Source organism: Malania oleifera, chromosome 2 (assembly GCF_029873635.1).
Source record: "Malania oleifera isolate guangnan ecotype guangnan chromosome 2, ASM2987363v1, whole genome shotgun sequence".
NCBI classification, from domain to species: domain Eukaryota; kingdom Viridiplantae; phylum Streptophyta; class Magnoliopsida; order Santalales; family Ximeniaceae; genus Malania; species Malania oleifera.
The window spans coordinates 108,097,587-108,169,675 of record NC_080418.1 but is presented as its reverse complement, the minus strand read 5'-3'; the positions used below and the strand labels follow the sequence as shown (position 1 = coordinate 108,169,675).

General features: G+C 35.6%; 1 protein-coding gene across 1 annotated transcript; it reads left to right on the top strand.

Moving 5' to 3' along the window:
- Positions 1-49,778: 49,778 nt before the first annotated feature.
- LOC131148027 (1-aminocyclopropane-1-carboxylate oxidase) lies at positions 49,779-51,843 on the top strand. The gene is made up of 4 exons (XM_058097774.1): positions 49,779-50,181; positions 50,535-50,761; positions 50,874-51,207; positions 51,320-51,843. The coding sequence occupies exons 1-4, from the start codon at positions 50,077-50,079 to the stop codon at positions 51,614-51,616; spliced, it is 963 nt and encodes a 320-aa protein (XP_057953757.1). The 5' UTR covers positions 49,779-50,076; the 3' UTR covers positions 51,617-51,843.
- The last annotated feature ends 20,246 nt before the right edge of the window (positions 51,844-72,089 follow it).

Sequence of the window (72,089 nt, the reverse complement as noted above, 5' to 3'; positions counted from 1 at the left end):
CTACCTTAGTACTTCTGGGCTGATGCAGTAAATACCGTCTTCTATGTTCTAAATAGAGTTTTGATTAGATCATCTCTAAATAAGACTCCCTACGAATTATGGAATGGTCATAGATCAAACATATCATATTTTCATGTCTTTGACTGTAAATGTTTTGTGCTTAGAGACAATGAACATTTAGGAAAGTTTAATGTAAAATCAGATGAAGGTATCTTTCTAGGGTATGTCTTAAATAGTAAAGCCTATAGAGTATATAATAAACGAACATTAACTGTTATAGAATCCATTCATGTAGTATTCGATGAGTCAAATCCCTTCTCTAAAAGGACTGATGAAGATGAAATTGAGATAAATAAGGAATTTGAAAAACTGTTTATTGAAAATGATTTAGAAAAGAGAAATGAAATTAAGGAACCCTCTGCTGAAACTAATCAAATTGAAAATGAGGTTAATGAACTACCTAGAGAATGAAAGTACATAAAGAGTCATCCCATTGATCAAATAATAGGTGAACCATTACGTGGAGTAGCCACACGATCCTCACTTAGGAATATGATTAGTCATTTTGCCTTTCTGTCTCAAGAAGAACCTAGGAATGTGAGTGAAGCAATTGAGGATGAATCTTGGGTGATGTCCATGCAAGAAGAGTTAAACCAGATTGAGAAAAATAAAGTTTGAACATTAGTTCCTAGACTTGAGGATAAGACAATTATTGGAACAAAATGAATATATAAGAACAAGAAAGATGAACATGGGATAGTTGTTAGAAATAAGACAAGACTAGTAGTTCAGGGATATGATTATAATTTATTGGATCAATCAATTTCTAATTGATTAATCAAACTCAACACAAATTGATAATTTGATCAATCATGTCAATATTTCTGATTTTTGCACATGTCTAATTTTTTTTTTTTTCAAGTTTAAATTGAAAACTCAAGATTGCTAGCCCACTTTCATTTTTTTCCTGTTATTTTATTTTATTTTATGTACAATTTATTTCCCTATATTTCTATTTTTCTTTGTATTTTTTTTATATTTACATTTTTCATGAAATAAATAAAATGATGTTTATTTTTGTTATATGAGGGTCCAGACCATTTTGGGTGTCTACAATACTCTCACACAACTCCAACATAGTTATTATCAACTGTTATATACTAATTGTCTTAATATTTTCTTAAAGTACATATGAGTTGTAGGGTATAGTCTGGCTTTAGATAGATCAATGAGGTTGTGTATAATCTTGACTCATTCTTATGGCTTGTTTTGTACTCTTCGATCTAAGACAATTCAGTCATATCAATACCATTCCTTATTTTGAACTATTATGGGTCGTAGTTTGGTTTCTTTAGTGCTTTTTATTAAAAAAAAAAAAAAACGTGAAAAGCTTCGGTCCAATATCAAAGATCTCTTGGATTATATTCTCTGAAAATGATGAAGATGGATTCAAATCAACAACCTTTCAACATAGATAATCTAATTCCACCCAAGCCTAATATATTGAGCATAATGCTAAAAATTTATATTTAATTCAGCCACATTTCCATGAATACTTGTACTACATGTAAGCATGAGAGTCATATATCCACTACATGGCAAAAACTTTGTACCTAGCCCTTGTGATTAACACAACCATGCCCTTAATCATTGCTTCTCTCTCAATTCTTCTTATATAGTCAACAACTGCTGCAAAAAGCACTCCATTTTGGTTAAAACTTCGGCTCAATCCAAATTCTAGAGCAGCAAGATCTGCTTATTTTGGTGGTAAGGCATGGACAGAAGAACCACTCGTGCATGTTCTTGTTATTGTGTTGGATACATTGTCTTCGGCCCTTGGCTGAAGATGAAATGCCCTAATTATTTCTTCCGTGGCCTTTAGAGAGGCCCGTAGGGACCAGTTATTGTCTTGTCAAGGCCATGCTTGCCGCTGCCATTTGGTCCCCCCTCCAACTTGTGCTCAAGTTTTAATGTCACGACAGTGAATGGTTTAATTAGGGCAACCACCTTTGATTCGTAATATATTTATTCTTGAAAATAAAATTGTAGTAGCATTGATATTTTATGTCCTAGAAAGGGAAAAAAAATTATTACTTGCTTAGTATGAAATAGGATGAAATATATATATTAAAATTTTACTATGGAATGTCTATTTCTATTCGATCGATCGAGAGGATCACATAAATTTTTGTACAAATAACTTTCTTATAAGTTTTTGTATCTTTATACTTTTTCTGCTTCATCTAAGTCTCTTCTTAAATTTAACTTACGAAAACTTTTCATCTTAAACTTCAAAATCTTTAACATTGATATTTGTCTATGTAGTAGCTTCTTGTGATTTGAAGCTTCAAAGGTTAGATTTTAAATTTCACGTGGCATATTAATCCAAATATCATGATGGTGATATGAAACGTGATCTTGAAACCACTCACATTACGATATCCGCATAATCTTGAAACTTCTCATATTAGGGCACTTGAATTTACCTTTTCATTAAATTTTTAGGCTATATTTTGTTTGCAAAACGTTTTTTTTTTTCTTCCATAAGAGTTATATATAGATATAATAATTTAGAGAAAAAAAAAAAAAAAAAACAAACAGTCGACCAAAAATCTTTTATGTATTTAATTCAACATGGAGAAGGGTTTGAAAGGATAATCCCATGTTAAAATCAAGAACAACCTTTTTTCCTTTCTACTCAAACGTCATAAAAATTAAGTAACGTGTGGAAGCATGGATTTGAATTTATTTGTCAATTGCCAAAAATTTATATTATGATCGTTCTAGTTGTACGAATAAACATTCTGCGAACCAAATCGTGATCTTTGATATAATCGAAAAATAATTGAAAAAGAACAATAGACGAATCCAACCAACGGCTAATTTGGGCTAAAGTAACCACTCATTCTGAAGCAAACAATCCAAAGATCTCGAAGAAATGTATACGGCAAAATCAGTCAACAAATTTGAATAAGAAAATGGAAAAGACAAATGAAAACAAAAAGGCCAAAAACACACGAAGAAAGAATATTGAGAAGATGGAGGATGGAGACTAGAAAATGGGGAGGATCCAGGAAGCATCAACCTTGGATTTTCTCCATATTGGTTGGGTGGACGAGGCTGCTTAACGTTTTGGGTCCTGGAGAATGAGGTAAGGATTAAGGAAGCTGTTTGGTTAAGTTGACTTGGATATTTTTTTCAATTACCGTGTTTTAATTTTGAACATCTATGAGTGCTAATTACTGTACGTCACGTTTCCACCCTCAAGCCGCCGCTTTGAGCGCTTTCCTTGGAACCGCAAGCATTCTTCCCACTGGTTTTCCCCAGCATGCTTCACGTTTGGCTCATTTTATGTGATCATCTACTAATTAAAGAGACTTTTAGGTAAATTTTTTTAATTATTATTATTTATTTAAAAGAAGAAAAAAATGGTCGACCACGCTAATTAAATTATAGGCATTTTAAAATAATAATCAATATATTAATACAAAAAAAACTCCGCTTATGATGTATTTAATGTCTAAATCTTTTCACAAGCAGCCGATCCCAAGTCTGAATAAAGGAGGAGAGTTGCATTAGGTAGCTGACAACCAACGTAAAATTTTTCAGATCACCTTGATATGAATTCTTACCGAATATTTGTCGTAGCTGTCGCGACGTACCCTTAATGGGCAGATGTGGCCCGAGACGGGCGAGGGTAATAAATATTGAAAATTGAAATGAAGCCACCACTAACTTATTATTTACCTAGGTACGGTTACAACACCTAATTACTACTCATTTGATTGGTCTCTAGACCAATTTTAGGTCAAGAAACCAGTAGTTTCAATCTGTTTTTGGTAGAGTTGAGATCGGGAGTACTTTGGTTATGCGAAATGAAGGTATCATAACCCCCTACGCTTGCACCCATTCTACGAACAATACCTAATTAATTATGAATTATCTATAAATCGAACTCGATGGTCTTTGATTAACTCCTTTAAAAATAAAACAAACAAATAAATAAAAGTTTAAAAGGATAATGGAAATTAAGGTGTGATTTAGGAATGTCTAATAAGACTTCCAAACGAGGAGATCTTGTTAGATAAAACTCTCTTAGAGCTATGCAGGTAAGGTTTGAAATACCCTGCAGTCCCTATCTTTTTTAAATCACGCGGACACACCCACACAAAATTGAGAAAATTTGTTTAATTTTGGACAAAAAGAGTCTTTAGAAATATCCCCAAAATTTTCCAAAATTTATAAAATTTTTTTGGAATTTTTCAAAATTTTCAAGAATTTTGAAGACTTTTTCTTATTTATTTCGGCTCAAAGCAACTAAAAAAAAATAAATTCTGACGTTCAAAGTACTTTTCCTAATTTTTTTTTCAAATTTTCTTTAATTTTCCCCATTTTAAAAAGTAAAAACCCAATTAAAATAAAAATCAAATTGAAAATAAAATAAAATGAATAAAAAGTGGATAAAAAAAAAAACCAAATCGGTTGAAATAGTTTGGACCGAGTCTAACCCAGTTGAATTAGGTGGGTCACGTGTCCACCCATAATGGGGACACATGACAACCTATTTTTTTCTTTTTTCTTTTTTGGTTTTTGTTTTCTACTGTTGCTGGATGATGTTAGCCTGACATCACCATGTCACGTGTAAGCATCTGGTTTTTTTTTTTTTCCTAATTTAATATGGTAGGGTGACGTCAGCATAACGTCACTTGCCACATGTTAGAATCCGATTTTTTATCTTCTATTTTTTTTTTTTTTTTTGAATTTGTTATAGCAAGGTGTCGTCGACATAATGTCATCTGCCACGTGTCAGCATCTAATTTTTTTTCTCTCTTTTTATTTTTATTTTTTATAATCTGCTATAATAGGGCGACATCAGCATGACATCACCTACCACGCGTTAGCCCACGGTTGGTCCTGAAAGTTTGACCAAGATCGCTAACGTGGTAGTAATCTAGTTGTCCATAGAAAACATAGGTCGAACGGTCAGGATTGTTCCATGTTGCCCAAAAAAAATACTTGGTCAGGGTTGTGCCACGTGTGACATGTGTCCCACTAAGCTCTAGGTATAAAAAGTCTTTTTTTTTTTTTTCCCCTTTTTTCATTTCTCCCATTCATTTTCTCTCTCTTCCTCTATTCTCTCTGTAAACCTCTCTCTCTCCTCTACTCTTTTTCTCACTGCTCTTTATTTCTAGTTTCTCTTTGATCTGTGCTTTCTCACTCTCTCTGACTCTATTTTCTCTCTGATTTGCTTTTGCTCACTCTCTCTGACTCTATTTTGTCTTTGATATATCTTTTCTCACTCTCTCTGACTCTATTTTCTCTCTGATATATGTTTTCTCACTCTTTCGGACTCTATATTCTCTTTGACCTGTGTTTTCTCACTCTCTGACTCTATTTGAGATTTTTTTTTTTTTGTAGGGTGAGGATTGTTCGATTTGGACGGCGGATACGTTCCCAGCATCCCTATCTTATCTTCTACAACCATGAAAAAGGAAATATTTTGAAATATCTTGATACCCTTTGAGACTTTTTGAAGTTAAAATTGGAATAGAGTAAAGACAACTATAATCATAATTTTAGAAAGTATATTAATTTGAGGGTTCTAAAGAGTCCCTCTTTCCAAACCTTACACTTTATACAAGTATTTTCTTAACATAAAATGCCCTCCATAATAAATTTGCATGAATTTATTTATTTATTTATTATGCTATGGGTTACGGTGTTAAACTCCTCAACTACTTTACTTTACTTTTCTTAGGTGTATATATTTCTACATGGACTCCTGACTTGTCAGTTTGAAGTCGTTGCGTTTGACTTTCTATTTTTTGCCTAGGAATGGGCATTTGGAAGGAAGGTGAGAAATCACTGTGTCTTCGGAGTTGGGTCGTCCACCACTTTCATCCCTGACCCTGAGTTTGCACCTTCCACTAGCATGCATGAAATATATGCGAGCACCAAAATTTCAATGTCCTTATTCTCTTACGTTTCCAAATTTTCATAGTGTCATTGCCTAAATAATCTTTCTCTTTTTTTTTTTTTTTTTTTCTTTTTGGGAAATTGGGGGTAAGTCAACCACATTAACGTTCTTGAAATTCAAATTTGGATTTCAATTTTTATGGGTTTGAATAAAATATGATATAAAATTATATTATATTTATGGTGAATTATTCTAAATGAATGCGTGCATGTGTACAATATCTTTGTATTGGATATTTAAGTTTAAAATTTCGGCAATAGGTAGATTTTAACTTAAGTGCTTGTAATTAGAAAAATCATGCACGAACCCATATAGCCCAACTTTGTAATTAGATAATTTAGGATTTTATCAGATAATCTTCTTAAATTCATTTTGATATATTTTTTTCTTCTTAAAGTGAGCTATATAATAACATTGTAAATTAATAGTTATAATTCATTTAGTTTGTTCACGAAGATTTTTTGTTTTATATTTTTGGCTATTTTTATAATTTTGATTAATTTATTTTTAAATATTTAATGATGTTTTAGTAATATTTTTTAAAGTAAATGCCAAATTAAGGAAGATTGGAAATTAATAGTCATTAATTGCCTATAATATTTATGTGTCAAATATAAATAACTATAAATTAACTGATTATCATGGGCTAGACATTGGGAGTTAGCCGATATCCTATCATGTATTTCTAAGAGGATTCAAATTAACTTAATAGATATAATATAAAAATTTCAAACTTTAATCGCTTTCGTGGATGTAATAAATGTAATAATAAAGTAAAAATATAAAGTGCTGGAAAAATTATTTACTAGCTGTTTAGTTAAAAAATGTATAGGTGGCGTTCTTTGTATTTTAAAATTATCAATCAAATTATTGATTAGAAAGGTTGCAAGGCCCCATGCAATTGCAAGCTAAAAATATACATGCCACATCAGATCCAAATATGAATGAGTGTAAACCGCCCATCAAGCTATAAAGATATAGAAGGGGCGTTTAATTAAAAAAAAAAAAAAAAAAAAAGAGATGAGAATGGGATGAAATTTATTACTTAATTTTTATATATTTTTCTTTTAATTTTTTTATTCTAATCCATTCGCTTCTCATTCCACAACGCGATAAAAATACAACAGAAGGTATAGTTTATTTCATGTCTAAAAGTAGAATAGCTGTGAGTTATGCCATATCAGCCCTTTGAAAAAGGAGAAAACATATCATAGCAGCGCAGCCCTTAAAGAGATTTGGTCGTAGAAAAGTATATATTTGCTTTTGACACCCAACACTAGACAAATATTTGAAGTAGAATTACTGTATTGCAAACAAACTTTGCATGCTCTTTCGTTCATTTTGATTACAATTATGCATTTTTTTTTTCAAAATTATTACTATATTCAATTTTCTTCGTGAGAGCAAAGTTTTCAAAGAAATCAAAAGTAATAATGTATCCAAGCTTTAAAGTTTCAGTTCTAAACCAAAATTTGCTAATATTATTGTAAAAAAAATTATTGTCAATTTTATTTTTATATGAGTCGGCGAGGCAAATCCACGGTCACCAAAGTGTGCCCTATAGCACCTACCCAATTTACAACAAACCAATTATAACATATGCGTATTGGGCTAAAAAATAGTATGGTTTTTTTGTGGATTGCACCGCTCAACATATGAGTCTAAATGTGTTGACATTCGTTCAACTTGAACACACACAGCGGAAGCACACAATTAAACATAAAACAATCAACAATCACTAATGCAATCACTCAATTATGAAATATACTCAAGAAGCAATCAAATAATAATAAGAAGAATCAAAAGCACAACTATAACACACAGGATTTACGTGGTTCGGCAATAGCTTACATCCACGAGAGCAACAACCTCGGTTTTTACTATGCCCGTTTTTCAAAGTTACAATCTTTGAAGTTTACTTGAAGCTTAATCTATTCTAGGTTACATAATGATGTTTATATGACCATCTAATGCTTATAAAAGAGTTTTAGTAAACTTAAGCTACATCTATAGTTATCCACTAGAGGAAAATCCTCTAGATAAGTCCAATCTACAAACCCCCGATTTGAAAATACGTAATTTGCGCTGATAGAAACCGTCGATGATTTTGTGGTGAGCAAAAGGCCTCATGCATACTGCTTGAAACCTCTTCTCATGCAATTGTCCCTCGCTTCACGTAACTCTCTCCCGTACATGTGATCCGCTCTAAATATGAGCCACATCCCCAACAATCTCCGCTTTGACGAATAATCACCAATTTGGAAATTTGAAAGTATAACAGCTACTCCACTCGAGCCTGTAGATCAGGACTCACATCCCCTCTAACACCTAGAGACGTAAACCAATTTCAAGCCATGCTTGAACTTGACTTTGGTAACAGAAACTCTACCTAGATGAACACCCAACTCCTTGAACGATCTTTCAAACCACAATACTAACTTGGTAGCCTCTACCAAGAACTCCGTTCCAGTTGTAACCAGTGCACCCTGAGACTGTACCCCGGTTTTCTAATAATTAGGTCTTCCCACAACGTACCCCATTGCAAGCCTCCTATCATCCAATCCCCTTATGTAGTCCTTAATCATGCATCAAAGTTGTGTAATTAGGCATTTAAAATCATGCATTAAAGATTATAATTTTAATTAGATGCCTAATTATGTTCATTATTTAAACATCGGACTCAATTCACAATAATTGAATTTCTATTCTATTTTATCCATAAATTGACGAGTAATTGTGTAGAGACCTGCAAAATTAAATTAATAAAGGTAATAAAAGAAAAAAAAATAAAAAGGGAAAGAGAGCATCAGTAGGGGTTCATCGACGAACCCAGAGTCTTCGTCGATGAATTTCCTTATAGTTCTCATCGATAAAGTACACGTGTCTTGTCAATGAGAAGATATCGAGAGTTTGGGCAATTTCAAGAAATTTCAGTTTCGTCGACGAACTAGCCTTCTCGTTGTTGAAGTGCCTTCATTGGTTTGTCGACGAATTACTTGAACTTGTCGACGAACGTCGGCCTATAAAGGGCGAAACCCTCATTTTTGATGCGTGATTCTCTCTCCTCTCATTCTCTCGCTCAAAACCCTCATTTCTGTCGACGCATGCATGTTTACACTTTTATGTTTACCCGTGATTCAATATGGAAGCCAAGAAATACGTATGGTTTGGACTTAGAGTCCAACTTTGATCTGTCTTGTTCCTGCACATGCACATACGATGGACAACCAAATATTTTCAATGCAGAGTAATTTACTAGCTTATCTGTCCATACCTCCTAAAAAACCTTTGTGTTAATAGCTGTAAAAGGAGACATATTTACCAGGTAGCATGTCATATTTACTACTTTTTCCCATAATGACTTAGGCAGATTAGCCTGAATCCTCATACACCTTGTCCTCTTTAGTAATGTTCTATTCATCCTTTCAGCCACTCTATTCTGTTGTGACCCATATGGAATTGTATAGTGCCTAGTGATCCCCTCTTCCTTATAGAAGTTAATGAACTGACTATTTTTGTTCTCCAGTTCATTGTCAGATCTCAGAAACTTCACCTGTTTCTTTGTTTGCTTCTCTACATGAGCTTTTCATTCCCTGAACTTACTGAATACCTCACTCATATGCTTCAGAAAATACACGTAGACGTTCTTGAAAAAGTCATCAATAAATGAGACAAAATAAATATCACCACTTTGAGATTGTACCTGTACTGGACCCCATACGTCTAAATGAATGTACTCTAGCACCTCCTTGTTCGTATGCTTTCCTTTCCTGAAACTCACCCTGTGCTGTTTATCAAACAAACAGTATTTAGAGAACTTAAACTTACAACAAGAATTACCTCCCAGTAAATTTCTCCTGTGCAACTCCTGCAAACCACGCTCACTCATGTGACCCAACCTCATATGCCACAGAGTAGTATCATCTATATCTATATTTGAAGAGGGACTAGCTGCCGCTCCACCTATCACTGTGCTACCCACCAGAGTGTAAAAATTGTTCCTCAGATGACCCTTCATTACTACCAGTGAACCTCTAGCCACTTTCAGCACACCATCCCTAACTGAAAAAGAGAAACCATTACTGTCCAAAAAGTCCAATGAAATCAGATTCTTGTTCAGATTTGGAATATGCCTCACATCCCTGATGGTTCTAACCACACCATCAAACATCCAGATTCTGACCGTTCCAATACCAAGAACACCACAGGAAGCATCATTACCCATTAACACCGTCCCTCCATAAGTTGGTTTATAAGAGTCAAACCAGTCCATGTATGGACACATATGATATGAGCACGTCGAATACAAAGTCCAGGTATCAGCTAAGTAACCAGAACCAATAGTAACAGCCAAATGATCCCCAACAAAAACTGATGAACTGCTCTCTACTACAGTAAGCTGCTCAGTCTTCTTCCTGTTCTTTTTCTCTAAATCATTTTTCCTCCTCAGACAGTCCTTCTTCATATGCCCTTCTTTCCTACAATAAAAATGACCACTCCTCATGTTCCCACTCTTACCCCTGGACTTGGATCGAGATTTCCCTCGATTCCAATTACCCATGCTAGAACTCCTGCCCCGTTGTTGGCTAGACTCACCCTTAGCCACCAACCCTTCTCCATGTCCTAGATAATCTGGTTTGTGAAAATTCTCACTCTCAAGAATGGAAGTAGTCACCTCATCAACTGTAAGAGTCTCCTTACCTAGCAGTAGTGTGGTTTTCAAAGTATCAAGTGAACTAGGAAGTGAATACAACAGAATCAGTGCTTTATCTTCCTCTTCAATTTTTACCACAAATACTCAGCAATTGCGTGATTATCTTATTGAAATAATTGAGGTGGTCTTTGACTTCTATGCCCTTAGTCATCCTCAACTAATATATATGTTTCTTCAAATACAGTCTATTAACTAGGGACTTGGACATATAAATATTCTCCAATTTTTTTCCAAAGCTCAGCTGGTGATGTTTCATTCAACATTGTTTTTAATTTTTGGAGCTAAACTAAAGCCAATGGTACTTACTGCTTTCATTTCTAGCTCCTCCCACCGATAATCTAATATGGTCTCTGACTTCTTGTTTTTCCCATACAGTGTCTTAATCAGTCCTTGTTGGACCAACACATCCTTCATAGTGCTCTGCCACATACTGAAATTATTTTTTCCATTAAAGGGCTTCACCTTGAACTTGGCCGTCGAAGTACTCGCCATTATAAAAAAAAAAATTCTTTTTCTTTCTTCTCTCCTCTGACGTCAGCACCTGACAGGATGACATCAGCAATGGGGCCTGCTTCAGCTTCTACGTCAGCGTGCCATCAGCATGATGTCAGCGCTCCATAGGGAGGATCCGCGCCTCGACCCGCGCTCCAATCTGATTCTGAATCCGAGTTTGTTACCCAATTCTGGCACTGTTCATCATGTTCATCCGCAAATTTTTTTTTTCTTCCAAAATTTTTTTTCCACACCTTCAAATGAAAAATGATCCTCCTTCAATTGAGAAATTCTGGAATAATTTTTCGGCATCTGATCTGAATCTTCGCATACCTCAATCTGATCTAAACGAACCGCTCTGATCTTGAGCACTTGTACAGAAAAACTTCAGATCCAAAAATTTTCTTTCGATTTGATCTGATCAATCAGATTTGCGCCCAATCGAAATCGTGCTCTGATACCACTTGTTGACGCATAACGATTTGAATCTTCTGATAAAAAAAATAAATCATACAAAGAACATTCACATAAAAATTGAGACAAAAGATTTTACGTGGTTCAGCAAGGTTGCCTACGTCCACAAAACGTGCACTTAGAGAATAAATCCACTATGAAATGATGGCAGTACAAGATCTTATCAGTTTCTCCCCGATCTCAAATCCCATATACACCTCTTCACCTTCAACCCGTTGAAGAAAAGTTCTTGCTAGAGAGAACCCACATCTAGCTCTCCTTACACAAAATGACAAACAATTCCTATATTTTCCCATGGCTTACAAACATATATATGACACCACACAACCGTTGGATTTAGAGACGATCCAACGGCTGTGATAAAAGCTACAATAAATAATTAAACATAAACATATTTTTTAACAGAGACTAATTCAAACGAACAACATTAAATTCCTAAATTTTTATTAATATTTACTAAAAATTTCATAAAATATTTTAGAACATGTGCTTGTGTTTGGAAACAACTTGGATTTATATATGTGTGAATTTGAACAAATCGTAGTGCAAAATCGCATTGACATTTATGCAAAAATCAATTCTAATGCCCAACTTCTGCTTCCAAACTTCACCTAAGTTATTTTACTGTTGTAGTATGTAACTCATATCGAGTGAACATGTGTGCTGAGTGAAATAAATATGATATAACCCTACTTTTGACACATAGTAAAATTTCATCGCCGCTTGCTCCTGTGGATGTAGACATATTGCCAAACCACGTTAAATCCGTGTGTTTTTCTTACTTTCTTTATCTCTGCATTTTTCCGCATTATACATCATAATTGCCGCACTTTTCACAACAGAGTCTTAACTTTAGTTAATCCTAAATTATTAGTTTTTTCCTTGGTGAACCCTATATTATTCAATCATTTATATAGAAAGATGAATTTCATTAGTGTATTGCAAATAAATAGATCGCAGAGCGATAAATATGAAAATCCACTTAAAATAATTGTAGAGTGTTCCTCCCACCCCCCAGGGGGGGTAATGAAAGTAGTGAAGAGTTTATTTTTTTTTAAAAATTGATTAGCACTCCAATGTAGGTCTAAATTAATAATACAATGGTTCATGATTATAAAAAACAATTAAGAAAAAAAGAAGAAGATCTTATAGAATAAATAATAAATTTTAAAATAAGTCACACATGAGAGCTTTGGCCCCATTGGTTATAGGTCCTGGATTTGCCACTGTGAGTTAAATCTTAAATAAGATTCTAAATTAAATAGAGTGTCTCGACCAAACATAGTTCAGGTTACTCAATGCAAACTTGATGTCAAAAAGAGTAATAATGCCTTAAGATGTCCAACCTTCCACTTGTCTTTGTCCTATTCACAATTTGTCTTACATTTTTTCTTGTATTTTTTTTTTTTCCTCTTGATATAATTAAGAAGACCATTGAAAGACTCATTAAGCCCTAGAATCTATGATGAGCTCTGCATTTTCTTGCAAAGAAAGAATATAAATTTAATATTTTAAATTTAAATTATGTGAACTTGAACAAATAAAGTATAATTCTAAATTATATTTATATTAACTTATGAATTTAAATTCAAATGTTAAAATTCCCACACCAATATGTTTGAATAAATTTTCCAAGCTCAAATCCACAGCAGAAGCATTCCCCCATGCATAATGATGAAGAAATATTGAAGCACAAAAGGGGATGAATGGAAGAGATGCATGCAGAACGTCATCCACTGTATATTGATTTAGAATAAAGAGGAATGTCGAAGCACCCTTACGTCTCTCGGCCCAAATCATTGTATCACACACCTCGCATTTATATGTATATTTATCGTTTCTTTCACGTGTGGTTTCTGTTATTATTTATTTTATTTTTATCTCTTTCTTTAGTTTGTAATTGCTTTACTATGTTGGTTTCGATTTCTTCTCCTTCCATGCATACATTTCTTTGAATTGATCCTGTCTTCTCAGGCTTTTGGCTTCATTCACACATTTTCACTTTTTCTTTTCTAGATGGTCGTGGCATCCTATACTTGGCCTTTATAGGGACCACCACAGTAAACTACACCCTTGATATAAGACAGTTTTAAGTAGCCCTAGTCCTATCGTTGACCCTCTTTGTAGCGCGCACACACACACGCACAATATCATAATCTATGGGAGGAATTGAATTGACCAAACATAAACGTCACAAACATATTCTAATGATCACAAGTTGTTGAGAATTTGTTATTTGATTTAAAAACCCTTAGTTGATCATTTCACTTTAAAAGATGTTATATTAGAAGTCTTAGATAACAAGTTCTAGCATGCCAATCAAATATCCCTAAACACAAGACCAGCAAGCATGTTCATGTTGAAAATTTAGGGTGAGTAAAAAAAAAATGAGTAAGGTTTTTCAATCAAGGATTCGGGTAGAGTTTCAAGACTTATAAGGTACATTTAGCGGCTGTTTTAGATGGCTGCAAACAAGGAATTGAAATGAGCTTATCAAAAGGTTCGAAATGTCAAACACCAAGACACACAGGTACTCGATCGTACCACGAACAAGCTTGTTGATTATTAGGAATCTTGAGATAAAAATGAAGCTTCAAGAAGGTTGTGGCTCTGAGCTATGAAAGAGGAGTGGGCGTGTAGTGTTGATGATGACGTTGATGTTGTCGTGGTCTTTCACCAGCCAATCTCTACGGAGACGGAACTCACACTACTTACTCACAAATAAGAGGAACAAAATTCACAAGTTTAAGTAAAGACTTTCTTTTTAATTGATAATGCAAATTAAAGATGTCTTTTACAATAAAAATGATGAAATATTTATAACTTTACATTAACATGCACATGACTTCTTAAGAGATTAAAGAAAATAAAAAAAGTAAAATAAAATATTTAAAACATAGGTAATGAGGTTCCTAGGAAATAGTTTGTCACAAGAAACTTATCACTTAATGTTTATGTATTTTTCTTTTAATTTTTTATTCTAGTCCATTCTATTACACAATAAAAACACAACAGATCGAAGGTATTGTTTGTTTCATCTCTAAAAGTAAAATATAAATTATTTGTAAGGATAATAATTTACAAAAATATTACTTATTCTATAACATGATGATAACCAATTAACTTCTTATAAATAATTATAATATTTACTAATAATAAATATTTCATAAATCAAACATAAACTTCCCTTCTTTACAAAGAGTCATCTCCATGAATATAATATTCATATAAACAATCCTGCATAAACTTGCTGAAAGAGGAATTCAGTAGTAGCTAATTAAAATTGCGCGAATCTCAAGTATTCAATTGCATTTTATTCAATTAAATTTTTTAAACTAAGTGCACGTGAATCAAATTGGCCTCATTTAAAGTTCAATAAATTAAAAGAGCGAATGGTTCACAAAATTGAAATATTGGAAGAAGATCTAGAGAAGCCATTAAAATCATGTTGTAGCCGTGAGTTAGGCCATAGCAGCCCTTGGGAAAGGAAAAAAACGAATGGCATCTTATCATAGCAGCGTAGACCGACCACCGCCCTTAAAAAGTATATATTTGCTTTTGACGTCCAAATATTTTAAGTAGAATTATTGAATTGTAAACAAACTTTGCACGCTTATTCATTCATTCATTCATTCATTCATTCATTCATATTATAATTATTGCATTTTTTTAAATTATTAGTGTATTCAAATTTCTTTGTTGAGAGCAAAGTTTTCAAAGAAATCATAAGTATTAATATATATATCCAAGATTTAAAGTTTCATTTCTAAACCAAATTTTGCTAATATTATTGTAAAAAATGGTTGTCAATTTGATTTCTATCTGAGTGAACATCATAGTGATGCATCAATATAAGGAAGATAATAATGCGACTGATTTTTTTATTAAAGAAAGAGAAATGAGATGTAATCTACGAAAAACAACACCTTCTACCATATTATCTGAAAGGTATTTTCGGATGGATAAGTGGGGTTTCGGTTCCGTTCGTTGTTAGTTCAATTCTAGAGTTTCATTTGGTGTATTTTCATTTGATTTGTGTTGTGTTTATATTTTTATCTTCTTTGTTAGTTAGTTTTAGTTTTGTTTTCCAAATTTAGTTGGTTGCTGGTGTTGTTTTTTTGGGAGAGTTTTTCTGTAATCTTCCTTTTGTTTATCTTGTAACCACGTTATTCCTCTGAAAAAAGTAAGAGTATATTAATAAATAAATGGAGGTGTCATTCCTTTTTAGCGAAATAAATAAATAAATAAATAAATAACAAAAAGAAAAAGAAAAAGAAAAAGAGGTAAATCCACACTTACAGAAGTGTGCAGTATAGCACCTACTCCATTTACAACAAACCAACTATAACATATACATAGTGGGCTAAAAATAATATGATTTTTTTGGATTGCACCACTCAACATGCAGGTCTAAGTGCATATAACTAAGATTTACCAAGACTAATTTAAATTTAAAGTTATTTTATTTGGAGACTAATTCAAATGAACAAGATTAAATTCCTAATTTTTTTATTAATATTTACTAAAAATCTCATAAAATATTTTAGAACATGAGCTTGTGTTGGGAAACGGCTTGGATTTATATATGTGAGATTGTAGTGCAAAATCTCATTGAGTTTTATGCAAAAATCAATTCTAAGGCCCAAGTTCTACATCCAAACGCCTAAGTTATCGTATTATGAGTCTTAAGTTTAGTTAATCCTAAATTATTAGTTTCATCCTTGTGGAACCCTATATTATTTAATCATATATATATTGGAAAAAGCCGAAAGCCACCTACATAGCGGCTCCGTATCAAGTTTATTAATAATCCTCACTTATGTCGGATGAATGCCGTGGAAACATAAAGACACTTGAGGCTTACATAATGACCAATAAAAACATCCCACTCGTCAAACCAAATAAAAGAAGAAAACAAACATATACTAATATTAAAAGGAAATCAACTAAACATATCTCATATAAGTCGTACCCATCTTATCCACTCTATACAAACCTTTGATAACTTAAGGAAGTTGACTATTATTTGTAAGTAAACTATTCCTCCCCATGGCACCTTATCAAACCAAAACATCTGCCACTTTATTCCCTTCTCTATAAAACTAATTTATAAAAAAAAAAATCTATTATATTGAAAGAGAATTTCAATAATTTATTGCAAAAAATTAGATCATGGAGCGATAAATATGAAAATCCATTGAGAATAATTGTAAAGTGTATTATTATTTTTTTCATAATGAATGTAGTGAAGAGTTTTTTTTTTTTAAATTGATTAGTACTGTAATGTAGGTCTATTTTAATTAATAATGCAATAGTTCATGATTATAAAAAAAATAACTTTAAAAAAATAGATCTTATAGAATAAATAATAAAATTTAAAATAAGTCATGCATGAGAGCTTTAGTCCTATTAACTATACGTTCTTGATCTGCCACTGTGTGTTGAATCTTAAATAAGATTCTAAATTAAATAGAGTGTTGGGACAAACATAATTCGGGTTTCTTAATACAAACTTGATCACAAAAAGAGTAATAATACCCTAAGATGTCCAACCTTCCACTCGCCTTTGTCATATTTACTATTTGTTTACATTTTTCTTACTATTTTTTTTTTTCTATAATTAAGAAGACCTTCGAAAGACTCATTAAGCATCAGAATCTACCATGAGCTCTGCATTTTCTTGCAAAGAAAAAATGCAAATTTTATATTTAAAATTTAAATTATGTGAACTTGAACAAATATATTATATTTTTAAATTATATTTATATTAACTTATGAATTTAAACTCAAATTTTAAAATTCCCACATCAATAAGTTTGGATAAATTTGCCAAGCGCAAATCCACAGCAGAAGCATTCCCCCATGCATCAAGATGAAGAAATATTGAAGCACAAGAAGGGATGAATGGAAGACATGCATGTACAACGTGGATTGGCTTTTGTGTCTTGACCCTCTGACGAACATCCACTGTATATTGATTTAGATTAGAGAAGAATGTCAAAGCACCCGCACGTGTCTCGACCCAAATCATTGTATCAGACATCTCGCACTGTATATTTTATCATTTCTATCACACGGGGTTTTTGTTATTCTTTCTTTAGTTCGCATTTACTAGACTATGATGGTTTTAATTTCTTGTGTTTTTCACGCATACACTTCTTTGCATTATTCTCTTGGCTTCATTCACACATTTTCACTTTTTTTTAGATGGTTGTGGCATCTACACATGGCCCCCATAGGTGAAGAACAACTGAAAAAAGACGAAAAATGAAAATAACTTATCCTATTTCAAAGAATGGTTACATGGCCACACGTAAAGGAATGATTCAAATATACTCCGAGAAGTCATCAACCAAACAAGCATAATAATGAAATTTTACGATAAAAATAATGGGAGCAGGTCCCCACACATCGCAATGATTTTTTTCAAAAATACTAGTACTTGAGTGTTTTGAATATGAAAAAGGTAAACAACTAAGTTTTCCTAGTTAACAACTATCACAAAGATGTTGTAATTTTTTTTACCCTTACGACATCAATTAATCCCTTGGTTTTTAGCAATTGCAAAGCTGAATGCCGGGAGTGGCCAAGGCGTTGATGCCAGACTTCTACTTCTGCAGTGCTAGATTTGAATCGATGAGAGAAATATAACTCTGGTGAAGTGGGTAGGACATAGAGATCAAACTTGCGTTTCCCTGTCATCATTGCTTGTCTTGTTTTCCATTCCTTAATACAAAAATCAACATTGGAGAACTCACAATTAACAGGAAATTGAATTTTTTGTTAGGTTTGGAACTAATAAGACATCAGTTAGAGGTAAGGCAGAATTTTTTTTTTTATAAGAATCACCAATTGCGAGGATTTTCATAGAAGATCCATCTCCAATTAGCACTGAGATGGAGCCAGAATATTTTCGAATGTTAATTAACACACTTAGCTTACCTATCATGTGTTTGGAACGTAACAGCCCCAAAAATAATATGTGAGTAAGTGTGATCCTAAAAAAATAATAATTATTAATTAAATAATTAATTAAAAAATAAATTATTATTATTAATTTAATAGTATAATATAATATAATAAATTAGTATTATAATATATATATATATATATATATATATATATAGTTACGATTTCAATTCTACTGCGCACTCTCTCTCTCCCTCACCCATCTCCCCCTCTCTTCAATTTCTTTTCCGATTTTCGGCTGAATGAAGAATGTAAAATACTATTGGGTTCCTATCTCAGCCACCAATATTTTAACCGGAGTGGATTTGTGATTAGGGCGTCGTAGGTACCACTTCTGAGATAAGGTAAACTCACTCTCTCTCTTTAATTTCTCCCAAATATTCAGCCAAATTGACGATCAGACATTATCACAGGGTCACGACTTCGATCCTTAGCAAGTTAATCTAAGCATATTCGTGGTTTGGGGATCCTAATCACAAGTCCTATGTTGACCTTATAGGTTACGCTACTCATTATATCTAATGGGTGTTTGAGATTATGTGCAAGAAAATAAATTGATAGATCAGAATGCACATAGAGAAAGTGAAGATTGAAGATCTAATTACTTTACGTTGTAATATATTTCATTTGTGTAATTGGTCTGTAATAGTAATTAGGATTTTTATTTGTAATAATTACACACATCACATGCATGGTCTAATAGGTAAGTTCAAACTGAATCATAACTAAAACTGGACCTAGAAAAGGCCCTAAGACACTCACCATTGCACTTGTATGTGCTAGGCACTTGAATAGGGTGATTGTGAAATGAAACAAAACCGAAATGCACAAAATATGCACCTTTGGTCGACCGACCTGTGCAATTCATTCTGCTTCCGGTCGACCGAACTTGGTCTGGGTTAACCGGTTGACCACAGTTCGGTCGACCGAGCTATGACAGTTCATTTGACCCCGGTCGACTAAATCTCCCTGAAGTCAACATTTTGACTTCCTGGTCGACTGAGCCTTTTTTGTATTGCACCAACCTGGTCAACCGAGTTCCCACATGTGGAAATCCAATGGTCTGGTCGACCGACCAGTTTAGTTCATTCTAGTTCTGGTCGACCGAACCTCGCAAAAAAGGAAAAATTTTTTCGGACATACATGTCCGGTCAACCGAACTGAAAGTTCAATTTTGGTCCGATCGACCGAACCATAAGAACTTCGGTCGACCGAACCCATTATGGTCGACCGGTGCTCTTGGGTTGGACCTATTTTTTTACCGCGGTCAACTCGGTAAAACATGCTTAAAATAATTAAATAATGATTAAATATTTTCTAATAATCTCGACCATATCTTTAATGATTATAATTCTAGGGGAATCTATTTATACCCCTTCATTTGGGATGATTAGTAACTTGATTAGCAAACCCGATTAAGAAATTCTCTCTCATTTTCAAAAATCCTACTAGTCGTTTTTCATACTCTATTCACTCAAACTTACTCTCTACTAGTGCTTAAACTCTCTGTAAGTTGATTGAGTGTTTGTTTTATTATGTTTGCTCTCCTATCTTTGTTGATTGATTCAATATTATAGAGAGCTAAATTTAAGTGTTCTTAAGGGACTTTATTAATAAGTCTCTCCTAAGAAGACTTGTATTAAACTCCTGAGTATTGCATATTGGTTGCAATGTCTTAGGAAGTTCGCATTTGTTTTTGGGTTGCAAAAACTTTTTCAAAACATTCTCAAATATCTTGGGTGATTTATTTTGATATATTGTTGAAAAGATATTTGTTTATGTGAGATTAATCTTTGTTGCAATATTCATTGACTTACATATCATTTTACTGAATACAAAGATTAAATATCTTTTGCAAACCAAGCATATACATTATTTGACATCTATGTGATTGAGATATCTTGCTGATTGATATACTTGAGACTTGCTTGATATCTTTGTGTGAACACGTTGGTTGAATATCTTGTGATACAAAGATTGCTTGTTGACACTCTCATGCACTCATTACATTGATAGCAAATATATTTTAAGAGTTGAAATATTAGACTACACTGAGCTTACATATTAAATCCTATTGTGGTGTTTGTGACTAAGTGTATCTGGGTACATATATGCTTTACACGAAAGCACAATCACTGTACCGATATTCTTTGATTGTTAAATCTAAGTATTTCCAGGCGTGGCCTGAGGGGGCAGTAATCTAGCCCGGTAAGGATTGGTTGTAAAGGTTGAGGTCAACTCTGTGCTAATTAACCTGGTTTGTTTAGGTGTCGCTCCACCCGTTTAAGTGAGCAACTATAGTGGCAATCCTTGTGCTTGTTAGCCAAGGTGGGGACGTAGGCAATTGGCCGAATTTCGATAACATTTCTACGTGTCACCTTTACTTTACTGTTTTCTAGTGCATGTGTGCTTGATTAAATTGCTTCATTTACTTTCTGGTATACATTTACATTACTTGCACTAGATTGACCATAGGGTTGTGAATATACTAGTGTTAGAATATTTACCTAGGGATTAAATTTTGAAAATACCAATTCACCTCCTCTCTTGGGATCACGGTAAAGCTAACATCCTGGGGAATGGTAAGGGGAATAAATTATGTCAAGAATTTTCAAAGATTAACCGATTAAATTAAAGAATATAATTATATGGATATTATGTTGATTTTGATCGAAGTATATGTTGGTTTTAAATTTGAATATATATATTATGAGGTTTAAGATTTTGATGAGTGTTATTAAAGTATGATTTTATTATTTAAATGTTTGGCATGAGATTATTTCCGTTAGTAAAGGTACTATAGCGTAATCACACAGTGGAGGAAGTTTCATGGGTATTAGAGCCAGAGATACATCAAAAGTATCCACAACTATTCAGAGATGCTCGGAGCTAAATAGTTAAGTAGAGTTGTAAGTAAGTGTCAGTTTATATGTACAATGTTTGGAGTAGGTTTTTCTATAGCTTGGTGTATGTTTGGTCTTAGGGAGAGTTTTGTATGGATATTTTAATCTCCCAAAACAGTGAATGTAACCACATTATTCCTCTGCCATAAGTGAGGGTAGGTAATAAATTTGGGATGGGGCCGCGATGTGGGTGGCTACCGACTCTTCCGTAAGGATGAATTGTGAGATAAAGAGGTAGTTGGGATTAGTTAGCAAATTTCGAAGAAAAAATTTTTATAAGGAGATGAGATTGTAGAGATCCAAATAGGAAAATAAGGAAATTAAATAAGAAAGGAAACAGGGGATTTTCAACGGGTTTTGTTGATGAACTCCATGTTCTAGTCGACGAAGGCCCATCTAAGGTTTGTCGCCGAAATTCAAAGCTTCATTGACGAAGAGATCCAGAACGTTTGGAAAAATATTAGGCTTAGGGTTTGTCGACGAGGTCCTTACTTCGTCGACGAATGGCCTTGTGTGGCTCATCGACAAAGGCGCCATTCATCGACGAATTTGACAGGGTCAAGGGGTCTATAAATAGGATATTTTATTTGCTTCTTCATTAAGAAACTTGATTTCTCTCTCTCTCTCTCTCTCTGATTTATCACCGCTTGTTGACAGATTCGAAAAACGGAAGTTACAAGGATCTAGGGGAGATTTTCTACAAGTCTAGCAGGACAGATTTTGATTTGAACATTTTGGGCATTACTCCAAAATTAGGGTAAGTAGGTTTTTAAGGCTTTATGGTTGTTATAGTCTAAAGGGAAGCCTGGGAAATGATTTATATTAATGGTTGCTGATCTAGGGTTTGTATTGATTTATTTGGGGAAAAGGTGGTTTTAGGATTTTGAACTGCAAACGCCATAGGGCGTGGAGTTGGGGATTTTTAGGGGGCTTTCTTGTAAGCCAGGTAAGGGGATTTGTTTTGCATCAGTTAGTTTTTTTGAAATCTGTACCAGTTAAATTGTAGTTTATGATTTCGTGAAAATTAGGGTTTTGGGGTATGGTTCCATTTTTCGTTAAACTTATATATTCTTATTATATTAAAAGTTGGAGATGCTTGAAACCAAGTTTTATGTAAATCGTAGTTTTACAAACTGTTTATTATATTATAGCATATTTAATCAAATGAGTGTGACATGAGATGGTTAATGTGAATGAACTGAACTTGTGGAATATTTGGTATGAAATATGTGTAGACACCCTAATTTTTACCAAGCCTTTTTGAAAAGACCCGGTGTAGTAAAATTGACTTTAAAACTTATTAGAGCTCCGGTTGTTTCAATCTTAAGTTCTTTTCAAAATTAAAGTCTCATTCTCGGAATCAAGATCATTTCAAAATAGTCCTACTATTTCAGGTCGAGTCCCGGTATTCTAGGAAAGGTTTGAGTCCTCTCTGTACTGAGCTTTTACAAAAATCTCTTGAGTTCCAAGATTAATCTCTTTCCTTATTCAACGGTTGCAAAATAAACCAAAAACATGCATTCTTAAAATAAACCCTTTCGGTTTTAAAAGTCAATTTCATCTTTTCAAAATATGTCCCGATGATCCAAATGAATTTTAAATTTTCACTATTAGTCAAGGTCCTTAAGTTGAGTCTTTTTTTTCTTTCATTTTTGAGTTTGAAATCATGCTAGTTGCAAAATTAGAGGTCTCACAACTTCAAAATAATCCTCTCATTAGATGGTATTTACAAAGCTTGGTTTTTAAATCGAGTTTTAAATGTTTAATTTGTGAAATGATATTTTCAAACCTTTTAAATTTGTTGAGTGGATCCTTTAATTTTGGAACCGAGGTTTTTGTTTTGATGCTAAAGTCATGTGTATTATCCTGAGAGTTTTTCTTGAGTCAAAACCAATGTCGAGTCAAAACTAAAAATCATGTATTAGGATGGGCAGGTGGCCCTGGTGAGGTACATGCTCAGGCGGGCAAAAGATAAACAATGGAAAGTTACATATGAAGATGTGAAAAGTACAAAATAAAAGTGTACAGGGAAATGAAAAGATGTACAAGTTAATCTTGCAGGCGAGTTCCCGGGGGTACATACAGGATACATCAGCCAAAAAAAAGAAAGCTAAAAATAAAAAATATATAAATACATAATAAAAATCAAAATGCTCACTTGGCCCATTGCTTGCGATTTACTTTGAATAAAGCATGTGATCACTTGCATGATTCATAGTTGTAAAACATGTGCTTGAGATGAATAATGGATGAATGTGGGGTAGAGGGTGTAGGTTGGAACCGATGAACTCACACACTCTCACAGCTTTATACCCGGGCTTTTCCTCTTAGGATTAGATAGGGGTGTAATAGAGTTTGTCCCTTCGTAGCTAAAGCTTGATGGGACCTGTGAACCACTCCGCTCAGTGCGAGCTTCGTCCAGACCTCTATAAGGGAGGATGAAGTCTCAATCTGAGGACTTGTTGTCAATAAGGATTAGAGCCTAACCACACATTATTTATCCAAAATCCTCTGTTTAGGGTGGAGCCTTAGAGAACCCTGCATATATCTTCCCCAGGGTTGGGACAGAAGCCACATCCTTCTTCACATATGGTAATCCATGACTGTTGTATATACGTTTTGAAATACTTTGTACATCCTGCATCCATGTGAGACATCCATATCACTTGGCCAATGTTTCAAGAAAAGCCTAACTCACTTAAAAGTTAAATTTTTAAAGTACCTTACCCAGGGGAAAATGGATCATTCATGGGATCATTAAGGTTTTTCTTGGAACTCCAGCCAAATGATTGTTTAGGTTGCATTACATGCATGCATGTTCTTCTCCAATAGGCCGGTAATCACTTTCCGGCTTCCTATTAGGCTAAATTAAAATTCAAAATTCCAACATTGAGCCCACCTCTACTCACCCCTACAACATTAGGAGTAAAGCAAAGATCATGGTAGAACAATTGGAAGGCAGAGTCTTGGGAATAGAACAGTGGCAAGAAGAGCCGAATAGTAAGATGAATAAGCTTTTGGACCTAATGATGAGTAAAGGTAAGACTGTGCAAAATGATGAGGAGGATTCAAACCCCACTTATCCTCCGAGATTCACCCTGGTACACGGGCAAACTTTGACACAACCTCCGGTCGCTGTAGAAAATCACCCACCAAACAGCGCTTCATTCATTCCTACCACACTGACGCTAGGAGTCCTAGCAATTGGAGTACCCCCAATAATGCTGACAGATGTAGGGGCAAATAAAATCACAATTGAGTGTCGTTGTGACGTAGTTGAAGAACAGTTAAGGGCCATCGAAGGGTCCAATTCGTTTGGTCTCGTTGATCTGATGGACCTATATTTGGTGCCGAAGATCACTCTACTGCCAAAATTCAAGATGCCAGACTTTGAAAAGTATGACGGAACTCGGTGTCCTCGAGCTCATTTACTGATGTACTTTCAAGCGATGACAGCGTACTCAGATGACAAAAAGCTAATGATGCACTGCTTTCAAAGCAGTTTGAGCGGGTTTGCTATCCGTTGGTACATTCAGTAAGATAAGGCCAGGGTCTGTACTTGAAAGGACTTGGCCAATGCCTTTGTCACTCACTGCTGCCACGTGACGAAGATGGCACCTGACCGAATGACTTTGCAAGATATGGAGAAGAAAGCCACTGAAACGTTCAGAGAGTATGCTTATAGGTGGAGGGATATGGTGATCTAGGTGGATCCCCCGGTAAGTGACCGAGAAGCCATTTCTTTATTCGTAAGCACACTAAAAGACTCCTACCACACACATCTTCAGGGAGCAACTCCCTATGACTTCATGGATATTGTGGCTATATGAGGGAGAATTGAAGCTGACATCAAGGCAGGTCTAGTCAGGGATAGTGGAAATGAGGCTAGTCCAGGCAAGAAATGGATAGGTAGGAAGAATGATGAGGAAGCTCATATGGTTTAGGGGCATTATGATCAAGGAGGTGGAGATCGGTGGCCTAAGAAGAATTTTGCTTTTAGACCCACCATTAATCAGATTGCGCAAACAGGCATAAGGCTTCAAAAATCTCCTCCCGAGCCAATGCCTGCCTAGCCAATTAACCAAGCACAGGAAAGGGGCATCTAAAGAAACGTTAGGAAGATAGACCCCATTCCGATGACATATTTAGACCTATTTGCTAAATGGAAGGAACGAAACATGGTTACAACCATTCCAGGGACTCTTGTCTTACCCCCTTTTCCACGTTGGTACGACCTAGATGTCCAATGCATTTATCATGCCAATACTCCTGGGCACTCCATTGAGCACTGTTGTGCATTCAAAAACAAGGTGTAGACGTTGAGGGACGCAAGGTGGTTAGATCTTGATGATAAACGGTATGGAATTTAGAGCGATCCTTTACTTGACCATGGGGAAAACAGCAACAAGTAAGGATTTGGGAGCCGAAAAGGGGCAAAGAAGCTTGCCAATGACAGAAATCCCTCCGCAACTTGAACAAATTAATTTGCTTTTCAACCACAGGATTAGAGAATCTTTGGCTATTTAACTTAGTTTATGTGATGCTTTTGTTATTTTTTTTCTCTTGTAATCCTTTGATAATTCAATGAAATTATGCATTTTCGTTATGAGTTCAAGTTCTAAGATTTTGTTTGCTCGCGTCTCATGCTAAGATTAGGACAACAAAAATACTAGTATCCATGAGCCATGAAAATGATGAAAACTCAAAAAGCGAGGATGAAAAGATTTCCCTCACCTCATGGATTCACGCGTTAAAAAAATATGAAATGGTGTTGTTTGTTCCATAAGTTTATGATGCTCACCACTCCTGTTTTGATCAAATGAAAGATGGTCATTATTGGTCGACTAGTCTTCCCACAAAAAGAACCAAGCACTGATTTGTTACACCACTTGAGCTTGAATGACAAAATTTTTCTTCTAAAAAGTCATTTTCCTAAAAATTAAACCAAGTTCGGGGTTTCAGGAGTCTAACAAATTACGTGAGACAATAATTGACTACTCAAAATGATGGGAGGCCATTTTTCTACTACCTATAAAGAAGATTGAGAAACGAAAAATTCCTTTGATAACCCTTTTGAGCTCGAAATATTCAATTCTTGATTTAACCTATCAAACGATCACACCCCATACTGCGGCAATTTTGAAAGGTTTAGTCCCGAATGGAAATTGAATGAAAATAAAGTTAAAACTCCTCCATAAAAGGGGGGAAAAAAAGAGAAGAGGATGCAAGAAAAAAGAAAGAAAGAAATTAAGGGACATGCATCACATGTGATCTTTGACCAATGATTACCTTTGATAATATCAACAAAATTTGAGCCTTATCATACCTTTTTCTTCAAAAAATTTTATCCCTAGGCCTACATCACAGTCCAAACAAAGTCATGACCAAATTGGTACACATTTGTTGTCTCAAATGAATGGTCAGACTCAATGTTGAGTCTGAACTACGTAATGACGTGATCCTGAAAAGGTACGTAGGCAGCTTGTTCAAATGACAAGTTCGGTCAATACTTTGCAAGTAACCCGCCACAAACTAGGGCAAAAGATATCATTTGGGGAAGGGAATTTTGAGCCTTAGTTTCCTTACTTTTCTGAGAACCCGTATCCTGAGGCTTATGTTTCGTCCTGAGTCCTAAAGTCCATCTTGAGATCAAAATATAGGTAAAAGCTTCATTAAGCTATAGACAATGACTAGAACAAGGAAGTGTCAATGGTTACCCATCAAAAGACAAAAGGGGAATATTTCCTTTAACAAAATTGGGGTAATCAATAAAGGGAGAAAGCTAGTCATCCAGGCTGAAAGACCAGCATCAATATCACATGACTTTTGAATACTGGTATAAATTTTTCCTCTCGAACATGAACATAGTAAAACATCTATCGTGTGCATATCCCCTTTTGACTTTGTAAATTGATGTCCAAATGCATGATTTCCCATCCACAAAAATCCCTTTCGTCCTTCAAAAGCTCCAAAAGATGATCGAATAGCCAAAGAAGTGTCCTGTGAAGCTCATTGATTTACTAGTAGCCAATTTAGAGATTTGCTCAAACAGGATTTGAAGAGAAGGCCAGGAGCAGTTACAAATGCATGTAACTAGGGCAAAATTTCATGAGGAGCTTCATTATAGTCAGCTCCGGTGCCTTCGCATCAGAATAGGAATTAGAGGATGAAAGTTTTGCCACGATTAGTGGCAACTAGGGTAAATTTTGAGTTGAGCCTTACTATAGTTAGTCTCGGTATCTTCACATCAGGGTGGAAGTTGAAAGAATGTAACTGGGGCAAATGACGGGTCGAATCTTCGACAAACCAATTCAGGGTCTCTTGTATTGGATTGGAATTTAAAGCGGTCAAAGTAAGAGTTGAAATTTTCGATTATCGGCATATTGGAAGAATAAGGTTCATGCTTCAACATGCATTCCATGCATTGCATAAGAAAAGTAAACACACACTGCATACACATGGTGTCGTTCAACATGCATACGTCCTTGCATTCTAGATCACCGTTGGCAACATGCATACATATAGTCATAGAATACCATACAATCATATTTATCCAAATGAATAGGCTCTTTAAAATAATGCTTTTGCACCCTCGTTTGAGTCATCCTTGCCTTGAGACGCCTTGAAACTGGGGAAATTGACCCCAGGCACAAAATTACATGCCTTGAAACTGGGAAAATTAACCCCAGGCACAGAATAATATGCTTTGAAATACCACTTTGAGACAGGGGCACAGGCCTTCAAATCCCAAATTATGTCTTTAACATTCAAATGATCTTTTCTAGAATTTTTCCCATTTGCTATAGTACTCGGGGTTCATCCTAGTACGAGTTTTCATTTTCTATAGTATTCAAGTTTGTCCTGGTATGAGTTTGTCATTTGTTATAGTATTCGGGTTCATCCTAGTATGAGTTGTCATTTACTATAGTATTCGGGTTCGTCCCGGTACAAGTTTTTCATTTGCTATAGTACTTAGGTTCATCCCAGTACGAGTTGTCATTTGCTATAGTACTCGGGTTCATCTTGGTACAAGTTGTCTTTTGCTATAGTACTCAGGTTCGTCCTAGTACGAGTTGTCATTTGCTATAGTATTTAGGTTCGTTATGGTACAAGTTTGTCATTTGCTATAGTATTCGAGTTCATCTCGGTACAAGTTGTCATTTGTTATAGTACTCATGTTCGTCCTGGTATGAGTTGTCATTTGCTATAGTATTCAGGTTTGTCTTGGTACGAGTTTGTCATTTGCTATAGTACTCGGGTTCATCCCAGTACGAGTTCGTCATTTTCTATAGTACTCAGGTTTATCCCAGTACGAGTTTGTCATTTTCTATAGTACTCGGGTTCATCCCACTACGAGTTTGTCATTTGCTATAGTACTCGGGTTCATCCCAGTACGAGTTTGTTATTTGCTTTAGTACTCAAGTTTATCCCAGTACGAGTTTGTCATTTGCTATAGTACTCAGGTTCATCCCAGTACGAGTTTGTCATTTGCTATAGTACTCAGGTTTATCCTGGTACAAGTTGTCATTTGCTATAGTACTTGGGTTTATCCCAGTATGAATTATCATCTACTATGGTACTTAGGTTTATCCCAACACAAGTCATCATGTTCTCAAATCCAATACATCATAGAATTCGCCTGATTAATCATTCCTAGCAAAATAGATAAAAAAAAAAACTCCCCGATGATCAATGTGCTATGGCCTAGTAAAAATTGGCGTCTTTTATCTTTATAGCCATGTTACTCCAAAAACAACAGAGGAGAAGTATCCACTGTTATTCTTAAGCAATAGTGCCTATAAAGAAGGGCAACTATAGACACCCTAATTTTTACCAAACCTTTTTTAAAAGACCTGGTGTAGTAAAATTGACTTTAAAACTGATTAGAGCTCTGGTTGTTTCAATCTTAAGTCCTTTTCAAAATTAGAGTCCCATTCTTGGAATCAAGATCATTTCAAAATAGTCCTACTATTTTAGGCCGAGTCCCGGTATTCTAGGAAAGTTTTGAGTCCTCTCTCTACTAAGCTTTTACAAAAATCTCTTGAGTTCCAAGATTAATCTCTTTCCTTATTCAAGGGTCGAAAAATAAACCAAAAGCATGCATTCTTAAAATAAACCCTTTCAGTTTTAAAAGTCAATTTCATCTTTTCAAAATAAGTCCTTATGATCCAAATGAATTTTAAATTTTCACTTTTAATCAAGGTCCTTAAGTTGAGTCTTTTGTTTCTTTCATTTTTGTGTTGGAAATCATGCTAGTTGCAAAATTAGAGGCCTCACAACTTCAAAATAATCCTCCCATTTGATGGTGTTTGCAAAGCTTGGTTTTTAAATCGAGTTTTAAATGTTTAATTTGTGAAATGATATTTTCAAACCTTTTAAATTTGTTGAGTGGATCCATTAATTTTGGAACCGTGGTTTTTGTTTTGATGCCAAAGTCATGTGTATTATCCAGAGAGTTTTTCTTGAGTCAAATTTGGTCAACCAATGTCAGGTCAAAACTAAAAATCGTGTATTAGGATGGGTAGGTACCCTGGTGAGGTACATGCTCAAGCGGGCAAAAGATAAACAATGGAAAGTTACATATGTAAATTTGAAAAGTACAAAATAAAAGTGTACAGAGAAATGAAAAGATATACAAGTTAATCTTGCAGGAGAGTTCCCGGGGGCATATACAGGATATATCAGCCAAAAAAAAGAAAGCTAAAAATAAAAAAATATAAATACAGAATAAAAATCAAAATGCTCAAAGAAGATGCCATGCCCTCCATTACCCTTTTGCCACCTAGACTTTCCACCTTCACGTGCGCACAGAAGGGAGAGTTGACACAGTTAGTTAGCAGTTGAAATCCAAAAAATAAAAGAAAATGAGAAATGAAATCACGTGGAGTGAATAAGATTATTCCCTGACAGTTCGTTGATGGGGAAATCTATTAGAATAATCAACGCTGGAAGAGAGGGATTTGGCGCCAAGAGGCCACCCAGACTCCCTATAAATAGGGAGGATCTCACACTACAAGGGAGACACGGGAGAAAGCTAATAGAGCCCTACAAAAATTGAGAGAGTTGAGAGAGAAGAATTGGAGAGGGGAGGTTCTACGGAATTAGAGTTGAGAGCGCAAAGGCACCCTGCCAAATTGAGAGTGAAAGAGCTTTAGAGATACTTTGTCGGGTTGAGAAGTGAGGACTAAGAGTTGAGAGAAACTCTGTGTTGGCTTTTTGAGTCTGATCTCCATCTTGATGCTGACAAACACAAGCGGGTCTTATGTCTGCTTTTAAGTGCGTGAACAAGTATAATTCAGGTCACACATAAGATTAAGAGGACATAAAAGCCATGACACGACTCAAAGCTCATATCTGGCATTTTCCATGAAGATTTAAGAGCAAAGAAGATAAAGAAGACATTTATATTTAATTTGTATATGCATTTTATTTTTTTCTTTGGTATCTAATAATGCATGCATATGCATGATATGTTTAAAATGCTCAGATGACCATAGAATGACCATAGACACCTGATTTTTTAGGTGTCTTCAAAAAGACCTAAAAATGATCCTAGGAAACTCACTTTTGCATACACATGTTTAGTCATTTGAATAGGGTTATTGTTGGCTTAAACAGGACTGAAATGCACTAAATGTGCACACTCGGTCAACCAAACTTCCTTGTACAAAAATGCCCGCTCAACCAAACCCGTATCAGGTCAACAGTTTCGCCACAGTCCGGTTGACTGAACTCACCGAGTTCATTTGACCCCGATCGACCGAACTCCCTTGGAGTCAACATAGTTGACCACCTGGTCGACCATGCCCATATTACATTGCAACACCCTGGTCGACCAAGTTCCCACGTGCGGGAACTCAATGGTCTGCTCGACCGACCGAGTCAATTCATTTTGTCCTTGATCGACCGAACTGCACAAAAGAGAAAAATCACCTTTGGAATTACAAGTCTGGTCGACTGAACTTATAGTTCATTTAGTGCCTGGTCGACCGAACCTCAAGAACTTCGGTCAACCAAACATCCTTTGGTTGACCGGTGCTCTCAGGCTGAAAATTTTTTAAGTGTTAAAATGTCATTAAAATTTAATTAAACGTTTCCAAAATACCGAGCGTGTCGCTCAACGACCAGATTTGTTGAAAATCTATAAATACCCCCTCATAACTCCTAATTAGTAACTTTGATTAACTCTAAATTTCTCTCTAATCCTTTGTTAATCAAAGTTCCCCCACCTCATTTTTATTGCAAAAATTTCTTCCTTGGGGGAAAATTTTTCAAACTAAACTCTCCTACTCTCTTTCCATCCATTCATTTTAAAATCATTTTGTAAAGAGAATATATTTATTTTGGGCATTTATTTTCGTATTCTCGTGCTATACTCTCACTTACTAGTTATTTTTGAAAATTATTTTTGAGAATATAGTTTGGTTTTCTCCCAGATTATTTCTTGGATAAATATCTTTTTGGAGAAAATTATTTGTTGCACAAAAACTTCCTTGAACATAAACTCCAAATTCTCCAAACACTCTTACTTGCAAAAATCTTTGTTGGAGAACATATTTCTCATTTATATATATTCATATATATTATTTGTGCAAAAATTATTGATAGAGCAAAACCCTAGGTTCTCCTATATTATTATTGAAATATCTTTTTAGAGAAAACTTTTTTATTAGGGTATAAATATAGTTAAACACCCTTACTCTACTGAGCATTATTGCATATCATATTAGAGTGCATTTATTTGAGTTTAAATATGTACATCTCAGCTTGTATTTTCAGAAGCATTTTCATGTACAAAAATGGTTTTAATGTATGGTTGGGTTCATCCCGTTAATTAAACTAGAGAGTCTCAGCCTCGTAAGTGAGACCGGTTTGGTTTAGCCCGAAAATTGAACTGGGGAGTCTCAGCCCCGTAAGTGGGACTAGTTCGGCTTAGCCTAGTAATTGAGCTGGGGTTTTCCTCGCCTTATAAGGAGAGGATGTAAAAGACTTTTGCTCCACCTGGTAAAGTGAGCAGGTATAGTGGAATCATTGGGAGGTTTGCCCAAGGCGGGGACGTAGGCTGGTTTGGCCGAACCTCGATAACAAATCTTGTGTCGCTCTCTCAATCTTATTTAAATTCCTGTACTTTAATTTCAGCATGTGTATGAATGTTTATTTAAGGTCAAAATTATACTCATGCACACATTTGATTTAAATAAGATACTGCACACATGTATATTTGATTTTATTGTTAAACTCGCTTTACATACACGTATGTATGTTGAATGGGATATGAACCAGCCATAATGTTTTTAAAACCTAATTCACCCCCCTCTTGGGATCACACCAATTCCAACACTTTGTTGAAGCATTGAATAGAGGAGAAAGAAAGGGTTACAATACTTGTTGTGGAGAAGCAAGAGCTCTCTCAGAAGTTGGAGGAGCTCTGCTAAATTACAGAGAGCCAAACATTCAAATCAGACACACCCGAAGTCCTAAAAAGAAGAAAGGAGGAGAGAAAGTTTGAGGTAAGAATCCACTTCCCATTTCCTATTTGGGTCATATACTAAATTATGATGTGCTGTTTATAAGTGTGAGAACAGGTGCCTCGAGTTTTGATTCCAAGTTCGGGCCCATACCCGATCCAATGCGCGAATAGAGATCCGAACCCCTAGCCATGTGACCCGAACCCCTGAACCATAACTCGGGTTTGAGTTCAAGGCCCATCTGAAAGTTTTTCTAAAAAAAAAACAGCCCATCTTAGTTTTAAATAGACCCCCTGCCCTTTTCTCGTTTTAAACCCAGCCCACTTTCGTTTTTCTTAACAAACCCACTGACCCTTTTTTTTTTTTTTTAAGGCCATTGACCTTTTTTAAAAACAGACTCAGAGCCCATTTTAAATTTGATTTAACTAAGCCCATAATTAATTTTTAAAGTAAGCCCAATACCCAGTTTTTAAAAACCAAGCCCGTAACCAGTTTTTAAAGTAAGCCTAATACCCAGTTTTTAAAAATAAGCCCAATACCCGTTTTTTTTTTAAATAAAGCTCAATCCCCCATTTTAAGGTCAACCCAATCCTCCATTTCAAACCAAGCCCAACCACCAACACGTGTCAAACCCATACATGTCCGAGTCCACTCGGGCTCACCCGAGTCTATCTAACCCTCTGGGTTGACTCTTGCAAGTCAACCCTAGTGTGACTCACCCTAACTCTCAGAGTTGAAGACGAGCTGACTCGTCTTCACCTCCACTCTAGAACCCAAACCCCTATTCAAGAACTGAACTCCTATCTAGATCTCATACTAGAATCATCACAAGCACACACACACACAAGTAAGAAAATAATCTGAACATCCAAACTACAAAATTAACATAGGGGAAAGAGTGAATCACTTATCTTTTTTTTCCACTGGTTTATGGAATCTTAGTCCAACCTTCCCTGGTGCTTCACCTCGAGTTGCATCAATTAAAAACGCCATAAGGAGTTCACGTTTCTTGAATAAACATGAAGTCAGGTTCAGGATTTTTTGGATCTGAGAAGGATAAAGGTATAAGATGAAGAACTGAACTAGAATCTCTAAATCATCCGAAAAGGAAAATAGGGAGAAGGGTTTAAGTTGTTAGGGTTTCAGAATGTGAGAAGAGAAGGTGAGAAAAGAGAAAGAATAGAGGGAGCGCGAACTAGAAGGAAGATTAAGAAAGATGAGGGGTTTTTGATAAACCTTTCTTGAAGACGGAAGTAAGGGTTGGAAAGGAGGCCTAATGCTTTATCTTGGGAAAGTGGTTTTTGATTAGGAAGATCAAGAGGTTGAAGAAAGAAGGAGACAGAGAAGACAAGGAAGTTGAGGGTGAGAGAAGAGAGCAGAAAGAGAGTATTTGCGAATGCGAGAGAGTAAAAATGAAAACAAGAAAAATTTTCAGTGTTTATTTGATTTACCTCAAGGTCGCCAAATCTGAACACGTGGCGAAGGATGGCCCCGTTAGATCAAGACGTGTGCGGATCCCTATCAGCTGGTGGATATCTCGCCTCCCCTAACGGTTGAGATCAATCCATGTTAGGAACACTCATGAGGGTCAGCGTGTCTCTATCCGCATGATGACACGTGTCAGCTTCGTTTCCTAAGCATTTAATGCTTGTGATGATTTCTTCTCGAGACAGGCCCATCACTCGCGCACGCTCCGGCTCTTCTCCCTTTGCCAAACGACACGTGGCATCCCTGTCTCATCCCCATTAATGCCTACTAGCCCATTCATGTCAGCTATTCGATCACCCTTTAACGAACAGTTGAGATGGACCACAGCTGCCGCATGCTGACATCGGGCAGTACATCCTACTGAGCAATTAATGCTCTGTAACTTCCCAAACCCAGTAATGGGACCTAGGGGTGAATTAGAAACCTAACTTGTCCCTATATCATACAAAATACCAATGATACACTATAATGAATGAGGGTCCGACCCCGTAGGGTTCCCGTACACCCTATACACATTCACATATATGACAAATAGGCAGCGGAAAATGTTCTTTCTATACATACATTGTATCATACCAGAATCTATACGAAAAGGGTCTAAGCTCCATAATACAAAACATAAACCCAGGTGTCATCCAAAACCCAAAATGACAACCCGATAAAGTCCTAGTACTTACACAAGTACTTCCTGCAGTACACCGACCACTACGCTCCCAACACAAGGATGCTAGTTTTGATTACTTGAAGAACCTGAAAAATATGTACGTATTATAGGGGCGAGACACTTCTCAGTAAGGTAGATCTAGGTTATGTCAATGTGTGGCATATGAGGTTATCATGACATAAAACATACATAGTTCAATGCAACTCCATTATTTTCAAAAAAATAGTTCTAATATAGTGCATATCACGCACACACACATGATCAAGTAACCTGGTGTTGTCACACCCTTCGGCCTGAAGCCGGCCCGCATTACACAGCATCCTTGGCATATGGCATAGCCCTAGGCTCTCATGGCATTGTACCAGTACAACTAGTGGATCCACACCCTTCGGTGATCGACCAGTAAGACTCACGCCCTCGGATATAGAGCTGGACACTCTTGCCAAACATGACAGGTGATATTTCACACCCTCGGATATAGAACCAGACACTCTTTCACAACCCGAAACAATTCGAAACTTAGTTCCTATTTCATTGCAATAAAACAAAACCATGCATGTTCATATAACCAAACAATCCATACCCATTTGGTAATCTAAAATCATGATTTTTCAAAAATATACAGTTTAAACAAGTCAAGGCACGGTCATCCCCATAACATAATATATATCACAATATATTCATGGTTTTCCAAAAAAACTAGAGATGCAACCCAATGCCCCCTTTTTCCCCAAACTGTAACATAAAAAACCCATAATTTTACCCGTTAGATTTCCCTAAATGAGTAACCAAAACACACACAGGACCGTGAACTATAGTTCTACTGAGTCTGATTTCAAAAATAACCTACATAAACAGAATCACCTTACCTTTCCCCGAAAATCCAAACCTAAACTTTACGGCCCCTAAACCGCGAACCGAGTTCCCAAAACCTATAAACCACAGTACAGAAAATATTCACAATTCTATTCCTTACATAACTATCGGAACATAATTGAAAATTGAGCCTTACCTCGATTTTAAGCCAAAACCTAAATATGCTCGGAATGAAGATCCTTTCCACAAATCTTGAAGAGAATCCTTCTCTGATCCTCATAGTAATGTCAGATCATTGATTCCAGCAATGTACGATGAAGAAATCTAGAGAGAGAGGGAGTGGATTTTGAGTTCTTAGAGAGAGAGAGAAAGAGAGAAAAAGAGAGGATATTTTGATTTCTTAGTTGAGAAGTAATGAAAATGATATTTATAGCCCTTTGACTCGGCCAACCTTGTCGACGAGATGGCGACTTCGTCGACGAGTCTATGAAGACAGTTCGTCGATGAGACAGTGGCCTTGTCGACGAGCCTGAGATTCCCGATTTCTCGAAACCTCTCGGTTTCCCCTCATCGACGAGCCTCTGCATTTCGTCGCCGAACATCATTAGGCCTTTGTCGACGAACTCTGGCTTTGTCAACGAAGCCTGCTTAATTTATAATTCTACCATTCTCTTTATTTATTATTCCATATATCACGGTTCGGGTTCTTACAACCTCCCCTCCTTACAAAAATTTTCTCCTCGAAATTTGTAATCTCTCATTCACGCAACCAAACACACACTCGACTCTAGAAAGGACCAGCGACCACTACAACGCAGCCCCATCAGAATATATACATACCCTCACTTATGGAGGAGGAATACCGTGGGTACATATATAAACCATCTCAGGAGTTTACAACAACACAAACTCCCAACGACTAACCACCTATCCCAAAACAAAAGTAGGGTAACACACACATATTCAGAATAACTATGGATACTTCCGATGTATCTCCGCTTCCAATTCCAAGAAGTTTCCTCAACCTTATGATTCTGCCATAATACCTTCACTAACGGTATATCCTTGGTATGTAGCTTCTAAACTTTATAGTCCAAAATCTAAATAGGTATGTCCTCGTATGTTAAAGTATCCCCAATTTTCAAGTTCTTGTAACTAATAATATGCGAGGGATCTGACACGTACCTCCTTAACATTGATACGTGAAACACACCATGGATCCTTGAGAGCGCTAGGGGTAGTGCAATCTTATAGGCTACCGGACCCACTCACTTAAGAACCTCGAATGGTCTGATAAACCTCGGATTCAGCTTGCCCTTCTTTCCGAATCTCACCACCTCTTTCATCGAAGCGATCCTTAGAAATACCTTACCCCCTACTTCGAATTCTAACTCACGGCGATGAACATCAGCGTAATTCTTCTGCCAACTCTGAGGCGATTTGATCCTATCCCGGATCAAACCCACCTTCTTAGATACCTGTTGCACGAATTCAGATCCTAACACATGACGTTCACCAACCTCATCCCAATACAGAGGAGACCAACACCTCCGACCATATAGAGCCTCGAACGGTGCCATCCCGATACTAGCCTGGGAGCTATTGTTATAGGCAAACTCTACTAGTGGCAGAAAATACATCCAACCACCCCCGATGTCTAACACACAAGCCCATAACATATCCTCCAAGATTTGTATTGTTCTCTTCGACTGTCCCTCAGTATAGGGGTGGAACGCTGTACTGAATGTAAGTTTCGTCCCCAATGGTTCCTGCAAGCTCTTCCAAAAATGAGAGGTAAACCTTGGGTCTCGATCTGACACAATGGACACCAGTACCCCGTGCATTCTAACTATCTCATGCACGTACATGTTTGCTAGCCTACTCAAAGGGTAGCTAACCTTCATCAGTAAAAAGTGAGCATATTTCGTCAACCTACCCACGATCACCCAAATGACATTCTGCTCGTGAAGCGCTAGCAGCAATCCAATCACAAAGTCCATGGAAATATGCTCCCATTTCCATTCCGAAATTGCTAAGGGTTGTAACGGCCCTGCCGGCCTCTGATGTTCAGTTTTCACCTGTTGACACATTAGACACTGCTCTACGAACTAAGCAATCTACCTTTTCATACCACTCCACCATAAAGTCTCGCACAAATCCCGATACATCTTCATACTACCAAGATGTACCATATACAATGAACGATGCGCTTCCTCCAGAATCATCCTTATGATCTCATCATTGTTTGGAATACATAGCCTGGTTCCAAACCTCAACACACCTCTCTCAGAGATGTTAAAGTATGCAGCCAACCCCTACTGCACTTTCTCTATAATCTTAGCCAACTCTACATCACTAGCCTGCGCGACTTGAATACGCTCAAACAAAGTTGGCTAGATCACCAAACTAGCAATGAAAGCCTCATGATCACTGGACACCAACTCTATACCAAGGCTTCCCAAATCCCATCAAATATGATGTTGAGCTACCACTGTTGATACTGCCACATGTTCCGACTTCCAACTTAACGCATCAGCTACCACGTTAGCTTTCCCTAGGTGATAACTGATGGTGCAATCGTAGTCTTTGATCAGCTTAAGCCACCTCCGCTGCCTCATGTTTAGCTCCATTTGGCATGAAATAGTACTTGAGGCTTTTGTGATCAGTGAAAATCTTGCACTGAACACCATACAGGCAGTGTTGCCAGATCTTCAATGCATAAACTACGACAGCCAATTCCAGACCATGTATAGGGTAATTCTTCTCGTGTTCCTTGAGTTGCCAAGAAGTATAAGCTATTACCTTACCCTGTTACATAGCACACATCCCAAACCCATCAGATACGCGTCGCTATAGATCACAAAATCGTCATCCCCTGAAGGAATGGTCAAAACCAAAGCGGTAACCAATCATTGTTTCAGCTATTGGAAACACTGCTCGCAATCCTTGGTCTAGTTAAACTTCACTCCTTTCCTAGTCAATCGTGACCACAGCTTCGATCTTTCTAGGATCAACTGAGATACCGCCTTCAGACACCACATGACCTAAAAATGCGATCTTCCTCTCCCGCAGAATCTGTAGCACCAACCTCAGATGGTTTTCATGTTCTTCCGAACTCCTCGAATATACTAGAATGTCGTCGATGAACACCACTACGAACTGTTCCAGGTACTCATGGAAAAACCTGTTCATCAGATCCATGAACACTATTGGAGCATTCGTCGATCTAAAAGGCATGACTAAAAACTCGTAGTGGCCTTATCTGGTTCAGAAAGCAGTCTTCGCAATATCCTCAGATCGAACCCTCACCTGATGATACCCTGACCGTAGGTCAATCTTTGAAAAGACTTGCATCCCATATAGCTGGTCAAAGAGATCATCAATACGGGCAACGGGTAACGATTCTTCATAGTTACCTTGTTGTTCTCATAGTAATCAATGCACATGCGCATCGACCCGTCCTTCTTCTTCACAAACAAAACTGGAGCTCTCCAGGGCGAAACACTCGATCGGATAAAGCCCTCGTCTAGTAATTCCTGTAACTGCTCCTTCAATTCATAAAGTTCTACTGGAGCCATCGGGTATGAAGCTTTAAAGATCGGTGTTTTGCTAAGCAACAACTCTATCGCAAACTCCACCTCACAATTTGGAGGTAAACCGGGTAAGTCTTCTGGAAACACATCCGGGGACTCCTTAAGCACTTGAATATCCTCAAGTTCCAACTCATCCCGTGCCGATTCCCTCATGCAAGCTAGGTATCCCTGACATTTTTTCAAGAGTAACCTCCTCACCTGTAATGCCGATAGAACCTGTGGCTTCAAATGCACGCACGATCCTACAAACTTGTAATTCTGCTCCTCAAGAGGTCTAAACACTACCACCTTTCCACGACAATCGATCACAGTATAACTGGAGAATAACCAATCCATCCCTATTATGACATCAAACCCAAACATGTCGCATACCACAAGATTTGCCGATAGTAGTCTTCCCTGAATTACCACTGGGCAGCTTTCAAACATCATTCTATAGAACGATACACACCAAAATGGTGTAGCTACAAACAATTATTCATTCATGACTTGGCTCTCCACCCCACACAATTTTACAAAATTAGTAGATATAAAGGAATGAGTCGCACCCAAATCAAATAAAACCACAACTCTATTTAAAAGTAATATCATAGTACCAGTCACCACATTCCCCGTATGCTCAGCATCCAGTGGAGTAAGAGAGTATACCCTTGCTGGAGCTGTGTTCGCCTGATATGTTCCCCGAGATACCTAATTACTTCCTCGATTTTGACTCTAAGTGGGTCTACCCTGCTTTGGTGAGTGACAATCCCTAGCCATGTGACCTGATTGGCCATAGTTGTAGCAGTTACCCCCAAATGGCTGACATTCACCACTATGCTATCTGTGGCACTTGGTACAACGATCACCCGACTGACTTGCTTGAGAACCTTGACGCTTGATATTCTGATGGTAACCCGAGCTCTTGTTACTCTTCTTTCATTATCCCTAGTGAGATCCCGACTAAGAATCAGAAGATATTCCCCTCTTCTTCAGTTCCTAATTCACCTCATCCTCTCGGATATCGGTCTCGATCACAGTGGCCTTATCCACTAAAACCGAAAACTCGCAGATTTGAAGCATACCCACTAATCTGTGGATATCCTTCCTCAGGCCCTTCTCGAACCTCTGAGTCTTCTCGTACTTGTTCAAGATCAAACATGGCGTGAAACAGGATAACTCTATATACCGAGCAGCGTACCCCTACACCGTCATATCTCTCTGTGTCAGAGCAGAGAACTCATCCATCTTTACATCACTTATAGAGACCAAAAAGTACCTTTCGAAGAACACTTCCTTGAAACGGATCCATGTTATCTCTATAGAACCAACTCTCTGCTTCTCCAGCATACTCACTGCAGTCCACTAACGCCCCGCCTCCCCAGACAGCTAGAAGGCAGCATAAATGACTCTCTGCTTATTTGTGCAGTGTAGGACCTCCAGAATCCTCTCGGTCTTCTCGACCCAATCCTCCGCTATCATCGGATCGGGTCCTTCTGAGAATGTCAAAGGGTACATGAATGTGAACCTCTCAATGGTACACCCCGCAGCAGTAGAAGAGCATTTGCGTCTCCTAACACTTCACCCAATCTCCCGCAAAACCTGCCTCGTCAATCCTCGAGGCACAGATGGAGACTCATCACTCACAGTCTCTTCAGAGCCACTCTCCACGTTGTTACCCTTGGGCTCCATTCTGAAAATACTATAGGAATCTATTAGCACTCCTATGTCACGTACAGTTAACACAATCACTTAAAACTAATCATGTTAACTACTATATCACGGGTCCAGGTGTGTACTATCACACCAACACAAAAATCATCAATGATTTGCCATGATTTTACTAAAATCGTCATTCTAGGAAAAACACAAAATATCGCTAATAAGTCTTTGTCTAGCAACAAAACAATCCTTGACCTACTCTACCCATTCCATACTTCCTATACTTTGGTATGCACACATAGCTATACCTAACCAAGTCTACAAGTCGTAACAACCTAGTTAGCTCTGATACCAAGCTGTCACGCCTCGAACTTGGTAATGGGATCCAGGGGTGAATTAGTAACCTAACCTGTCCCTGTATCATACAAAATACTAATGATACACCATAATGAATGAGGGTCGGACCTCGTGGGGTTCCCGTACACCCTATACACATTCACATATATGACAAATAGGCAGCGAAAACTGTTCTTTCTATACATACATTGTACCATACCAGAACCTATACGAAAGGAGTCTAAGCTCCATAATACAAAACAAAAACCCAAATGTCAGCCAAAGACCAAAATGACAACCCGATAAAGTCCTAGTACTTACACAAGTACTTTCCGCAGTACACCGACCACTACGCTCCCAACACAAAGATGCTAGTTTCGGTTACTCGAAAGACTTGAAAAACATGTACGTATGATAGGGGTGAGACACTTCTTAGTAAGGCCGATCTAGGTTATATTGGTGTGTGGCATATGAGTGTTATCATGACATAAAACATGCACAATTCAATGCAATTTCAGTATTTTCTCAAAAAAAAGTTCTAGTATAGTGCATATCACACACACACACATGATTAAGTAACCCGGTGTCGTCACACCCTTCGGCCCAAAGCCGACCTGCATTACACGGCGTCCCCGGCACATGGCGTAGCCCTAGGCTCCCATGACATTGTATAGGTACAACTGGTGGATCCACATCCTTCGGTGATCAGCTGGTAAGGCTCACGCTCCTAGATATAGAGCCAGACACTTTTGCCAAACATGACAGGTGATATTTCACACCCTCGGATATAGAGACGGACACTTTTTCACAACCTAGAGCAATTCAGAACCTAGTTCCTATTTCATTATAGTAAAACACAACCATGCATGTTCATATAACCAAACAATCCACACCCATTTGGTAATCTAAAATCATGATTTTCCAAAAATATACAGTTTAAATAAGTTAAGGCTCGACCATCCCCATAATATAATATATATCAAAATATATTCACGGTTTTCCAACAAAACCAGAGATGCAACCAAATGCCCCCTTTTCCCCAAAACTGTAACATGAAAAACCCATAATTTTACCAGTTAAATTTCCCTAAATGAGTAACCAAAACACACACAGGACCGTGAACCACAATTCTACTGAGTCCGATTTCTAAAATAACCGACATAAGTAGAATCCCCTTACCTTACCCCAAAAATCCAAACCCGAACTCTATGGTCCCTAAACTGCGAACCAAGTTCCCAAAACCTATAAACCAAAGTACAAAAAATATTCACAATTCTATTCCTTACATAACTATCAAAACATAATTAAAAATCGAGCCTTACCTCGATTTTAAGAAAAACCCGAAAAATGCTCGGAATGAAGTTCTGTTCCACAAATATTGAAGAGAATCCTTCCTTGATCCTTATAGTAACATCAAATCATCAATTCTAGCAACGTATGGTGAGGAAATCTAGAGAAAGAGAGAGTGGATTTCGAGTTCTTAGAGAGAGAGAGAGAGAAAGAGAGAGGATATTTTGATTTCTTAGTTGAGAAGTAATGAAAATGATATTTATAGCCCTTTGACTCAGCCAACTTTGTCGACGAGTCTAAGATTCCTGGTTTCCCGAAACCTCTCAGTTTCTCCTCCTCGATGAGCCTCTGTATTTCATCGCTAAACATCATAAGGCCTTCGTCGATGAACTTTAGCTTCGTCAACGAAGCCTACTCAATTTACAATTCTTCTCTTCTATTTATTTATTATTCCATATATCACAGTTCGGGTTCTTACAAGCTCTCCCATTGCTGACCATTCAATCTTCAGCTCCTCAACGGCTAGGATCTCAAGCACGTTAGAGGGCAATAATGGCAACTTGCTCCGCCCACTCGCTCGTCGGCTCGTGAAACCTGTCTCCTCTGCACCTGGCCAACAAAGAGCGGTTTGTCCTCGTCCGTTTGATCAGCGAGTCTCGGCAACAACACTGATTTTGCCACGTGACTGATACAACCTGAACGACTACAACCCTTTAGATGCCGCCACGTTGCCAATCCCCCAGCATTTACTTGGCCCATCACAATGCGCCACGTGGTAATGGTCCTAACCCGGACCTAAAAGGCGGTCTTCTTAGACCAGTCAACGTTTTACTGGTCCTGCCCTCTCCCCAAATCGGTTCTCACTGGTTCATCTTATTTTATTTTAAATAATTCCTTATGAAATTTCAAAAAAATTCATAAAACTCATAAAAATTCAGGAAAATGCCAAAAAAATATAGGAAAAAAAGAGAAAAATCCCAAAAAAAATTTAAGTCAGTAATTCTACCACACATACATGTTCATTCATAAGCACTCCCACACCTCATGCACATGCACACACATCCATGCGCTCAACATCCCTGCTCGTGTCCATAGGACATACTTTGAACCCACATGGTCTCAACCAAGACCTTAAATTGGTTTTTCCCTAGACCAGTTAGTGCTTAACCGACTCCTTCCCTGAACCGGTTCACCTTGGTTTTTTTCATCTCACTTGTTTATTATTATTTAGATATCCAAAAAATTCACAAAAAAATCCCAAAATTCTCAAAAAATCTCAAAAAATATTTTCATACTTTGATTTCCATGGTTTTTGTTTGTACTATTTTGAAGTTCAGGAAAAGCATTGAAAAATTGCCAAAATCATGAAAAATGTTTTCACACATAGAAAAATCACAAAAATGTTTGTTAGGCCCAGAAAATAGTTTTCAACCAGAACAAATTCTGAAAAACCTCCCGAAATAGTATTTTCGTACTTAGAAGAGCCTATAGATTTCAAAACCCCTGGGAGCGTACTTCATACTCTATTTTCTTGATTTTCAATCCTGATGATTGCAACAAAGGGCATGGACTCTTCAGAGTATTGGATTCCCTCGGTTCTGAGGGAATACTTATATAGTATTTTATTTTGTTCACTTTCTTTGATTTTTGAAATGGAGTAATTTTGAATGGCTTGTTAAATTTATTTTGGGATAATTTTTTATTAATTTGATACAATTCGTAAGAACGGGCGCGTAGGGGGTGCTAATACCTTCCCCTTGCGTAACCGTACTCCCAAGTCTGACTCTAGTAAGGCAAACTAATTTTACTCCTAACGGGGTAGTAATCAAGTGTTCTAATCAAACTTCAAAAGGTTAGTGGCGACTCCATCACTCATTGTTTTCCATGAAAAATACTTTTCAAAATTTACATCCATTTTTCCCAGTTCGTAGTCGCACCCATTTGCTAGAAAGGTTTCTGGTGGGTCCGGGACGTCGCGACAATATGGGAACTGGAGTTCCAAATTGTTTTCAAGGAATTGTGGAAAACAAGATACCGGTTTAAGACTAAGGGCTGTGTATGCCTGTTAGTGCTGATGAATAAATGAGTTTGTGAAAAATACTAGAATTGCTTAAATGCTTTATAGAATGAAAATAGGCTACTATGCTTTCATTATAAATTGTATATATGATGTATGAACCATCGAAGGAACTGGTTACTATAGAAGCACGGTACCGTTGCTAGTGGGTGATACAGTGCAACCACGCCTTATCGGTAAGGGTGGGTATCTTAAAAGTCGATTGGTCACTGGATCTGGTGTTTGATCTAGGGTGGGAAATGACCAAAGCGGACTTGTAACATTGAATTGATTAAACTGGCGGGTTGCCAGAGCTAGATCGGGTCTATGGACCGCACAACCCGTACCATGGGGGAAGTAAATGGTGTTTGTGTGGTGTTCCTAGGCAGGGAGGAGTTCGATATGCATATACATGATTTAAAAATAAAATGGGCGGAATTTCAGCTTTGAGTATCGAGCCGAGGAATTTTATAGTGTATGTGTCTGTATTCTACCCCAATCTCGGGAACTCTCGCTTGTAATGAGCCACACTATCTTTTACAAGAATTGTATATATATCTTCTATATTATAGGGTTGAGAATGTTTTAAATGCGTAATTCTTTTCAGTTAAACTTACTATGGTTTTTTGTTGGAATAAACTCATGTAGTCACACATTGATGTAATCTGATCCACCTTACTAAGAAGTGTCTCACCCCAATATACAAATCTTGTTTCAGGTCCTATAGGAAGCTAGACCTAGTGTTCTAGTGGGTTCTGGAACGTAGTGTTTTGTGAGTCCTTTTTGCAAGTACTCGTGTAAGTACTCGACTATGGTCAGGTTATCTTTTTGGGGTTGTAATAGAAACATTGAAAGTATTTATGTAATAGTATTGACTTAGAACTTTGGTATGATATTTTAAGAATGCAAACTTTTTTGGTGCTTTATTGTATGTTGTTTATGGATAGGGCAACCATGAACCCTTCGGGGTCGGACCCTCTTATTTATGGTATCAGAGAGTATTTTTGTTTTATGTTATGTTTTCTAGCACTTCGGGTCCACGAGGCGGGTTGGGACGTTACAATATTTTTCTTAAAATGTTCCTTTTCTCAATATATTTTGTTTGCATAGATCAAGACTTAAAGAATTTTTGGACTAGTGGGAGTTTTTTTATTTTTTTATTTTAATTTTATTTCTATCGTTGCATGCTTCTTGTGGGCTATTTAGAAAGGTACAAGTGATAAAATTTTTAGAGGCAAAGAATGGAGTGTAACACAGATTATAAATGAAGCAACCTCTATGTGTAGTCTTCAAGAAGGGCAGATTAGCTCTCTTATTATTTTGCTAATAAGCAACTCGAGCTTCCTACCAAGTCTATCACAGTTGGAAGACATCTTTCTAGTATAAATGTTTTGATTGACTGGCTTTGCTTTTTCTGGTATCATGTTTAGGAGAAGAAACTATAATATTTTTACTATGTATGATGCAAAATTTTAAGCACAATCACCGTAGCAAGCAAAGGCCATAACGATTAGGAAAGCGATGCAGCAAGCGAGGAAGGAAAAGTTTGGAAATATCTTGATGTTATCTGACTACAAGAGAACTATTGATAATATTAGGAGCAAAGATGTTTATTTTGAAAATCTTGGATGATCTTGAGAGACATTTAGGTGCTGAAGATAGCTTTCAAACCTAATTTTTTTCTATTATTGATAGAAAATGTAACTACCTTGCCCACCATGTTGCCAAAAATGTAATGATATCTCCTCTTTCCTCTTTTGATTGAGAGAGGGAAAGAAGAGGCATCACCTTGAATCGCCCACCACCATGAGATGGATTGTGAATGGATCAGTATCGGTATAGGGGATCCTCCACTCCATCAAACTCGATGTTCCCAAAAAAGGATCATACTGTCTTCCACCAAAAAGTCAATTGAGTGCCATTTCCATTATTTTGGCAACTCAAGAAAGAGGGGGGCCAGTGGCTGCCCATGCCCTGCAAATTTTGATTCAGATGAAACGCCCTTCAAGGAAATCGCACCTTTAACCCTGCTCAACCTAATTGTTGGCCATGCAAGATGAAGGTTAACTTTGGCCATATTGCAAAAGGGATGTTGTGGGCATGTAGTCGGCTAAATGGTTTGGCCTCATCATCATCACCATCGTGTCTGTGTACACAGCTTGCTTTCTTTTTATTAAATTGCCGCGCAAGAATTCATAAAATATTGGCATTCACACTTGTGGGAGTCCCCCACGACGCTGACCAAACATGCCCCATCTGTGGTGTAATTGAGTTTGTGCCCATACCCATGGACGTGCAAATTAAAGTCCTCTCGTCTCTTTTCTTCCATCGTCATGACTTCATGCTTTTCTTTTACGATTTTCGATTTTAATAGGGTTATGTTTGGGAGTATTGTTTTTTAAAGTTTAAATTTAAATATTATTGAAGAGTATAAATTTTGAAATTTGTATTTGAATTTATTTAAGTACGAAAGAAATTAATTATAATTTTTTACTATATTTTATTTAAGTCTATATAAATTCAAATACAACACATGAATTCTATACTTCCAAACAAATGATTGATAATTTTATATATTATATTTTATCTAAATTTACACAATTAAAATATGAATTTTAAAATTTATTAATTGTTTGTACTATATTTTTTTTAAAAAAATATTTTTAAAAATAAAAATATTAATGCACGTAACATATCTTATGACTCGCTCATCTAGATTTTTAAAAACGTAAGATTATAGCATTTGACGTATACATGAATACTCAAATGTTATCTTCATGAGATTAGTGAAATATTCAGGACATGTAATGTTACACTGAACTTGTAATTAATGTGCATGTATATATATATATATATACTAGTTATTATAATAGTTATTGCACTTTTAATAATATCTTTCAAATATGATAATCATATTAATTAAAAAATTAATGTATAAAAAGTACAAATAACAACCACAACACATTACCAGTTATACTTAATTAATCCTAATATATAAAAATTAATAATTAGAATGTTCAAAACCTATAATAATAATAATAATAATAATAATAATAATAATAATAATAATTTTTCAGAATCCTTGAATTAGTATTTTTCCAGCATAATTAAGATGACCTTCAGAGAGATTGCATTCTGATTTGCTTACATGTCCTTTCTACTTTGGTGCCATGATTATCCTAATTAATTTATCTTTGATGCATCTTATTGACTTATCTTTCTAGAAATCTATCATCGAAATGCATCACACTAGCAATAATTTTCAACTGATTAACAAATGAATTTTCATACTTTAATTAGTGCTACATATAGTTCACGAAATATGTATTCTTAAACTTCATAAAATAGAGAGATAATTCAAATTAACTAAGGGTCTAAATATCACTAAGGACAAAAGAAATTAATCTACCTTGAGGTTGGTGAAAATATGTGGACTTCCTTTAATTTAAAATTTTTACAAACTTTACTTGAAATTTGACAAAAAGAATTGGACATACACATAAGTTTCAAAAATCTCACAGACTCTTTTTAAAGTTTGGTAGATGACATAGATCACCTTTGATGTTTGTAAAAAGAAAAGTGTAGAAAAGGGTATGAGTATCTCGAACATGAAATGTCAAGGGAGTGCATGACATTTTTTAAATCTAAAAAAAAAATCATGTTTCTTTCAAAGGAAAGGTTGGCTTATTTATTTTACATTTACAATAGATGGAGTAGTTAGTAGGTTGGGTGTATTTTTTTAAAAATATTTTTAACTAAAATAAAAAATTAAGGGATAAAGTGGTCATTTAATAACTCGAAAACAGAGTTGGAGACTTGTAATAGTAGTAATATTTTTGAAATGTCAATAACGTCATGTTATATATATATATATATATATATATATATATATAGTTAATGAAACTATATCCGAGTGTATTTGAGAGTATATATTTAGATTTGAGTGAATTTAGAAAAAATTTAGTGCAACTGTGTTTGATTAATACTTATAAAAATCTAAATTTAAGAAATAATGTGTATGTAATTATGTAACTCTTTGTTATATGCTTTGGGGATGGGTTGGGCGCGAAAGTCATGCCACCACTAATTGCCTGGCAAAAATAAGAAATACTGCGCATATATCTAATCTCTTCCAGAGCATGCTAATTTTATATATCAACTTTTCTGTTTTTGGTATAACGAATCCAAAGGGATCACTAAAAATTTAAAATTATTAAAATATATATATATATATATATATATATATATATATATTCTCCTAGCAAGCTAGATTGATGGAATCTCAGGTAACCTTGGTTGAATAAAACAAATGTAGCACTCCTGGCTTGCCCTAACAAAGAAAAATCTTTGAAATGCCGACCACTCCAACCTCATCCAAACTTGCATAAAATCTTTTACCTAACCCTACTGCCTAAACCAGTTTAAAGCACAGTGGCTCTATGTAGGTCACCCTACCCTAAAGCAGCATTAAACCAGTTGCCCTTCTGACAGTGTGAGCCAGCTAACCCCATTTTTGAACATTCAAATTATATATACATATATATATATATATATATATATATAGACTATAGAGTAGTAGGATTTGAAAGGGTCATTGGAGTCTCTTGTACTGGTCAAAATAAGGGTCAATAGAAGACTGGCAAGGAATCAATAATTCCTGCATTGCAGGAGGTGTTTGGGAACAGAGATATAGGTGCACCTGCCTGGTGCCTTCGTAGGGCCTGTTTGGAAATTTTGGGATAGGGTGGGGGAGGGGGAGAGAGAGAGAGAAGCAGCCATCAACTGTGGGTCCAAACACAGCCGGGAGGAAACAAGGAAAGACTGAAGGAAAGATGGTTGAACAAGGCACCATGACCTCGCCCATGTGTCTCTGATTCAGGCCTAACAAAGATGACTCGGACCCACCTCAAAAAATATTGACAAAATAGTTTATTAATTAAAAAATAATTAAGATGAAATGATCGAACGAATTTGTGCATATGAGAGTAAGCCCCACGCGAACCCTTCATCCTTCACCTACCCTCTTCCACAGTTAAATTACTGCTGCCGCTACTGCTAACGTCTATAAATTGGCATCCACCCCCTTCTCTCTACACCACAACTCACCCGCAACTTAATTAAACATCATTCTCTTTTGCTCTTGCTCTTGCTCTTGCTCTTGTGTGTGAAAAAGGAGAGAAAAAACAGAGACAGAGATGGAGAACTTCCCTGTGATCAACATGGAGAAGCTCAATGGGGAGAAGAGAGCTGCCACCATGGCGCTCATTAATGATGCATGTGAGAACTGGGGTTTCTTCGAGGTACACCGATTTTCTTTTTCTTTCTTATTTATATATATATATATATATATATATATATATATATATTTTGATACATAACTGAGGAGGAGTGCGTTTAATAATAGTAAACCAATTCGTTACGAGTATCTACTTGAATACAAGGCGCAAAATCTAACCTTCAAACTCCGGTTCATATATTGTCGTACAATGAGTTTGTTTTATTAGTAGAAACTCGTGACGAATGGATCAAGTGGGTCATATCATGTAATGTTAATGCAAAATAATTAAATGGCCGCGGCTTTTGTTTACAGTTGAATATTATTATATAACTGACTGAGTTTGTGAATGATCGGTTAATGGACAATAAATTGAAGCTGGTAAACCACGGGATCCCGCCGGAGGTGATGGACGCAGTGGAGAGAATGACGAAGGAGCACTACAGGAAGTGCATGGAGCAGAGGTTCAAGGAGATGGTGGCAGCCAAGGCCCTGCAAGGAGTTCAAAACGAAGTGAAGGACATGGATTGGGAGAGCACCTTCTACTTGCGCCATCTCCCTGTTTCCAACATTTCCGAAGTCCCAGATCTTCACGAAGACTACAGGTAATTAAATTAATTAATTACTTCAACACATCAACCAATAAGCCATACATATATAGACATCAATTTCACAGTTCTTACGTTAATTAATTGCATGTTTGGAAAAAAATATTAGGAATGTGATGAGGGATTTTGCGGCGAGATTGGAGAAATTGGCAGAGCAGCTGCTTGACTTGCTGTGCGAGAACTTGGGGCTGGAGAAGGGATACCTGAAGAAGGCATTCTACGGATCCAAGGGACCAAACTTCGGAACAAAAGTGAGCAACTACCCTCCCTGTCCCAAGCCAGATCTCATCAAGGGGCTGCGAGCCCACACCGACGCCGGCGGCGTCATCTTGCTCTTCCAGGACGACAAGGTCAGCGGCCTCCAGCTCCTCAAGGGCGACCAGTGGGTCGACGTCCCCCCCATGCACCACTCCATTGTCATCAACCTCGGCGACCAGCTCGAGGTAAAATTCAATTAAAATTACTTCACCAACAAATGAAAATCAATGTTTTTTTTTTTTTTTCCTTTTTTGTTAATGATTGTTAATAATTTTTTTTTTTTTTTAATTAATGAAGGTGATAACGAATGGGAGGTACAAGAGCGTGCTGCACAGGGTGATTGCGCAGACGGACGGGACGAGAATGTCGATAGCGTCGTTTTACAATCCAGGGAGCGACGCGGTGATATACCCGGCGCCGGCATTGGTGGAGAAGGAAGCCGATGGGGAGAAGAAGCAAGCGTACCCCAAGTTTGTGTTCGACGACTATATGAAGCTGTACGGGGAATTGAAGTTCCAAGCGAAGGAGCCCAGATTTGAGGCCATGAAGGCCGTGGATTCCAGCACTGCTACTACTCCAATTGCAACCGCTTAATCAATCATCAGATCATCACTGCTGATATATACCAAATATATATTTGAAGGATGGATATATATATATAATATAATATAATGATTCATATACATAAGGAGTCATGGTCTGATCTATGAGGCCGGACTATTTAATTAATTATCATTATAGTTATTGTTTGTTAAAAAATGTAACTGGAATTACTATTCCTAATAAACTGGTATTATGCTAAGTGAAATTAGCTTTGTATCTGCCGTATGTGTCATCCTCTCTCTGTCCTCTCTCTCTATCTCGGAGCATGGTAGATCTTCAAACCTGTGCCAAAAATGATGAGGCTAATAGTAATAATAATGATAGTCTGATTCAAAAATAAATAAAATCACAGGATCCAATTCCTCGATGATTATGGACCATTTAGGCATTCTATATTAATAAAAAAGATAAAATTAGGCTCGAGTTTTGAAAATTATTACTTTATATTTAAAATAATATCTTTGTATTTAAATAGAGAAGGGATGAGTCCTTATTTGACTGAATTATATAGTCAAGTGTCCAAAGAGTTTGGGACAATATTGTTTCCAAAATAAAAAATAATAATAATTTTGCAATCAAAGTACAATTTTTAAATTTCTTGTAGAGATGGACGGGTGATGATTAGTATACTTAGATTCCTCTCAGAATGACCTGTCTTTGTTTTCAAGTAATTCAATGGATGTCATAACTCATGTACTATTAATTGCCGAAAGATAGATATTCTTTTTTTTTTCTCTTGGTGTTAATTCACTTATTTTGGGAGCTAGAACTTGATTTAATTGAAGACCTATAATTTGATTAAAAAATGAGAGGTGTTGTCTATCGAAAAGTAATTAAAGTAATTATTTAAGAAATAAATGGTTGGAGGTTGACAATCGAGACCTATGCATGCTTTGAGACAGCTGAGAAGAGTGATAGTGATGATAAAATGTCACTAAAAAATTTGGACCAAAAAATTTGGATAGCAATATTCATACAAATAATTTGATTTTGACAAATAAGTGGTGGTAACTCGTATAGGTCTTGTTCTTTTGCTTTAATTGGACTCTCCTGTTATTACATGTCTATGAATAAAAATTAAACAAATTAAGCATTGTTTGGAAATATCAAAAAATCCATTTTGGATCAAGAACTTTTGTATTTGATGAAACGAAGAAAAATAAATTTATTTTGATGGTAACTCAGTTTGAGGCTTTTATCAAATTGAACTTGATTTGATTGCAGACTAGTAATTTGATTCAAAAGATGAAAAGTGAGGTATACAAAAAAGTAATTAAAGTAAAGTTTTAAGAAATAAATGATTGGATGTTGACTATGTAACTTAGATATGCTCTAAAATAGTTGAGAATAGTGAGTGATGAGAAAATGTCATTAGAAATTTTGAATTGTAGGGATTGCAAGTTAGCTTGATTTTGACAAACAAATAGTGGTAACTCACCTAGGTTATGTGTGTTTTTTGTTTTTTTATAACTCTAATTAGTCTTTTTTTTGTTTTTGTTTTTGTTTTTACTTGTCTCTTCCCGAATAAGATATAAGTAAATTAATCATTGTTTGGAAATGTCAATAAAACCCGTCCATTTTATTTTTTTGTTTGCATCAAACAACATTGAAAATGAAACTTTTTTCAATTGGAAATTAAAAATAATGTTGATAACGTGCAAAATTCAATTTTATTTATTTATTTATTATAATTTTAATCTCTTTTGTAGACACCCCATTTTGTCTGGGGTTTATATAACACAAATGGGTAAAAAAAAACTTTGATGCGAGAAAATACAAGGAACACAAAAAATATAGGGAAAATGAAGTTTTTACTTTGAAAATTAAAAAATATATATAAAATAAAAAAAATAAAATAAAAAATGGTGGTCAACATCTTCAACTTCAAATCTATAAGTATATAAGGAAATCCAACAATAAGACATGTGGGAATTGTGAATTAAAACATGTGAGTCAATTTGAAATAAATTTGATTGATAAAATTAGGTGCTGATTGGTCAAATCAGAATTGATTAAATTGATCTCCGATGCGTATAATTAAATAGTTGGCTTCAGAAGGACATACGGATTGACTGAGACATGGAAGTGGAGATAGAAAAGTGGAGAGGGTAAAAGGGAACAACTTTCTGAAAATTTGAGAATGGTTCGGGAGAAGAAGTCTAAATGTTTGAATTTGAGAAGGTGAAGAAAGGGTTGAGAAGCAAAAGGCCAAGGGAAAAAATAGTAAAAACATTGACAATGGAGATTCAAAGTAGTAGGCTTGAGGATTGGAGGAGATAGAACAGAGATTGGTTTGTTTTTGTTTGTTTGTTTGTTTGTTTGTTTGTTTTTTCCATAATTTTGTATTATTCAGTTTAAATTTTTGCCATGTTTAAAAATTTAATTTCGTAATTTGATCTTAAATTTGAACATGTCATCACATAGAAGTCAATTTTAAACTAAATAAATTTGAGAATTCTTTCAGAGTCATAAAAGGGGAGTTAGGGTATTTGATTCGAACTCAAAAAGGAAGATCCATATTTGGATCCGAGTACCCATATTTGATTACCCAAAATCCAACTCGAAAACCTGAGTCAACTTGATCTAGGTCGACCAGGTCAACTAACCCGAATACCTAACCCAAGTCCAATTATCGGGGTCTCACCCAGACACTTGGACCCAAGTCAATGTTGACTTGGGTCAACTTAGCCCAATTAGCACATTCCTTCTCTCTTGGCCCAAATGGGTCTGATAGGTTTGATCCAATTAAACCCAAACCCAGTTTAAGCCCAACACCCTAAGATCTAGTTTGGTTTGACCCAATTGAGCCCTGCCAGCCCAATTGAGTTTGAAACCCTAACCTATACCTAACCAAAACTCAAGCAAGAGCCTAATTTAACCCAACCTTGGTTAACCAAACCCTAGTTCAGACCACCATTGGTTTCCCTTCGTTTGTTTCCCTAGAAAATGGAATAAAATTAAAATAAAACATGAAAGGAATAGAGAAATTGAAAGACAGAAAGAGAGAGTGAGATTTGAAGTGCGATAAAGAGAAATGAAATAGATAGAATATGGTGAAAGATGAAAGAGGTAAGATAGAGAGAAGGAAAGATTGGAGATAAAGAGAAAGGAAGTAGAAGAATCAAAAGAGAGAGGCAAGAGAAGAGAGTTGCAAAAGGAAAAGAGAAGAGAAAGAGAGAGAGTGAGGAGCAGAGAGAGACGGAGAAAGAGTCGTGCAAGAGAGAGAGAGAGAGAGAGAGAAAGAGAGGAGAGAGAAAGGAAAAGAAACGATGAGAGAGAAAAAAAAGCTTTATATATATTTAAAATAATAATATATATTAGTGGGACATGTGTCACCATGTGGACGGTAACATGTGGCACAACCAAGATCATGTACTTGAGGAGCAATGTGGCGCAATCTTGACCGTTCAATCTATATTTTCTCTAGTCGGCCGAATTGCTACCATGTTAGCGATCTATGTCAAATTTCTAGAGTTAACCGAAGCATGCCACATGGTGGGTGACATCAACATGACATCACCCTACTGTAGAATTTTTTTTTACAATAAAAAATAAAAAAATAATAAATAGTGCTACGTGTTGCCATCGATGCTTGACACGTGGCCACTCTTCCCCAACCGTGTCAAACCCAATTTGATCCAAACTTGAGTTGACCTGTTAACCCAGCTCAGACTGGTTGAACTAGTTTAACTCTTTTGAACGGCCAGTTCAGTTTATTTAATTTTAAAATTGATTTTTTATTTTTTAAAAATTGGAAAAAAAATTTAAAAATAGGAAAATTTTTTTTAAAAAAAATTAGAAAAATAAACAAAAACTATTTGAGTTATTTTGACTTGGATAAAAAAAAATTGAAAAATAAAAATATCAAAAATGAAGGGAAAAGTCTTTAAAAATCTTTAAAAATTGCAGAAAAATGTTCAAAAAATTTTGGAGTGTTTTAAAGATATTTTTTGATCAAATTTGATGAACTTGTTTGATTATTATCTGTATATATTCTATTTTTGTGTGTGTGTATCTCAATAATTAAACAAAGGGTAAAGAGGTATTTTTAGACCTCACCTATATTAGTTTTGAAGGGGTTTTATCTAACAAGATCCTCTCTATTGGAGGTCTTATTAGATTTTTTTAAATCCAACCTTATTTCATATTTTTTGCTAATGTTGTAATATTTATTTTTTTTAAAGGAGTTTAATTGAAGACCATTACATTCAATTTTGAGATAATCCATGATTAATTAGGTTTCGTTCATAGAACAGGTGTGTAGGGGGTGCTAGTACCTTTTCCTTGAATAACTAAACTCTCGATCCTAACTTTGGTAAATGCAGATGAAAATTACTGGTTCATTAGCCTTAGGATTAGTTTAGAGACCAATTAACAAATAGTGATTAGGTGAACTAACTGCACCTAGGAAAACAACACGTTAGTGGTGTTAGAGATTTATATTGAAAGACATGCTTTATGTAATCAGTTTTATTGATTATTAATAACTTTAGTTATTCAATTTTAATGAGAATCTTTGTGAGCAATGTTTGCCTGACATTATCTATTTAATGATTGTGCATATGTGTTTTTTATTCTATATAGTAGGTGATCTAGTGTGTAGAGTACGACTTACACACAGAAGATTAGATCATCAATTCTGTTACCTTTGGTGTCCCAAGAAGGGGGGTGAATTGGAATTTAAAACCTTTTTCCTAGGTTAAATGAAATATCTGTATAATACAACCTAAGGTCGATCTATATAATTCCCAATGCGCAGATATATGAGAGATGCAGAAATTTAAATCAAGTGCATCATTCACACAATAACATACACGCGCGGTAAATAAAAAGTGCAGAAATGTAAATAAACACACGTTATGTTATCGGGGTTCGGCCAACTGTGCCTACGTCCTCGCTTCTAGTTTGCAAGCTTGAGGATTCCACTAAAGGCTCATTAAGGGTGGAGCGGCACCGATTACAACCAGGTCAATTAGCACAGAGCTGACCTCAACCTTTACAATCAGGTTAATTCAAGGGGCTGACCTCAACCAACACGCCTTAACAGGATGACGCACTTAGCTTTCCTAACCGAGACTAAGCCAACTCGAGACTATTTCAAAGGGCCAGTCTCCCTCTTCAGGCTCGTGCCTGGAAATACAATAGTATTGAAATACAATCAAATGGTACAGTAACAGTGCTTTCATGTAAAGCAAATATGTACCCAGTTACGTGCAATCATATACACCACAAATGATATAATATGTAAGCTCAATGTGGTTTAATATATCAACGCTCAAATAGATTTACAATCGGTGTAATTAGTGCGTGAGAGTGCAATCACTACAATCTTTGTATCACAAGATGTATTCAATCTAAGTGTTCAAACAAAGACATTAACCAATATATATATATATATATATATATATTTCAATCAACAGATTTTCTCAATAGTATGATGCTTAAGTAATATATATGTTTGGTTTGCAAAAGATATATAATCTTTGTATTCAACAAATAATATGTTAGTCAATGAATATTGCAACAAAGATCAATATCACATAAACAAATATCTTTTCAAAGTTATATCAAAATAAATCCCACAAGATATTTGGAAATGTTTCAAAGAGATTTTGCAATCCAAAAATAAATACAAACTTCACAAGATATTGCAATGAATGTGCAACACTCGGAAGTTTAATATAAGTCTTCTTAGGAGAGACTCATTAACAAAGTCCCCTAAGAAACCTTAGGTTTGGCTCTCAAGAAAATCGAATCAATTAAATAGAGCAAGGAGAGCAAACCTATAGAACAACCACACATAAATACACTTACAAAGAAGTTTGAGTAGTGAGATTAGGTAAGAATAAGTGTAGGAGGCTCAAAAATGAGTATTATAGGTTTTTAGATTTTTAAAGAATTTTTCCTAATCAAATCTGCTAATTTCTTGCTAATTTGCACAAATGATTTCATATATATAGACATGGGATGAGTTATGACCGTTAGGAACCTATTGGGTATTATTAGGAAAGTTTTAAATCATTTTAAAATAACTAACCCTGTTTAAAAATGTTTAACTGCGGTTAAAATTAGGTCCAACCCGAGAGCACCGGTCAACTAGAGACTTTTCGGTTGACCGAAGATCATATGACTTGGTCGATCAGGCCAACTTTGAACTTCAGGGTCGGTCAACCAGGAGAGGCTATTTTCTTAACTTGCGTGGTTCAGTCGACCTGGGATATTTGAACTGAGTGATTTGGTCGACCAAATCGTTGGGACTTCTCCCGAGGAACCTCGGTCGACCAGAGTGTTGGAGTTCATTTTGTACTCAATCGACCAGGTAGTCAAACTATTGACTCCTTGGAGGTTTTGGTCGACCGGGGGCTAATTAAACTATATAGTTCGGCTGACCGGGACAAGGTCAATTTGTTGACCCAAATTGAGTTCGGTTGACCGGGGCAGAATGAATTGCATCGGCCAGTCGACCGAAAGTGCACAAAGTGTGCATTTCGGTCCTGTTTTGATTCACAAATACTCTATTCAAGTGCCTATCACAAATAAATGCAAGGGTGAGTGTTCTAGGCTCTCTTTAGGTCCAATTTGAAGACACCGAAAGAACTCAGTGTCGGTCGACCGATGGGTAAACCCTAAGGTTATTCTAAGGTCATTTGTATTATGAGCTTACGTATTTGACCATGCATATGATGTGTGTGATTATTACATACAAAAAATCCTAATTACTATCACAGACCCCTTACATGAACGAATTATATTACAACATAAGAAATAAGGTCTTCAATAGAAATTTGGTCTTTAAGCTTCACTCTCTCCATGTGCATTATGATCGTTCAATTTAAGTTCCTGCACAAAGTATCAAATAGTCATTAGAAATAATGAGTATTTGTCATAATCAAAATTAGGTGTGATCTATAAGGTCAACATTCTCCCCCTTTTTGATGATGACAAATACGATCAACAAAAATATGGGTTTAAGCCTAAAAAGGCTCCCCCTATCAATATGCATCTACCTTATTTTTAACCAAGTGTTTTACCCCCATTATTTCCCCCCCTTTTCATCTCCTCCTTTTGGCAATAGCCAAAAAGGTCATTCGAGTTATGATTCTAGGCAATGGGTAAGAATTACAGTTATATATGAAAATTTTGGAAAGATTTAGAAAAATTTCGGCAGAGTGCCGTTTGTAAATCGGACTTTCCAAAATGAATCCTGTATAATTGTAACTTGTTTGAGTTTAAATATTTCCTAACAGTTTATCCACAACTACTCAAACAGTTCAGTATGGTCCATCAATCAAGTATAAATTTCAATATCATCATGAAGTGGACAAAGGAAGTGGTCATTACAAGTCATATCAATACTCATTAAGTTCAATATGATCATGCTATAGATATAAGAAATGTGCACACAAGCAATAATCAACACTCACAAAGTCTAAGGCAAGAAAAGATGACAACAATGAAATTAGTTGCTAAGACTTGTTAAATTTTATTTGAGAGCTTCCCCTAAATTTATGCAAATTATGAAACATCTAAGAAGCATCTCTACTGTGCATTAGACCTGTTAGCTACTTATACTGATATTAATTATGAGAGTTCATTAGGTTTTTAACACAGTAAAAGTAATGGAACAAATCAGACTCACAAAGTAAAACCAGTTAATAGTATGAGCCCAATGAGCTTAGTGAGTTATAATTCTCTTCTGAAGGATGGGGCTTAAACTCCTTGATATAGTCTTAGGCATACATAAGTACATTTATGCTCAAAAATGAATTTCATTTAAGCACATCCATCATATGTTCATTCTTCTTAGTATTACTTAGCATGTAAGAGATTTTAGGCATTAAGTTCTTACTGATTTATTCTAAAATTGGGACTTAAATTCCCATGTATATTTGCATGCACGCTTACTTGAATTAAGCTCAAGGATGATGTTCTCTTAAATGCATTTCTTATATACTCATCCTATCAAATAAAATTCAGCATGCAACAAGTATTAATCATTCAGCGCATATGCATGACATATTGCATTTCATTTTAAAAGCATGATAGTCAATTAAGACTATTCTCAAAGTTATGCAATTTTGAAATGCATGTATGTATATAATAATAATGAGGCAAGAGGAAAAACAGTTTGTTTTGAAATTTGATCTTGCCAAAAGTTAATGTAGATAAATATATATATACGTATATAATTATAATATATATCTTTTTTTTTTTAATTTTTGCAAAATGGTGCTGGGGGTTGCTTGCTGGAAAAATAAGATTTTAATTTAAAGCAAGCAAGTACAAGTTTTCTGGTTTGTCCATTAAGCGCATACTAAAATATAACCAAAAAACCAAAACCATAATGATCCTAAGAATTCAACAATCACATACACGATCATATGGCAAACACAAACAACTGTGGCGATATAAACATGCTTCAGACTATGATTTTCAATAAAACATTTCATTCAATCACATGCCACAATGAGTTCACAATAGATCTAAGCTAAACATATTTGTGAGAAAAACAAAATAGGATTTCATGTTTAGATGCTCCCCTTTTCAATTTGAGTACGTGCTTAGATTCTTTAACTACTTATACTAACTAAAGATTAATTTCATTATGCTTAGTAGTATAAGCCATCAATCCAAATCTTTAAAATCAACTATACTGAGTATTTTTCAATTACATGTTATCATTTGATTAGTATAATTGTCCCTATAGACCATGGATGCATAAGAAGATATATATTAAGGCATGCTATATGTTCATGACCCAAGAACATTTCATATCAAAACATAAGCCTTTAAGCACTAGATATAATGTTTTGGGTATTCTCAAGAGCCTCAATATTCAATAAATGAAAGTGATGCATATGGATCATTTATGCGCTTCCTATAGGGAAGAATCTGAGCCTTTCTAAACAATTGATGATTATACTAGGATGAAGATTAATTATCTACTTGAGTTTTCACTCATCCGTTCAAAAATATTTTAAAGTTAATTTCATCATAATCATCTTTAACACAAGGTTTTGGTTTGGGAAAAATCCTGTCGAAATTTTGGCAGCATGCCGTCTATAAATCAGACATTTCCCAAATTTTTATGCACCAAAACCTGATAGATTCAAGCAATTAATTCAAAATAGTATTTTGAGCATGCGATAACCTATAATCCACTGCTAGCATGCAATTGTCATCAACTGCATCCGCCATGCAGGAGGCTTTCAACACAGGCATACAATCTAGTAGTATAATCAATAGATGATACAAAAGATAAACTATCCATTATAAGATGTACTCATTTAACGCATAATGAATAGTAGGAATTCAGTGCTTTTCATATGAAGGCATATGGGCATGAAAGACAAAAATTCATGAGAGCATTTAATGTATATATATTCATGAAGAGAAATGCTCCCCCTAAGTTATGCACTTATTCAATTTATGTCTTTTTCATTTTCTAGTTCTTTAGTCGAGTGTTTTAAGATTTTTGATGATATATGCTTGGCTTTCAATGAATAGGCTTAGAGGACCAAACAGTCACAATAGATATTTCTTTAAGTGAGCTAAGCCAGTATTGCTTCTATTGATATGAATTTCGATATGTGTGAGAGGTACAAGTTAGAATGACTTTCAATTTAAAAGTACACATGCATAGGTCTACTTGAATTTTATGCATTCATTTAGATTGAGACCTAGGCAATCAAGTTAGTCATTCAACTCATCTCTAAGTATATAAAGCTTTAAAGGATATGACTTAATAATTTGAGAGCTTGTGAAGTGAAAATGAGTAAATACTCTTAACAATCAAATTATCATTTAGTTCAGAAGAGTATTTAGAATGAGTGGACATTTTCAAAAATGTTTTGGTGCTTAGTAATCATATCCATGCTTGGGCAAAGAGCATATAAGATATGTGAATGTTGTGAACAATGCTCTTCGGAGAATGGAAAGTATCCTATAAATATAATTAAAATTTAAAGCAGGGATACAAGTAGATAGGTGAAACCTTACCGAATATGATAATGGTTTGGTAAGGATTTCCTATGAAGGGGATAGGTGAATCAAGATTAGAGGATTTAAATATTAAGCTCAAAGGGAATAATTTGATTTAACAATAAAATACGAATTCCCAAGTGGATGCCTCCAATTTTGATTGTGTGAGGGATGTCTTATTTATTAGCACAAGATAGATATGAAATTTATTATCATTGCTTATACCTAGAGTGATAACCAGGTCTTGACTAATAAGATTAGGGTAAAAAGATATAATGCAAGACGAGATCCCTAAAGTTCAATTCTGTACAATGGATAAAAGTATGCTTTAACTTGTGATTTTCATGTTAGCATGGGTTAAGCATTTTGAATTAAATACCAGGCATACATGCCATGTCCATATGGAAGTGAATAAAGATTCTTAGTATAACAAGATAGGTGAGTGCATATACTAAGATTTTCATTTTAAGAAACAACCACTTCCCTAGCCTATAATCATCACAACCCCCTAAACCTAAACCTAAGATCTAAAGAAGCATTAAATAATTAAATAGAATTAATTTAAATCCATTTTTCCTTAGATCCTACGGGGTTCGCTTTGCTAATTATCCATTTCATTTCCTTTTCAAAGCCTTATGCACTTTTAAGTAAACAATTAAACCATACGTGCCATATAATTTTGCAAAATAAGCAGGTATTGAATTTTCGTGAAGGGATATGCTTATTTATTCTATTTTTACTCAGTGAGGCATGAAAATTTTGACGACAATGGGATTTATAAGATGAACCCTTTTTAAACGATTTATTTATTTTAACTCCAAAGGGTTTATTATGATTATTCTTCTTATTTTTAGCTTTGAGTGTAAATCTAGAATAATCATCTATTTCTTCATCTAAGCATGCAATTTTCAATATTTTCTTAATCTTTTTCTTTTCAAGAATAGCATGAAAATTTTCCAACCCCTTTAATTGTTTTTCTATTCTTTTGTTCTCACTCTTCAAAAATATTTTATGCTTAGAAACTCTAACTAGAAACTTGTGCATTTTCAATAAAGTATTTTCTAGTTTTTCATGCGACAACATGCTTTTAATATTCAATTCAGCACATGATTCATCAAAAGATATGTCATAGTTATTGTATGAATCATTGCATGCATGTTCAACAGTATTATCATAGGGAATATTTTATGATTCATCATATGACACAACATAGCATTCAGCATAAGAATCATCACACACATCATCACAAGAATTATCAAACGAATGAGAGTGAGAATCATATACCTCCTCGTTGATTTCTAGCTCATGATTTACCTCCTCATAATCATTTGAGCTTGGAGCATTTGGAGGAGTTACGATCTCTATCTCCTGGGATTCTTCATATTTCTTTTCTAGTTCATCCCAGATTTCTTGTGCACTACGACATGCCATGATCTTAAGAAGGATGTTAGAGTCCAAAGCACAATATAATAGTTCCATGGCATATGAATTTGCATGCATCAAGATAATATCATTTTCGTTTACAGGCATACAAATTCCTTTGACAATCACTTGCCAAGCCCTCCAACTTATAGATTTTATAAATATGCTCATTCTAATTTTCTAGGTGGTGTAATCGACACCACAAAACAATGGAGGACTAGTGGGTCACTGTCCCTCTCCAAATGGGGATACACCAATTTGAGCGATTGTGATCTTTTTGCAAAAACGTTTAAGTCTAGTACAATGAGGTTCTGATACCAATTGTTAGCTTTGGTGTATTCCCAAGAGGGGCAGTGAATTGGAATTTAAAACCTTTTTCCTAGGTTAAATAAAATATCCGTATAATACAACCTAGGGTCGATCTATATAATTCCCAATGCATAGATATATGAGAGACGCGAAAATCAAAGTCAAGTGCATCATTCACACAATAACATACACGCACCGTAAATATAAAGTGCGGAAATGTAAATAAACAGATGATACATTATCGAGGTTCGGCCAACTGTGCCTACGTCCCCGCTTCTAGCTTGCAAGCCTGAGGGTTCAGCTAAAGGCTCACTTAAGGGTGGAGCGGCACCGATTACAACTAGGTTAATTAGCACAGAGCTGACCTCAACTTTTACAACTAGGTCAATTCAAGAGGCTAACCTCAACCAACACGCCTTAACAGGATGACGCACCTAGCTTTCCTAACCGGTTCTAAGCCAATCCGGGACTATTTCAAAGGGCTCGTCTCCCTCTTGAAGCCCGTGCCTAGAAATACAACAGTATTGAAATACAATCAAATGATATAGTGACAGTGCTTTTATGTAAAGCAAATATGTACCCATTTACATGCAATCACATACACCACAAATGATATAATATGTAAGCTCAATGTGGTTTAATATATCAACTCTTAAATAGATTTACCATCGGTGTAATAAGTGCATGAGAGTGCAATCACTACAGTCTTTATATCACAAGATGTATTCAATCTAAGTGCTCAAACAAAGACATTAACCAAACAATATATATATATAATTTCAATTAGAAGATTTTCTCAATAGTATGATGCTCAAGTAATGTATGTGTTTGGTTTGCAAAAGATATATAATCTTTGTATTCAGCAAATAATATATTAGTCAATGAATATTGCAACAAAAATCAATATCACATAAAAAAATATCTTTTCAAAGTTATATCAAAATAAATCCCACAAGATATTTGGAAATGTTTTCAAGAGATTTTGCAATCCAAAAATAAATATAAACTTCACAAAATATTGCAATGAATGTGCAATACTCAGAAGTTTAATATAAGTCTTCTTAGGAGAGACTCATTAACAAAGTTCCCTAAGAAAACTTAGGTTTGACTCTCAAGAAAATCAAATCAATCAAATAGAGCAAGAAGAGCAAACCTATAGAACAACCACACTTAAACACAATTACAAAGAAGTTTTAGTAGTGAGATCAGGTAAGAATAAGTGTAAGAGGCCAAAAAATGAGTATTATAGGTTTTTGGATTTTCAAAAATATTTTCGTAATTAAATATGCTAATCTCTTGCTAATTTGCACAAATGATTTCATATATATAGACATGGGAAAAGTTATGACCGTTGGGGACCTATTGGGTATTATTAGGAAATTTTTAAATCATTTTAAACTTATTAATCCCGTTCAAAAATGTTTAATCGCAGTAAAAATTAAGTCTAACCCGAGAGCACCAATCGACCAGAGACCTTTCTGTCGATCGAAGATCATATGGCTTGGTCAACCGGGTCAACTTTGAACTTCAGGGTCTGTCGATTAGGAGAGGCGATTTTCCCAACTTGCGCAGTTTGATCAATTAGGAATATTTGAACTGGGTGATTCGGTCTACCAGACCATTGGGACTTCTCCCGAGGACCCTCGATCGACTAGAGCGTTGGAGTTTATTTTGTGCTTGGTCGACCAGGCAGTCAAACTATTGACTCTTGGGAGGTTTCGGTCGACTGGGACTGGGTTTGGTTGACCGACCGGGACAAGGTCAATTTGTTGACCCAGACCGAGTTTGGTCGACTGGGGCAGAATGAACTGTATGGGCCGGTCGACCGAAAGTGCACAAAGTGTGCATTTCGGTCCTGTTTTGATTCACAAACATCCTATTCAAGTGCCTATCACAAATAAATGCAAGGGTGAGTGTTCTAGGGTCTCTTTAGGTCCAATTTGAATACATAGAAAGAATTCGGTGTCGGGTAAACCCTAAGGTCATTTGTATTATGAGCTTACGTATTTGATCATGCATGTGATGTGTGTGATTATTACATACAAAAAGCCCTAATTACTATTACAAACCCTTTACATGAATGAATTATATTACAACATAAGAAATTGGGTCTTCAATAGAAATTTGGTCTTTAAGCTTCACTCTCTCCATGAGCATTATGATCTGTCAATTTAAGTTCCTGCACAAAGTCTCAAACACTCATTTAAAACAATGAGTATTTGTCATAATCAAAATCGGGCGTGACCTATAAGGTCAACAAATTCTTATAAAACATAAGTTTATTGTTCACAGTTAAATGGAATTAGACACACCATTGGTTGGACTGTAGCATAAGGTTTTAATAAGTCTGTCTTGATTATGGGGAATGGTATAGTTCCAACTCCTTGTGCTAGTGCACTTTGTGTGTATTGAACAGGACCATTTTTGGGGTAATTATTTTTATACTTACCATATATATAAAATAATTAGTACCTCATGATTATTATGAGTGCTTATACTCTTAATCCTGATATGATTATTGGACACGTGCATGTAGTGTTTATTACTTTGATTCATAGAAGAGCGAGATTCTTTATAGGTCAATAAAATCAGTGAGTTGGGTAATGACATTATGTGTATGGTGACCATTATAATTGATGGAATCCATGTCCTGGTATTGAGATTGATGATACCCACTTGAGAAAGCTTATAAGTTTTGATTGTGTCAAACCCTGCAGATGGATTTTGAATCTGACACATCAAATAAGTTAAGTGGAAGGTCTCGGGGAATTAATATGTCAATTAATTAAATTATCAGTAATTTAATTTAATTGATGAGTATCTATAATCTTTATGTGGGGAGATAAATAAGCATTTCATAATAGGAGCTCGAAATTGAATTTCAAATATGACAGGGAGTGCAATTATAATTCTTTAGTGGTATGAATTGTAATTAACGTAATTATGGATTAATCAGGCTAGGATTAGGAATTCTTAATTACATTGGAAGCCTTAGTCATATTTGCCCAGACGTCTCTACTGTAGTCTATATACACGTGCTTCATTCAACGACGAGGGTTAAACGAAAACGCACACACAGAGGTCTTCGTGAGAAGCAAACCTTAGCTGCCGCTGATGAGCCCACTCTCTAAGGAGCAAGGCATCTTTGAGGAATATAGTAGAAGATCCTTGGTTGCCATCAAGAGTTCTTCTTCGATCTCACAGATCTGGGAGTTTCTCTTCATGCTTGTAGATTCGAGAGTTCATCTTCGTGCTTGCATATTCGAGATCAAACCAGAGAGATCTTGCAGGTATGATCCTAATCACGTAATTAGGATTTGAAAGATCGAATTTTTATTGTGATCCGAGTTTGAAAGATCGAATTTTTTTTTTAACTCGGGTATGCAAGATTGTTTTTCTTTTTTTTGTTATTCGTATGCACTACAGCTAGGGCTATTTCGCAGTAGGCCCCTTCAATTGGTATCAGAGCCTCGACTGATACTATATACGGATAATAATACCATGTGCTTCAGTTTTCGAATCAGTGCATGCATAGGGTAGAATGTGTGGATGCACTAACTTCTATTTTTCAGCATTCTACCCAGTTATTATAGTGATTACGATTGTTTGAAAATTCGTAGTATGTGAACTCTGGATTATGGAGGCATAAGATTTTGTTATCTGATTGCAATTGTTTGTCACAAGATTCATAGCATGTGAACTCTAGTCATGGAGGCATAGGATTCAGTAATTTGTCGCAGGTTCATTTGAGACGCAGGCACGGTAACGGCACATAGCAGTGGCAGAAAAGAAGAAAAGCCCTATAACAATGTTGCAATTTGAATTTGAATTTGAATTTTGAATTTGAATTTGAATTTAAATTTGAATTTTAAGTTGAAATTGAATTTGAATTTTAATGGAGGGTTTATAAATAGACTTGTAGCCACAGTCTACAGGTTGGACCCCGCTGACTGCCGACACTTCGTAATGGCAAGCAAGGAATCACGTTTTATGACGCGAGCTGCTGGACCATAATAGCCAGGATTTTTATTATGTCATATTTCTTGTTTATATATGCTTTCTTGGCGTGTTTTTTTTTCTTATGTTATGTCATTAGCATGTAAGATTTAACATTTCAATATTGGTTTATGCATGTGCAACTAGAGAATTTTAATTCCCAAGTTATAATTTTTTTTAAAAAAATAATTTGAGGGAATTTGGAATTTTATTTGTTGCATGTATTTTAGTTACCAATATTGGAATATTAAATTTATATGAATATTAAACACGTGCAAATTTGCATCCCTCATGAATTAAATAACTAAGTGGTTGAGGGAATTTATTACGTATAAATCTCATGGTTTCCATCACTAGTGTATAGGTGATGTAATTAATTTTATGAGTTGATATTAGTATCTTCCTCCCCATCGGATGGAATTAATTATTGTTGACCTAACATGACTTTCGAATCTTACTTTGATGATAACAAATAAAGGTAAATTTAACATGTTGTGGCTTAAGTAATGATGTTTCAGGAAATCAAGTATATGAAGTTCAAAAGTTCAAGTATCATGAGTTCAAGATCACAAGTGTCATTAAATACTCATACTCCAAAAAACAAGTGTTCAAAAGAAAGCTTAAAGGGACAAATACAGACAAACCTTATGAAAGTTTAAAGGATATTGAAGGTCAATACAAAATGGACTCAAAGCAAAGATATACAAGAAGACTTCAAGTTTAGAAAGTTTTAAAATCTTAAGGAAGTCTTGTGTAAGCACTTCATTTACATATCAAAATGAATGCTTTGAATCTCATTAGGGTTATTCATGGACTTAGAGACCTTATTTTGAAAACTCTTGAAAATATCTTTCTAAAGTATCAAAACAAGTTGGCAAGAGTTTTTGGAAACAAAGTTTAAAAATAGTGTTTTAACTGTTCAGGCAACTGACCCTTGTTTGGTCAGGCAACTGACAATTTTGCAGAATTAAATTTGGAAGATAGTATAGGATTAGGTGACTGACCCCTCTAAGATTAGGCGACTGACCTTGTTTTGACCTTGAAATTACGTTGTATTTAAAGATCAAGTGATTGACACCAATGAGTCCAGGCGACTAACCTTCATATAGGCTAGTTTAAAATAGCGTTTAAATGTTTCCAAAATGAGTTGCCTATGCCCCAAACTTTGTCAAAACTTGGAAACACTCCAAGTAACTTGAGCAACATGAAAATATGACTTTTTAGCTCTATAAATACAAAATTTCTCAAATCAAATTGAATACCAAGAATTGAAAATCTGATTTCAAGCGTATTTTGTTCATACTCTCTCAAAGCCTTCTTGCACACATCTACTTGCTGAGAACTTCTTAGTTATTGTTCACTGATTTCTGAGTACCACTTCTGAGTTTTGAATCAATCAAAGAAAGATTCCAGTGATATACTCTTTGAGCTTCAATTCTATTCTTCATTGATATTTACATTGAATTATTGATTAGCTATGCTATATCTTCTACTAATCTGCTCTGTTTGAGAGTAATTCTTGCATGCAAGAAATTGTTTTTGTTTTTTTGTATTCTTGATGGTTCAGAGCTATTGAATCATTGTACCGAGCGTGGGGTACCACTTGGAGAGGAGGGCTCCAACCTATTGAAAGAGTGTTATAACGGTTTGCTTCACCCAAAAAGGAGTGCTATAGTTGTTGGAATTAGTGTATTCCCAAGAGGGGGGTGAATTTGGTAATTAAAATTTTCTAGTTGATTTCAATTCCACAATCAATAATTCTCAACCTAGGGTCTGTCTAAGCACATACTAATACCCCAACAGAATAATACTGAGCAGATATATAAAACAGATACAGCAGACTCAGTATTTCCCAATCATTCACAGTATTTAAAACATGCACAACATTCATACAACAATTCAAATATAAACACACATGGGAATAACGTAAATTGTGGAAATATAAAGAGTATAGGGAAAGAAAAGCCGACATAGGATATGTTATCGAAGTTCGGCCAATTCAGCCTACGTCCCCGCCTCAAGCTCGCAAGCCCGAGGATTCCACTAAAGTTGCTCACTTGCGGGTGGCGCAGCACCGAATACAACACCTTATAGGATGGTGCGCCTAGTTCTATTAACTGAGCCTGAACCAGTCCAGTGCTCTCCTAACCGGGTCTAAGCAAGTCTGGGACTATTCACTGGACTAGTCTCCCTCTTCCGATCATATATCAGGAATACAACATATATGAAAATATTTGTACAAGTAGATACTTCTAATACAAGAAAATGTGTACCAATACGCACAAATGCACTCACGTATGATATGAACTGAAGCTCAATGTGAGAATGTGAATTTCCTTAAAATATTTTGAACTCTTTGAATGAGATATTTATGATAAGCACTTCAAAGATTAGAACCCAACTAAATTTCTCCAAAAGTATTTTCAATAAAGGCTGTAGGAGAACCTAAGGTTTTGCTTTCAAGCAATTTTTTGTAAGATAAAGATTTGTCAATAAAAGCTCAAATACAGGAAGACTAATCCAAGCACAAAAAATATGAATGTAAAATATGCGTTTAAGTCTTTCAAGAAAAATCAATAAAAGTTTTCTCCAAAGAAATATTTACCAAGAAGATGTATGGAGAAACTCTAGATTTACTTTCCTAAAATGATTTGTAAGCTAAGATATATAATGAAAGTAAATGCAAAACTAAATCTTATGCCCAAGTAAATAATCCTCCAACAAACTATAAATGCAATAGATTTACAAGTGAAGAAAGTGAGTAAAATCAATGCTCTCTTTCAACAAGAATTTTTCTAAAGATTTGTCCAGAGATCAAAGAAAAGAGAGTAAAAAATATGAATAATACAAAAATATTTAGGGAGGATTTTCAATTTAATTTTGATCATTAAAATGAGTAATGGAGGGGGCATATATAGACTCAGGAAGATTTTTGACCGTTAGGGACATATTAGTGATTTTAGAAATTTTTTAATGAAAAATTAACCCTAATAACCATAGTAAAATTTGGCCAGCCAGAGAGTTTTGGTCGACCGAGCCATAGGTTCGGTTGACTGAGCCATAGGATCGGTCGCCCGAACAAACACATGAGAAAAGGCAATTTTTTCATGTTCGGGGTGCCTGAATAAATATTCAGTCTACTGACCAAGGCGATTTTTCAAATTGTCCGAGATTCGGTCGCCTAGTCTTAAGTTCGGTCTGCCAAACTTGCACATTCGATCACCCGGCGGTATTTTGAATGTGAAGTTCGAGCGCCCGAGTTGTTGTACAATCTAAGGGTATGAGTTTGGTTAACTGAAGACACTAAGGTCATTTTGGTTCAGTCGGCTGAAGTCAGGTCAACGTTCTGACTTTTCCTATGTTCGGTCGATCAAGGTGTTTTCAACACCAAGGTTCGGTCACCCAAAACCCTTTTTCAATTTAGAAACTAAGCCATATTTTTACCCCTGATTGTAGAGATTATAGTGCAGATTTTTCCTAAGTGATAGTGCAAGGATCTAGGGTCTATCTAAGGTTTTTTTAGCCCACCGAAAAAATTTGGCGTCGGTCGATCGAAGGGTGCCCTAAGGTCATTCAGTTCCCTATGGTCAATCTACGGTCTTATTGAGCTTATTCATATCATGAATGCAGATGCAAATATTACAGACCCAAAATACAAACACCAAATGCCTTTACATTTAAAATAAGTATTTTTTTCTTCTTCCTTTACTCCTCAAATCATAGAATACACCAAACGGTATGATCGTTATGTCCCTCAGGCTTCCATCAATCCTCTCTCATCTAGATGCATGCATAAGATCTTTATGTTTTGTCAGCATCAAAACCAGAGATCGAACTTAAAAAGTCAACAATCTCCTCTTTTTGATGATGACGAACATGCATGAGCAAAATTGGATAAGTTAGAAAAAGCTCGCCCCAACAATATGCATTTCTTAAAAGTAAGTAGTACACAGCTCAGACATATATGCAAAAGAAGATGTTTCAAATAATATGCATTTAGTTTTGAACATAAGGCACAAACATGTAGCATTCACAAGCTAGATGCACACATAAGATCATTATGTTTTGTCAGCATCAAAACTAGAAATGGGACTTATAAAGTCAACAATCTCCCCCTTTTTGATGATGACAAACACGTATGAGTAAAATGGGATAAGCTAGAAAGGGCTCCCCCTAACAATATGCATTTCTTAAAAGTAAGCAGTACACAGCTCAGGCATATTTGCAAAAGAAGACGTTTCAGATAAAATGCATTTAGTTTTGAAGATAAGGCACAAACATGTAGCATGCAATATATAGCTCATAATTGTATCATTTTGCTCTCCCTCTTCCCCTTTTCGCATCAGCAAAAGGGTTAGGTTAAGTATAAAAAATTGGTCATTTATAATAAACTTAGCTAAAAATGACACTCTCCCTTTCTAAAATAATTTTCATTTAGCTTAGAAAAAAAAATTCTCCCCTTTTAAAAACATTTGGGCATAAAAAAATAAAATTGAAGCAAGAAAAAAAATCTACTTGATGTGAAACCATTTCTTGCTAAATAAAAATATTATATATATATATATATATATATATATAGATATGTATATATATAATTATGTGTGTGTGTGTGTGTGTGTGTGTGTGTGTATATATATATATATATATATATATATATATATATATATCCTCCTTTAATGTTTGTAAAAAGGCACTGGGGGTTGCATGCTAAAGAAAATATTGAAGATCATGCGAGCAAGCAGACGTTATTCTAGTT

Coding starts and splice junctions, on each gene's coding strand:
- LOC131148027 (XM_058097774.1), top strand. CDS start 50,077: ATGGAGAACTTCCCTGTGATCAACATGGAGAAGCTCAATGGGGAGAAG. Junction 50,182..50,534: donor AGAACTGGGGTTTCTTCGAG/GTACACCGATTT, acceptor AATAAATTGAAG/CTGGTAAACCACGGGATCCC. Junction 50,762..50,873: donor GATCTTCACGAAGACTACAG/GTAATTAAATTA, acceptor AAAAAATATTAG/GAATGTGATGAGGGATTTTG.